This window comes from Strix aluco, unplaced genomic scaffold, assembly GCF_031877795.1.
Source record: "Strix aluco isolate bStrAlu1 unplaced genomic scaffold, bStrAlu1.hap1 HAP1_SCAFFOLD_152, whole genome shotgun sequence".
In the NCBI taxonomy this organism is placed as follows: domain Eukaryota; kingdom Metazoa; phylum Chordata; class Aves; order Strigiformes; family Strigidae; genus Strix; species Strix aluco.
The window spans coordinates 1-54669 of NW_027436539.1; the positions used below are offsets into that span (position 1 = coordinate 1).

The following is a 54669-nucleotide window of genomic DNA, read 5'->3' on the forward strand; positions in this document are numbered from 1 at the left end:
TTAATAACCCAAAAATCCCTTAATACCCCCCAAAACCCCTTAATACCCCCCAAAACCCCCTTAATACCCCAAAAAATCCCTTAATACCCCCAAAAAACCCCTTAATACCCCCCAAAAATCCTTAATGCCCCCCAAAACCCCCTTAATACCCCCAAAATCCCTTAATACCCCCCAAAATCCCCTTAATACCCCCCAAAATTCCCCTTAATACCCCCCAAAATCCCCATAATGTCCCCCAAAACCCCATAATGCCCCCCAAAATCCCTTAATACCCCAAAAATCCCTTAATACCCCCCCAAATCCCTTAATACCCCCCAAAACCCCCTTAATCCCCCAAAAATCCCTTAATACCCCCCAAAATCCCTTAATACCCCCCAAAAAGTCCCCCAATACCCCCCAAAACCCCCTTAATACCCCCCAAAAATCCTTAATACCCAAAAATCCCTTAATACCCCCCAAAAGCCCTTAATACCCCCAAAATCCCTTAATACCCCCCAAACCTCCTTAATGCCCCCCAAAACCCCTTAATACCCAAAAAATCCTTTAATACCCCCAAAAAATCCTTAATACCCCCCCAAAATCCTCAATATCCTCCCAAAATCCCTTAATACCCCAAAACCCCCCTTAATACCCCCAAAACCCCTTAACGCCCCCCAAACCCCCTTAATACCCCCCCCAACCCCCCCCCCCATTTCCCCCCGATTCCCCCCCCCAGCCCCGTTTCCGCCCCTTTTCGCCCCAAACGCGCTCACCATGGCCAGTCCCCCCGCCAGCAGCCCGGCCCCCTGCTCCATGAGCCCGTGGCCGATGCCCACCGGCATCTCCAGCCCCTGCACCCCGTACGGGGGGGGCGGGAACGGGGGGTCGGGGGGGCCCCCCCCGGGCTCCCCCAGGTCTTCAAAATGGCCGACGACGTCGGAGACGGCGAGGGAGGGGTCGGCGTCCAGCGCGATGGGCGGGATCTCGAACTCCTCGTCCCCCAGGCTGGGCGGTGTGGAACGTCTGCGCCGCGCCGGGAAGCGCGGGAGAGGGAAAGGAAAAATTTAATTGTAGATTTGAAATTTTTAAAAACGGAGACGTGATTTTAAAAATTTAAAATTAAAAAAAACGTAGGCAAATTGTCAAGATTTAAAATTTAAAATTTTAAACCAATTTTAAAGACTTAAAACTAAAAAATGTACACAAATTTTAGATTTAAAATTTAAAAAATTTAGTTTTAGATTTAAAATTTTTAAAAGACAAATTTTAAAGATCTAAAATTAAAAAAGCGTAGACATTTTAAAGATTTAAAATTAAATGTAAACAAATTTTAAAGATTTAAAATTTAAGCAATGGAAACAAATTTTAAAAATTTAAAATTTAAACAATGGAAACAAATTTTAAAGATTTAAAACTTAAACAATGGAAACAAATTTAAAAATTTAAAATTTAAACAATGGAAAAAAATTTTAAAGATTTAAAATTAAAAAATTTAAACCAATTTTAAAGATTTAAAATTAAGAAAATGTAAACAAGTTTTAAAGATTTAAAATTTAAATAATGTAAGCAAATTTTAAAGGTTTAAAATAAAAAAATAAACAAGTTTTAAAGACTTAAAATTAAATATGTAAACAAATTTTAAAGATTTAAAATTTAAAAAATAAATTTTAGATTTAAAATTTAAAAAATTTAGTTTTAGATTTAAAATTTTAAAAGGACAAATTTTAAAGATCTAAAATTTAAAAAGTGTAGACAAATTTTAAAGGTTTAAAATTAAATGTAAACAAATTGTAAAGATTTAAAATTTAAACAATGGAAACAAATTTTAAAGATTTAAAACTTAAACAATGGAAACAAATTTTAAAAATTTAAAACTTAAACAATGGAAACAAATTTTAAAGATTTAAAATTAAAAAATTTAAACCAATTTTAAAGATTTAAAATTAAGAAAATGTAAACAAGTTTTAAAGATTTAAAATTTAAATAATGTAAGCAAATTTTAAAGGTTTAAAATTAAAAAAATAACAAGTTTTAAAGACTTAAAATTAAATATGTAAACAAATTTTAAAGATTTAAAATTTAAAAAATAAATTTTAGATTTAAAATTTAAAAAATTTAGTTTTAGATTTAAAATTTTAAAAGGACAAATTTTAAAGATCTAAAATTTAAAAAGTGTAGACAAATTTTAAAGGTTTAAAATTAAATGTAAACAAATTGTAAAGATTTAAAATTTAAACAATGGAAACAAATTTTAAAGATTTAAAACTTAAACAATGGAAACAAATTTTAAAAATTTAAAACTTAAACAATGGAAACAAATTTTAAAGATTTAAAATTAAAAAATTTAAACCAATTTTAAAGATTTAAAATTAAGAAAATGTAAACAAGTTTTAAGATTTAAAATTAAGAAAATGTAAACAAGTTTTAAAGATTTAAAATTTAAATAATGTAAGCAAATTTTAAAGGTTTAAAATTAAAAAAATAAAACAAGTCTTAAAGACTTAAAATTAAATATGTAAACAATTTTAAAGATTTAAAATTAAAAAAATAAATTTTAGATTTAAAATTTAAAAAATTTAGTTTTAGATTTAAAATTTTAAAAGGACAAATTTTAAAGATCTAAAATTTAAAAAAGTGTAGACAAATTTTAAAGGTTTAAAATTAAATGTAAACAAATTGTAAAGATTTAAAATTTAAGCAATGGAAACAAATTTTAAAGATTTAAAACTTAAACAATGGAAACAAATTTTAAAAATTTAAAACTTAAACAATGGAAAAAAATTTTAAAGATTTAAAATTAAAAAATTTAAACCAATTTTAAAGATTTAAAATTAAGAAAATGTAAACAAGTTTTAAAGATTTAAAATTAAGAAAATGTAAACAAGTTTTAAAGATTTAAAATTTAAATAATGTAAGCAAATTTTAAAGGTTTAAAATTAAAAAAATAAACAAGTTTTAAAGACTTAAAATTAAATATGTAAACAAATTTTAAAGATTTAAAATTAAAAAAATAAATTCTAGATTTAAAATTTAAAAAATTTAGTTTTAGATTTAAAATTTTAAAAGGACAAATTTTAAAGATTTAAAATTTAAAAAGCATAGACAAATTTTAAAGATTTAAAATTTAAGAAGCGTAGACAAATTTTAAAGATTTAAAATTTAAAAAGCGTAGACAAATTTTAAAGATTTAAAATTAAGAAAATGTAAACAAGTTTTAAACATTTAAAACTAAAAACATTTAAACACGTTTCAGATTTAAAATTCAAATTTTAAAGATTTAAAATTTTTAAAAATTAAATGAATTTTGAAGATTTAAAATTTAAAAAATTTATATTTTAAAGATTTAAAATAATTTAGATTTTAAAGATTTAAAATTAAATGTAAGCAAATTTTTAAAATTAAAAAAAATGTACACAAATTTTAAAGATTTAAAATTAAGAAAATGTAAACAAGTTTTAAAGATTTAAAATTTTAAAAATTTAAGCAAGTTTTAGATTTAAAATTAAAAAAATTCAAACAAATTTTAAAGATTTAAACTTAAAAAATGTAAACCAATTTTAAAAATTTAAATAATGCAAATTTTAAAAATTTAAAATTAAAAAATTTAAACCAATTTTAAAGATTTAAAATTAAGAAAATGTAAACAAGTTTTAAAGATCTAACATTTTAAAAATTTAAACAAGTTTTAGATTTAAAATTAAAACAATTCAAATTTTAAAGATTTAAAATTAAAAAAGTAGACAAATTTTAAAGATTTAAAATTAAGAAAACGTGAACAAGTTTTTAAAAATCTTAAATTTAAATAATATAAACAGATTTTAAAAATTTAAAATTAAAAAATTTAAACCAATTTTAAAGGTTTAAAATTAAATAGACAAATTTTAAAGATTTAAAATTAAATGTAAACAAATTTTCAAAATTTAAAATTGAAAAAATTTGAACATTTTAAAGTTTTAAAATTAAAAAAATAAACAATTTTAAAGATTTAAAATTAAAAATAAATTGATTTTAAATATTTAAAATTAAAAAAATTTTTAAAAATTTTTAGATAATTTAAAGCTAAAGTTTTAAGTTTAAAAAATAAAAGAACTTAAAAATTTAGAAACAAACTTAAAAAATTAAAGTATTAAAATTTAAAAAGAAAAAGAAATTTTAAAATTAAAAAAATAAAAATTTTTGAAATTCAAAAACTAAAAAATTGTTAAGAATTTCAAAAATTAAAAATCTAAGCTAAAATGGAAAATTTAAAAATTAAATATAAAAATTTTAAAAATTGTAAAAATTAAGTTAAAAATAAAGTTTAAAAATTAAAACAAAAAATTTTAAAAGACTAAATTTTTAAAAATTTAAAAAATTAAAATTAAAATATTAAAATTAAAAATAAAATTAAAAATAAAAACAAAAAAATTTTAAACATTTTAAATTTAAAAACCCCATTATTAAAAATAAATTTTAAAATTAAAAAATTTTAAAAATTAAAAATTTAAAAATTAGACAAAATTTAAACATTAAAAATTTCAAAAATTCAAAATTTTTTTGAAAAATGGAAAATAAACTAAAAAATTTTTAAAAAGTAAAGACATAAAATATCTAAAAATAAAAATATAAAATAAAATGTTAAAAAAAATTTAAAAACTTTAGAAAATAGGATTTTTTTTCAGCCATTTTGGGCCATTTTTAGGCCTAAAAATCGGATTTTTCAGGGAGTTTTGGGGCCCGTTCGTCACCAAACCTCCCATTCCTGTGGGGAAACGTTGAATTTTCCCGTTTTCATTCAAATAAACCAAATGTGGGGGTTTTGCTGTTCAGAGACATTTCGGTGACCCTTGGGGCTGCTTTGGGGCACTTTGACACCATTTTGCGCTTTTCCCAGAGATTTTAGTGCCCGTTGTAGTTATTTTGGGAATTTTGCCGCCATTTTGTGGGGATTTTGTTGCTATTTTGGGGCACGTTGCTGCTATCTTGGGCGATTTTGTTGCTATCAAGCTATTTTGGGGCAAATTACTGCTATTTTGGGGCACATCGCTTACTATTTTGGGGCATTTTGTTGCTTTCAGGCTATTTTGGGGCATATCACTGCTATTTTGGGGCATATTGCTGCTTTCAAGGTATTTTGGGGCAAATTACTGCTATTTTGGGGCACATTACTGCTATTTTGGGGCATTTTGTTGCTATCAAGTTATTTTGGGGCACATCGCTCCTATTTTGGGCAATTTTGTTGCTTTCAAGCTATTTTGGCACAAATTACTGCTATTTTGGGGCATTTTGTTGCTTTCAAGCTATTTTGGGGCAAATTACTGCTATTTGGGGCATTTTGCTGCTATCAAGTTATTTTGGGGCACATTACTGCTATTTTGGGGCATTTTGTTGCTATCAAGCTATTCTGGGGCAAATTACTGGTATTTTGGGCACATCGCCGCTATTTTGGGCAATTTTGTTGCTATCAAGTTATTTTGGGGCACATTACTGCTATTTTGGGGCATTTTGCTGCTATTTTGGGGCATTTTGTTGCTTTCAAGCGATTTTGGGGCACATGCTGCGATTTTGGGGCATTTTGTTGGTATCGAGCTATTTTGGGGCAAATTACTGCTATTTTGGGGCATTTTGTTGATATCAAGCTATTTTGGGGCACATCACTGCTATTTTGGGGCATTTTGTTGCTTTCAAGCTATTTTGGGGCATTTTGTTGCTTTCAAGCTATTTTGGGGCAAATTACTGCTATTTTGGGGCATTTTGTTGCTATCAAGTTATTTTGGGGCACATTGCTCCTATTTTGGGGGCATTTTGTTGCTTTCAAGCTATTTTGGGGCACATTACTGCTATTTTGGGGCATTTTGTTGCTTTCAAGCTATTCTGGCGCAAATTACTGCTATTTTGGGGCATATCACTGCTATTTTGGGCAATTTTGTTGCTTTCGAGCTATTTTGGGGCATTTTGTTGCTATCGAGCTATTTTGGGGCATATTCCTCCTATTTTGGGGCATTTTGTTGCTATCAAGCTATTCTGGGGCAAATCACTGCTATTTTGGGGGCATATCGCTGCTATTTTGGGCAATTTTGTTGCTATTAAGCTATTTTGGGGCAAATTACTGCTATTTTGGGGCATATCGCTGCTATTTTGGGGCACATCGCTGCTATTTTGGGGCACATCGCTGCTATTTTGGGGCACATCGCTGCTATTTTGGGCAATTTTGTTGCTTTTAAGCTATTTTGGCGCAAATTACTGCTATTTTGGGGCCTTCCGATGCCACTTTTACCTATTTCCCCACAATCCCGCTGCCTTCTTGAACGATTCCGCCCCATTTCCCTCCTGTCCCCACCCATTTCCCACCTCAAAACTCCACATTTTCGACCATTTTACCCCAATTCCCCCTCAAAACCGACTTCCCCCCCCCCTCCCCTTCACCCTCCCCAAACCGCCCATTCCCGGGGCTGCGTTTTGAGGAAATTTCACGGGGTTTTCACTCATTTTAACCCCGGCCCGGGTGGCTCTGACCCCTCCCCAGATTTGGGGGTCCCCCCCCCCAGGATTTGGGGGTGTCCCCCCCCCCGATTTAGGGGTCCCCCCCCCCCCCCCCTCCCCGCTCTCACCTCGGCCCCGGTGAGGAAGGGGTGCGCCGCCCCCGTGATGGCCAAGTAGTTGTCGCTTCCACCGGGAAACTGGGGGGGGGGGGAGAAATGGGGGGGGGGGGTCACCCACGGAGACCCCCCCCCCAGGGATGGGAGACCCCCGTGGGGGCCCCCCCAGGGTTTAAATTCCCTCCTGGGTGCCCCCCCCCCGCCCCAAATACCCCCGTGGGTGCCCCCCCCCCCGCCCCAAACTCCCCCCCCCACACCCTAAACACCCCCGTGGGTGCCCCCCCCCCCGCCCCAAATTGCCCCCCCCCCGCCCCAAATACCCCCGTGGGTGCCCCCCGGACCCCCCCCCCTCACCTCCATGGCTCCGCCGCACCACAGCGAGCAGCTGCGCTACCCCCCCCCCCCCCCCTCCCCGCGGCGACGGCGGCGGCGGCGGCCGGAAGCGGAAGTCCCGCCTCTTCCTCCCCTCCTCACGGAACGTAACTTCCGGGATGTGACCATAGAGAAGGAGGAAAAGGCGGAGGGCGCATGGCGGGGAGCGGGTGAGGAGGTGGGGAGTGGGGGGGTGTTTTTGGGGGGTAATAAGGCGCCGGGGGAGGGTGTTGGAGGACTAAAAAGGGGGTGTTGGAGGACTAAAAAGGGGTGTTGGAGGACCGGGCTAGAGCGTCGCCGGAAGTGGCCCAGGGAAGGCGGTGGAGCGCCGCCGGAAGTGAGGGGGCGTGGCCTCGGCCGGAAGCGGGAGGAGTAGAGGCGGCGTCCGCCGGCGGGCAGAGCGGCGCTGGGGCGGGGGGACGGCGTCATGCCGCGCGCGGGACGCGTCCGGTAACGTCATCGGCGGCGACGCCCGGGGCGGGGGGCTGAGGGGGGGGGGGGGGGGGCGGGCGGGGGGGGGTGTGGAGGGGGTGGGGGGGGGACGGGGCCTGGAGGGGCCTGTGGGGCGGAGCGCGGGCCTAGCGGGGGGGGTAGAGGGGTCTATAGGGGCGGCTGAGGGAGGTATAGGGGCACATATAGGGGCCTATGGGGGTGTAGGGGTCTATAGGGGCGGCTGAGAGGGGTATAGGGGCACGTATAAGGGCCTATAGGGGGGGTAGAGGGGACTATAGGGGGGTATAGGGGTCTGTAGGGGTGACTGAGGGGCCTATAGGGGCACATATAGGGGCCTATGGGGGGGTAGAGGGGCGGTTGAGGGGGATATAGGGGCCTATAGGGGTAGCTGAGAGGGTATAGGGGCACGTATAGGAGCCTATGGGGGGGTAGAGGGGACTATAGGGGGGTATAGGGGTCTGTAGGGGTGACTGAGGGGCCTATAGGGGCACATATAGGGGCCTATGGGGGGGTAGAGGGGCCTATAGGGATAGCTGAGAGGGTATAGGGCCATGTATAGGAGCCTATAGGGGGGGTAGAGGGGCCTATGGGGGGGTAGAGGGGGTCTATAGGAGCGGCTAAGGGAGGTATAGGGGCACATATAGGGGCCTATGGGGGGTATAGGGGTCTATAGGGGTGACTGAGGGGCCTATAGGGGCACATATAGGGGCCTATGGGGGGGTATAGGGCGATTGAGGGGGATATAAGGGCCTATAGGGGCAGCTGAGAGGGTATAGGAGCACATATAGGGGCCTATAGGGGTGGCTGAGGGGGTATATGAGCACATATAGGAGTCTATCAGGGGGGTAGAGGGGCCTATAGCAGGGTAGAGGGACCTATGGGGGGGTATAGGGGTCTATAGGGGCGGCTGAGAGGGGTATAGGGGCACCTATAAGGGCCTATGGGGGGGTAGAGGGGCCTATAGGGGGGTATAGGGGTCTATAGGGGTGACTGAGGGGCCTATAGGGGCACATATGGGGCCTATGGGGGGATATAGGGGCCTATAGGGGCAGCTGAGAGGGTATAGGAGCACATATAGGGGCCTATAGGGGTGGCTGAGGAGGTATAGGGGCCTATGGGGAGTATAGGGGTCTATAGGGGTGACTGAGGGGCCTGTAGCGGCACATATAGGGGCTTATGGGGGGTATAGGGGCCTATAGGGGGTCTATAGGGGCGGCTGAGGGGGGTATAGGGGCACATATAGGGGACTATGGGGGGGGTATATGGGTGGTTGATGGGGATATAGGGACCTGTAAGGGGGGTATAGGGGCGGTTGAGGGGGGTATAGGGGCACATATAGGGATCCATAAGGGGTATAAGGGACTATAGAGGCAGCTGAGGGGGGTATAGGGGCACATATAGGGGCCTGTAAGGGGGGTATAGGGGCCTATAGGGGAGTTATAGGGGCATGTAGAGGGGCCTATGGGGGCCTATAGGGGAGGTGTAGGGGCTCATGGGGGGTACGGCGTCTATAGGGGCACCTAAGGGGGGTATATGGGCACCTGGGAGGGGTATAGGGGCACATAGAGGAGCCTATAGGGACCTATGGGGGGGTATAGGGGTCTATAGGGCGCCTCAGCGGGGTGTAGGGCCCTATGGGGGGACACAGGGGTACCTCTGGGGAGTATAGGTGCCTATAGTGGGGCCTGGGTGGGTATAGGGGGACGTTGAGGCCTATGGGGGGGATAGAGGGGTCTGTGGGAGGAATGTGGGGGGGCACGGGGGGGACCTATGGGGGATATAGGGGGGATGTAGGGTCATATGGGGGGGGTATAGGGGCGATCTGAGCCTGTGGGGGGGGTATAGGGGCACATATGGGGGCTATAGGGGCTTATAGAGATGATATGGGGACCTGTAGGGGCTCTATAGGGGGGCTGTGGGGCTCTATAGGGGGGATATGGGGGTCTATGGGGCTCTATAGGGGGATATGGGGGTCTATAGGGGGCTATAGGGCTCTATGGGGCTCTATAGGGGGGATATGGGGCTCTATGGGGGCTATGGGGGTCTATAGGGCTCTATAGGGGGGCTATAGGGCTCTAGGGGGATATGGGGGTTTATAGGGGTGCTATGGGGCTCGGGGGGGGGGTATAGGGGGGCTATAGGGGGCCAGGTGGGATCTATAGGGGGCATTGGGGGGGGGGGGGGGGGGCAGCTTTCAGGGGCCCCGTCCTGCTCCTCCTCCTCTCTGACATCCTCAGGTGCCCCCCCCCCCCCCCCCAAAACGGGGTGAAATCCCCCAATTTTGGGTGTCGTGTGTTTTTTTTCACCCCCACACCCCCCCCCCCCCCCCCCCCCCCCAGGATCGAGAGCTCCGGTTGGACGACGCCCCCCGAGGCGCCCTCGAGGTCATCGTTAACGAGAGGTGACGTCACGGGGCGGGGGAGGGGGAAAGGGGGGGTGGGGGGGGGCCAAGACCCGCCCACAAACCCAGCCGGGCCCCTCCCCCACGGCCGGCGGTGGAAGGGGAGGGCGGGGCGGTCTGCCGAGGCGATGACGTTGGCCAACGTGTTGGCCAAGGCTTTGGTCAAGATGTTGATGTTGGTCAACATATTGGCCAAGAGGTTGGTGTTGGTCAACGTGTTGGCCAAGATGTTGGGCAAAGCCTTGGTCAATGATGTTGATGTTGGTCAAGGCCTTGGTCAAAGACATTGACATTGGTCAACGTGTGGGTCAAGACATTGGCCAAGATGTTGGTCAAGGCCTCTTTGACTGAGACCAATGTCTTGGCCAACACATTGGCCAAGATGTTGGTTGATGTTGGCCAAGACGTTGGTTGACATTGGCCAAGATGTTGGTCAAGGCCTCAAAGACGTTGACGTTGGTCAATGTGTTGGCCAAGACATTGGCCAAGATGCTGGTTGACGTTGGCCAAGACGTTGGTCAATGCATTGGCCAAGACATTGGTTGACATTGGCCAAGATGTTGGTCAACGTGTTGACCAAGATGTTGGTCAAGGCCTCGGTCAAAGACGTTGACTTGGCCAACACGTTGGTCAAGATGTCGGTCAACGTGTCGGCCAAGATCTTGACGTTGGCCAAGATGTTGGCCAAGGCCTTGGTCATGACGTTGACGTTGGCCAACGCTCAATAGGCCACGTTGCGTGTTGCCGGTGCCGGTGGGGGGGTTGGTTACACGGCCAAGACCCAAGATGGCGTCGGTGCCACGCCCCCTCAAGCCACGCCCATCCAAAATGCCCCATTTTGGCTTTTTTCCCCCAAATTTAAGGATTTTGCTACTTTTTGATGCACTTTTGAGGCAAAAAAGGGCGGTTTTGGGCAAAACACGCCGGTTGTTTTTTTTTCTGTTGGAGGAGAAACATCGTTAGGGAGCTTTAAGTTCGTTAAAAATCACCAAATTTGGGGGTTAAGACAATTTTTTAAGTTTTTTTGGGGTTATTTATCAAGAATTTGTCTTTGCGAGGTTTTTTTGGAGGTGAAAAAACGCTCAGAAAGGGGTTTTCACCCCATTTTTTGTTAGTTTTTTGGGGAGAGGAAAGTGAAGACACGCAGCAGGGTTTTAGTTTTGTTTTTGGTTAAAAAAAGGAAGAAAAAAGCGATTTTTAAATATTTTGCTTAAAAAGTGCAGTTTTAGTGAAAGAGCCCACTTGGGGTTTTCATTTAATTTTAATGAATTTGGGGTTTTTTTAGCGCGTTTTGGTCATTTAAATGATTCCCTCGATGAGTGGCTTTGCCTTGGGGCCTCTGGGGAGAAATATTGGAGCTCTTGATTTTGGGTTAATTTTGCAGGAAAACGGTTAATTTGGAGAAGGGTTCGGTAAAAAGATTCATTGAGGGGGAGTTGGGTGCGATTTTGGGTTTAAAACTGAGTTTTTGGGGGGGGTTGGCCACAGTTTTGACCCCGATTCTCTTTTTTGGTGGTTAATTCTGAATTTTTCCAACTTGAACAAAAAAGTAAATTTTGGGGGGTTGGGGCTGTTTTAAGCTACTTTGGTGTTGAAAAATTTATTTTTTTAGGCGTTTTTGGGAACAATTTTGACCTCAATTTGTTTTCCGTGTGGTTAATTTTTAATTTTCATGCTTTTTATTAAAAAAAAAAAAAAGGCAATTTGAGGGGATTTGGGCATCATTTTGAATTTATATTTCGGTTTAAAATTTTTTTTTTGAGGAGGTTTGGCCACTTTTTTGACCCCGTTTTCCTCAGGATTGGTGAATTTACAAATTTTTCTGCCTTTTATTAATCAAAAAAAATAAATTTGAGGGAATTTTAGTGCATTTTCCAGTTCTTTAGGGGTTAATTCTCATTTTTGAGAAGGTTTGGCCACAATTTTCATCCCAAATTCCTCTTTTTTTTGGTGCGTTATGAATTTTTCTGGTTTTCGTTAAAAAAAAAAAAGGCCATTTTGGGGGGATTTGGGTGCTGTTTTGGGCGTTTTAAAGATCTTTTTGGAGAGTTTGGTCACAATCCAAACTTAGATTTTTCTCCAGAAAATGTAAATTATTGATTTTCTTGATTTTTTAGTTTTAAAAAGTCCATTTAATGCAAATTTAGGTGTAATTTTTACCTTAATTTAGGCCTTAAAAGTGAATTTTCAGAGGGGGGTTGGCCACAGTTTTGACCCCAATTTCCTCAAAGATCATGATGAATTATGATTTTTTTTTGGTTTTTCATTAACAAAAAAGTCAGTTTGGGGCAGAATTTTGACCCAAGTTTCCTCAGGGATTGGTTAATTCCAAATTTTTCTGCCAAAAAAAAAAAATCTATTGGAGGGGATTTTTGGGCCATTTTCCGTTATTTCTTGGTTTAAAACTTTTTTGTTTTCCCAGGGGTTTTGGCGTCAATTTGACGCCAATTTCCTGAAGAACGGTTAATTACGTGGTTTCTATTTTCTCATTAACAAAAATCACCACTTTGGGGGATTTGGCCCAGTTTTGAGCTATTTTTTTTTAGTTTAAACCTGATTTTTGAGAGGGCTCCCGCCACATTCTTGACCCCAATTTCCTCAAAAATGGTTAAATAGGGGTTTTTTTCCACATTTTCCGTTAATGAAATATGGGGGGATTTGGGTTTTTTTGAGCTATTTTGGGGTTTTAAAGAGATATTTTGAGAGGATTTGGTCAAAATCTTAACCCCAATTCTCTCAAAAATTATTATGATTTTTCTTGTGTTTTACTAATAAAAAACCCAATTTCGGGATATTTCAACATTTCCCCACAGAAATGGAAGTTTTGGTGAAGAACGTGCGCCAAAACTCCCTGAAAAATCCCATTTTTAGGCCCAAAAGTAGCTTAAAATATCCGCAAAACCTCCTCAAATTATTTTTTATTTTAATGAAAATGGGAAAATTCAATATTTCCCCACAGAAATTGAAGTTTTGGTGAAGAACGTGCGCGAAAACTCCCTCAAAAAAACACATTTTTAGGCCCAGAAGTGGCCTCAAATATCCGCAAAACTCCCTCAAATTGTGTTTTATTTTAATAAAAAGGGGAAAATTCAACGTTTTCCCACACAAATGGAAGTTTTGGTGAAGAACGTGCCCCAAAACTCCCTGAAAAGTCACATTTGAACCCCAAAATGCCTTAAAATTGCCACAACCCTGCATTTTTTTTTTATTTTATTAAAAATGGGGAAATTCAATGTTTTGCCACACAAATGGAAGCTTTGGTGAAGAACGTGCACCAAAACTCCCTGAAAAATCCCATTTTTAGGCCCAGAAGTGGCTTAAAATAGCAGCAAAACCCCCTCAAATTGTTCTTAATTTTAATAAAAAGGGGAAAATTCAACATTTCCCCTCACAAATAGAACTTTTGAGGAAGAACATGTGCCAAAAATCCCTGAAAAATCACATTTTTAGGCCCAAAAGTGGCTTAAAATGGCAGCAAAACCCCCTCGAATTGTTCCTAATTTTAATAAAACTGGGAAAATTCAACGTTTTCCCACACAAATGCAAGTTTTGGTGAATAATGTGCCCCAAAACTCCCTGAAAAATCCCATTTTAGGCCCAGAACTGGCTTAAAAGAGCAGCAACCCCCCCCAAATTATTCTTAATTTTAATAAAAAGGGGAAAATTCAACATTTCCCCACACAAATGCAAGTTTTGTTGAAGAACGTGCCCCAAACCCCCCTAAAAACCCACAATTTGGCGGCATTTTGAGGGCGATTGCAGCGGGGGGGGGGGGGGGGCTCTTATTCAGCGCTTTTCCCCCCTCCCCCGCGGCCGCTGAACCAGCGCGATTCCAGGGCGGGGCTTTAGCGCCGATTCTTTATTATTTTTTTTAAAAGCGATTTGCGGGTGGGTTTGTTGGTTTTTTTATTATTATTTTATTTTGAGCGCGCTCTCGGCGCGGCGGCCGCGGCCGGGAGACACTTAAGGACCCCCCCCCCCTTCGGCGCCTTTTTTTACCCCATTTACAAAATGGCGGCCGCGCAGGGCTGCCCCCCGCGCTGCCTGCTGCCCCGCGCGCTCAGGCAGCGCCACGGCCACCCCTGAAAGGGTCCTCGCTAAGGCGACTGTGAGGGGGGGTGGTTGACTTCCGGGTAGGCCCCCCCCCCCCCGCCTCTACCCCAACTCTTGTGACAACCAACCGCGCTGGTTGACGGGCAGGTGTGGGCTCAGCCAATAGCGTGCGAGGAAAAGGGTGATGGAAGGAGGGGAAGGGGCGGGGCTTGAGGGCGGGGCGGGGTCCGCCCGGGGGTTGCGTTGCGCCGTGCCCGCGCGCGCGCGCCGCCGCCCGCCGCCTTGGGCCTCGCCGAAGCGCGGGGGGGGGGGTGACGGACACCGAAACCCCCCCCAAACCCCTCCCCCCCCCCTTCCCCTCCCCCCCCTCCCTCAGGTAAGACCCCGCCGGTTTGTTGATTTTTATGGATTTTTATGAATTTGACCCGGTTTTGGGGTGGGTTTTTTTTTTTTTTTTTTTTTGAAGGGGGGGGGGGGCGCGCTCGGGGCCTCCCCCCCCCCCCCTCCATCCCCTCATGGATGGGTTGGCCCCGCCCCTATGGGGGGGGGCGGGGAGGGACTGGGAGGACCAGTTGGGGGTTACTGGGAGGGCCCCCCCCCCCCCCCCTTCGGGTGATACTGGGAGGCCCAGTTGGCCTCGCGCTGAGGCACTGGGGACCCCAGTTTCCCTCTTACTGGGAGTCCCAGTTTTCCTCTTACTGGGCACCCCAGTGACCCCCAGTTCCCCTCTTACTGGGAGTCCCAGTTCCCCCCATTTCCATCCTTACTGGGCCTCCCAGTTCCCCCCCCCTCCCCCCTTACTGGACACTCCAGTTCCCTCTAACTGGGCACCCCAGTTCCCTCCTTACTGGGCCTCCCAGTCCCCCCCATTCCCCTTTAACTGGGCACCCCAGTTTCCCCCAGTTCCCTCTAACTGGGCACCCCAGTGCCCCCCAGTTCCCCTCTTAGTCGGAGTCCCAGTTTCCCCAGTTTCTCTCTTACTGGGACTCCCGGGTCCCATCTGATTGGGCACCCCAGTTCCCCCCCTACTGGGGACTCCAGTTCCCCTCTTACTGGGAGCCCCAGTTCCCCCCATTCCCCTCTTACTGGGAGCCCCAGTTTCCCTCTTACTGGGGACCCCAGTGCCCCCAGTTTCCCACTTAGTGGGCACCCCAGTTCCCCCCATTCCCCTCTTACTGGGAGTCCCAGTTGCCCTCAGTTCCCCCTTAACTGGGGCTCCCAGTCCCCCCCATTCCCTTCTAACTGGGCACCCCAGTTTCCCCTCTCCCCTCTTACTGGGCCTCCCACTCTACCCCAGTTCCCTGTAACTGGGCACCCCAGTTCCCCCCTTACTGGGCCTCCCAGTCCCCCCCATTCCCCTCTAACTGGGCACCCCAGTTCCCCCCAGTTCCCTCTAACTGGGCACCCCAGTTCTCCCCTTACTGGGCCTCCCAGTCCCCCCCATTCCCCTCTAACTGGGCACCCCAGTTCCCCCCAGTTCCCTCTAACTGGACGCCCCAGTTCTCCCCTTACTGGGCTTCCCAGTTCCCCCCAGTTCCCTCTAACTGGGCACCCCAGCTCCCCCTTTACTGGGATTCCCAGTCCCCCCTAGTCCCTCCCTTACTGGGCCTCCCAGTTTCCCCCATTCCCCTCTAACTGGGCACCCCATTTCCCCCCAATTCCCTCCAACTGGTCCCCCCACTTCCCCCCTCCCAGTCCCTCCCAGTCCCTCCCAGTCCCTCCCAGTCCCACCCCCCATTTTCATCCCTTCCGAGCGCACAAAAAACTTCCCCCATTTTTGGGCCCCAATGAGCCACTTTTGGGTCTGGGGGGGGGGTGTGTGTGTGGGGGGGGTTCCCCCACTTTCAAGGCTGCAGCTGGGGCGGGGGGGGGGGGGGGGTGTGACACCTAGATTTTGGGGTGAAAAACTGCGGTTTCAAGTCATGTGTGTGTCCCGTCCCCCCCCAAAAAATTATTTTTTTTCTGCTTCTTTTTCCAGCCCAGCGACCCGGACCCCCCCGCCTCCCCCCGCAGCCTGACGTCACCCCCTTTTCCCAACCCCCCCCCCCTTTTTTTTTGAGGGGGGGAGGGACCCCAAAACCTTGTTCCCACCCCCCCCCCCGCCCCCCCCCAACATGGCCGACCCCATCATGGACCTTTTCGACGACCCCAACCTCTTCGGCCTCGACCCTTTGACGGACGAAACCTTCGCCCCCCCCCCTCACCACCACCCCCCCCCCGACCCCATCGAAGAAGCTCTGACCTTAGCGGGGGCTTTAGAACCCCCCCCGGCCCCCCCAAATCCTCCCCCCGCCCCTTCCGAAGACTCTTTGCCCCCCCAAAACCCCCCCGACCCCCCCCCTCAACCCCAACTTGCCCCCGACCAAGAGCTTCTTAGTCAAGGCAACCCCTTCATGGGGGTGGCCACCGCTTTGCCTTCCTCTTCCTCCTCCTCGGGGCTCCCCCAACCCCCCAAAATCGTCATCCTCAAAGCCCCCCCGGGGGGGGCGACCGCGACGGGGTCCCCCCAATCTTCTACCGCGCCCCCCGCGACCGGTGGGGTCACCCCAAACGGGGGAAAAGTGACTTTCGCCAAAGTTTTAACGGGGACCCCCCAACTCCGACCCGGCGTTTCCATCGTTACCGGCAACGCCGCTACGGTTTTAACGGGAAAAATGAACCCCCCCGGAAATGGGGGGGCACCCGGGGCTGCCCCCCCGCCCCCCGCCGGCGCTGCCGTTCACCGATTGGTTCAACCGGGACGACCCGTCAAGCAATTGGTTTTACAACCCGTCAAAACCGGGGGGGCCGGGACCCCCTTAAAACCCGCCGTTACCTTGACGTCGGCGCCGGCGCAGGTGATGGGGATTGGGGGGGGAGGGGGGGCGCGGGGGGGGCACTTTGGGGAGGTTCTGAGGGGTTTGGGGGGTCCCCAAGGTCAAGGTCAGGTCTTGGGGGGGGGTCTGGGGAGGGTGGGGGGCTCACGGTGGGTCTTTGAGGTTGGGGTTATCTCGTTGGGTTGAGGTCTTGGGGGGGTCTGATGGGGTTGGGGGGCTCAGGGTGGGGTGGGGGGTCCCCAAGGTCAAGGTCAGGTCTTGGGGGGGGGGTGGGGGATCCCCAAGGTCAAGGTCAGGTCTTGGGGGGGGCGTCTGGGGGGTTGGGGGACTCATGGGGGGTCTTTGAAGTTGGGGTCATCTTGTTGGGTTGGGGTCATCTTGTTGGGTTGAGGGCTTGGGGGGGGGGGTGTGATGGGGTTGGGGGGCTCGGGGGGGGGTAGGGGGTCCGCAAGGTCAAGGTCAGGTCTTGGGGGGGGGTCTGGGGGGGTTGGGGGACTCATGGGGTGTCTTTGAAGTTGGGGTCATCTTGTTGGGTTGGGGTCATCTTGTTGGGTTGAGGGCTTGGGGGGGGGGTCTGATGGGGTTGGGGGGCTCAGGGTGGGGTGGGGGGTCCCCAAGGTCAAGGTCAGGTCTTGGGGGGGGGGTGGGGGATCCCCAAGGTCAAGGTCAGGTCTTGGGGGGGGGTCTGGGGGGGGTGGGGGGCTCATGGGGGTCTTTGAGGTTGGGGTTATCTTGTTGGGTTGGGGTCATCTCATTGGGTTGAGGTCTTGGGGGTTGGGGGGGCTCAAGAGGGGGTTTGGGGGGTCTGGGGGGTCCCCAAGGTCAAGGTTAGGTCTTGGGGGGGGTGTTACGGGGCTCGGGGGGGTCCCCAAGGTCAAGGTCAGGTCTTGGGGGGGGGAGGTTGGGGTCATCTCGTTGGGTTGGGGTCATCATGTTGGGTTGAGGTCTTGGGGATTGGGGGGGCTCAAGGGGGGGTTTTGGGGGGTCCCCAAGGTCAAGGTGAGGTCTTGGAGGGGTGTGTCTGGGGAGGTTGGGGGGATCCCCAAGACCCCACAATGGGGTCCTCAAGGTTCTTGAGAACCTCAGGGTTGGGGTCACCACCCAATAACGGGGTCCCCCAAGTCCTTGAGGTCGCCATTTTGGGGTCACCTCCCCCAGGGGGTCCCCAAAGTCCTTGAGGTCGCCATTTTGGGGTCACCTCCCCCGGGGGGGTCCCCCAAGTCCTTGAGGTCGCCATTTTGGGGTCACCTCCCACCCCCGAGGTCCCCAAAGTTCTTGAGAACCTCAAAGTTGGGGTCACCACCCCCCAGGGGGGGTCCCCAAAGTCCTTGAGGTCCCCAAATTTGGGGTCCCCACTCAATAGTGGGGGGGTCCCCAACATCCTTGACCCCAAATTTTGGGGTCACCTCCCCCCAGGGGGGGGTCCCCAAAGTCCTCAAGAACCTCCCGTTGGGGGCCACCACCCCGTTCCGAGATCTCCCAAGTTCCTCGGGATTCCCCCGCCCCCAAAATCCCCTTTTTTCCCCCCGTTTTGGCGTTGACCCCGCCCCCTTTTTTTTCCCCTCCCTATAGGGCGAATCCAAACGCATCACCCTGGTCCTCCAACAACCCCCGGGCGGAAGCTCCGCCCCCGGGCAACGTCACGTGGTTTTAGGTAGCCTCCCGGGCAAGATCGTCTTGCAGGGCAACCAACTGGCCGCCCTCGGGCAAGCGAAAGGGGCAACCGGGCAACCGGCCAAGGTGGTCACCATCCAACTTCAAGTTCAACAACCCCCCAGCGGCCAATCGGGAACCCCCCAGAAGATCCAACTCCTTCAACAAGCCACCGGGGCTAGTGGCCAACCGGCTCCGGTAGCCGTATCGTCGGTGCCCCAGGTGGTGGCCGGGGCCGGTCAAAGGTTGACGGTGCCCTTGAAGGTGGTTCTACAGCCCCAGGTAGGGGGGGGACGGGGAGGGGTGGGGGGGGCCCGCGGAGTAGCCCGGGGTTGGGGGTTGGTGGCCCAAGGGTTTGGGGGGGAGCGTGGCCCGTTTTGGGGCGGTTCAGGATGATTTTGGGGCCGTCGCGGCTGATTTGGAGCCGTAATGAGCAATTTTGGTCCCGTTAGACCCAATTTTGGTGCCGTTAGACCCAATTTTGGTCCCGTTAGACCCAATTTTGGTGCCGTTAGACCCAATTTTGGTGCCGTTACACCCAATTTTGGTCTCGTTACACCCAATTTTGGTCCCGTTACACCCAATTTTTGTACCGTTATACCCAATTTTGGTCCCATAATGCCCAATTTTTGCCCTATTACACCCAATTTTTGTCCGATCAAACCCAATTTTGGTTCCTTTACACCCAATTTTGGTGCCGTTACACCCAATTTTGGTGCCATTACACCCAATTTTGGTCCCGTTACACCCAATTTTGGTGCCATTACACCCAATTTTGGTGCCATTAGACCTAATTTTGGTGCCATTACACCCAATTTTGGTCCCGTTACACCCAATTTTGGTGCCACTACACCCAATTTTGGTCCCGTTACACCCAATTTTGGTGCCATTACACCCAATTTTGGTCCCGTTACACCCAATTTTGGTCCCGTTACACCCAATTTTGGTGCCACTACACCCAATTTTGGTGCCATTACACCCAATTTTGGTGCCATTAGACCTAATTTTGGTGCCATTACACCCAATTTTGGTTCCTTTACACCCAATTTTGGTCCCGTTAACACCCAACTTTGGTCCCATCCCACCCAATTTTTGTCCTTTTACCCCCGTTTTTTGTCCCATCACACCCAATTTTTGTCCGATCAAACCCAATTTTGGTCCAATTATGCCCAATTTTGGTCCCATTTCACCCAATTTTTGTCCCATTACATCCAATTTTGGTCCTGTTACGCCCAAATTTGGTCCCAGTATGTCCAATTTTGTACCCATTATGCCCCATTTTTGTCCCATCACACCCAGTTTTTGTCCGATTAAAGCCAATTTTGGTCCAATTATGCTCAATTTTGGTCCCATTACACCTAATTTTGGTCCCATCACACCCAATTTTTTGTCCCATAATGCCCAATTTTGGTTCCTTTACACCCAATTTTTGTCCTGTTTTGCCCAATTTTGGTCCCATTTCGCCCAACTTTGGTCCCATCACACCCAATTTTTCTCTCATGATGACTAATTTTTGTCCCGTTTCACCCAATTTTTGTCCCATTATGTCCAATTTTGGTCCCATCACGCCCAATTTTTGTCCGATCCAACCCAATTTTGGTCCCGTTTCGCCCAATTTTGGTCCCGTTTTGCACAATTTTTGTCCCATCACACCCAATTTTGATCCTATTTTGCCCAATTTTGGTCCCATCACACCCAATTTTTCTCCCATGATGACCAATTTTTGTCCTGTTATGCCCAATTTTGGTCCTATTTCACCCAATTTTGGTCCCATCACGCCAAATTTTTGTCCCATCACACCCAATTTTTGTCTGATTAAACCCAATTTTGGTCCAATTATGCCCAGTTTTGGTCCCGTTACATCCAATTTTTGTCCCATGATGACCAATTTTTGCCCCGTTACGCCAAATTTTTGTCCAATCAAACACAATTTTGGTCCCGTTTCACCCAATTTTGGTTCCTTCACACCCAATTTTTGTCCTGTTTCGCCCAATTTTCGTCCCATCAAACCCAATTTTGGTCCAGTTATGCCCAATTTTGGTCCCATTTCGCCCAACTTTGGTCCCATCACACCCAATTTTTCTCCCATGATGACCAATTTTGGTCCCGTTTCACCCAATTTTTGTTCCGTTTTACCCAATTTTTGTCCCATTATGTCCAATTTTGGTCCCATCACACCCAATTTTTCGCCCACGATGACCAATTTTTATCCTGTTATGCCCAATTTTTGTCCCATTTCGCCCAATTTTGGTCCCATCACACCCAATTTTTCGCCCACGATGACCAATTTTTATCCTGTTATGCCCAATTTTTGTCCCATTTCGCCCAATTTTGGTCCCATCTCACCCAATTTTTCGCCCACGATGACCAATTTTTGTCCTGTTATGCCCAATTTTTGTCCCATTTCGCCCAATTTTGGTCCCATCACACCCAATTTTTTGCCCACGATGACCAATTTTTATCCTGTTATGCCCAATTTTTGTCCCATTTCGCCCAATTTTGGTCCCATCTCACCCAATTTTTCGCCCACGATGACCAATTTTTATCCTGTTATGCCCAATTTTTGTCCCATTTCGCCCAATTTTGGTCCCATCACACCCAATTTTTCTCCCATGATGACCAATTTTGGTCCCGTTTCACCCAATTTTTGTTCCGTTTTACCCAATTTTTGTCCCATTATGTCCAATTTTGGTCCCATCACACCCAATTTTTCGCCCACGATGACCAATTTTTGTCCTGTTATGCCCAATTTTTGTCCCATTTCGCCCAATTTTGGTCCCATCACACCCAATTTTTCTCCCATGATGACCAATTTTGGTCCCGTTTCACCCAATTTTTGTTCCGTTTTACCCAATTTTTGTCCCATTTCGCCCAATTTTGGTCCCATCACACCCAATATTTTGCCCACGATGACCAATTTTTATCCTGTTATGCCCAATTTTTGTCCTGTTTCGCCCAATTTTGGTCCCATCACACCCAATTTTCGTCCCATCAAACCCAATTTTGGTCCAGTTATGCCCAATTTTTGTCCTGTTTCGCCCAACTTTGGTCCCATCACACCCAATTTTTGTCCGATCAAACCCAATTTTGGTCCTATTATGCCGGATTTTGGTCCCATCACACCCAATTTTTCACCCACGATGACCAATTTTTGTCCTGTTATGCCCAATTTTTGTCCCGTTTCGCCCAATTTTGGTCCCATCACACCCATTTTTTTCCCATCAAACTCAATTTTGGTCCAGTTATGCCCAAATTTTGTCCCGTTTCGCCCAATTTTGGTCCCATCACACCCAATTTTTTGCCCACGATGACCAATTTTTATCCTGTTATGCCCAATTTTTGTCCCGTTTCGCCCAATTTTGGTCCCATCACACCCAATTTTTTCCCATCAAACTCAATTTTGGTCCAGTTATGCCCAAATTTTGTCCCGTTTCGCCCAATTTTGGTCCCATCTCACCCAATTTTTCGCCCACGATGACCAATTTTTGTCCTGTTATGCCCAATTTTTGTCCAATTAAACCCAATTTTGGTCCCATAACACCCAATTTTTTCTCTTTTCACCCCATTTTCCCCCCCCGCCGCAGGCCGGCTCCTCGCAGGGCGGCTCCCCCGGCCTCTCGGTGGTGAAGGTCCTCAGCAGCACCGAAGTGGCCGCTTTGGCCGGGCCGGGTTCGCGCGGCGCCACCGAAGAAAGTCGGAAATTGGAACATCAAAAAAAACAAGAAAAAGCCAATCGCATCGTGGCCGAAGCCATCGCCCGCGCCCGCGCCCGCGGCGAGCAGAACATCCCCCGCGTCCTCAACGAGGACGAACTCCCCAGCGTCCGCCCCGAGGAAGAGGGCGAACGCAAACGGCGGAGGAAGGCTCCCGGCGACCGCGGGGGCCCCAAGGAGGAGCGACCCCGCAAGGGCAAAGGTCAAGGAGGGGCCGGCAAGAGTAAAGGCCGCAGTAAACCCAGGTGAGGGCGTCAAAAAGGGCGGGATTGGGCCCAAAAATGGGGCGGGGAGGGGCGGAAGCCAACGGGGGGGGTCGGCGTCCCCCTTGGGCCCCAACTGTTGGCCACCGTTGGGCCCAACCCTTGTCCTTCGTTGTCACGCAAGTCCTGGCCCTCGTTGGCCCCAACGTTGAGCCTCGTTGGCTCCAACTTTGGCCCTTGTTGGCCTCCAAACTTGACTTTCATTGGCCCCAACCTTGCCCCTCGTTGGCCACCAACGTTGACCCTTGTTGGCCCCAACCTTGACCCTCGTTGGCCTCAATGCTTGACATTCATCATCTCCCAACTCCTGACTTTCATTGTCCCCAACCCTTGACCCTCATCATCCTCAATCCTTGACTCTCATCATCCCCAATCCTTGATCTTCATCATCTCCCAACTCTTGACCCTCATTGTCCCCAACCCTTGACCCTCATCATCTCCCAACCCTTGACCCTCATCATCTTCCAACCCTTGACCCTCATCATCCTCAACCCTTGACCCTCATCATCCCAACCCTTGACCTTCATCATCCCCAACCCTTGACCCTCATCATCCCCAACCCTTGACCTTCATCATCCTCAACTGTTGACCCTCATCATGCCAACCCTTGACCCTCATCACTCCCAACCCTTGACTCTCATCACTCCCAACCCTTGACCTTCATCACTCCCAACCCTTGACCCTCATCATCCCCAACTCTTGACCCTCATCATCCCCAACCCTTGACCTTCGTCATCTCCCAACTCTTGACCCTCATTGTCCCCAACCCTTGACCCTCATCATCTCCCAAACCTTGACCCTCATCATCCCCAACCGTTGAGCTTCATCATCTCCCAACTCTTCACCCTCATTGTGCCCAACCCTTGACCTTCTTCATCCCGAACCCTTGACCCTCATCATCCCCAACCCTTGACCCTCATCATCCCCAACCTCTGACCCCCCAACCAAACCCCCCAAGCCGCCGTCCGTCCATCCGTCCGTCCCTCCATCCCCCGCTAACCCCCCCCCTTCTCTCACCCCTCCAGCACCATCACGCCGGTGGTGGGGAAGAAACGGAAGCGCAACGCTTCCTCCGACAACTCGGACGCCGAAGTGATGCCGGCGCAGTCGCCGCGGGAAGAAGAAGAAACCAGCGTCCAGGTACCGGCAGACGCCGCCGATTGGTCGCCGGTGGCGGGAACCGCGGCCTCGTTTTTTAATTATTTTTTTGTTTTGTTTTTCCAGAAACGACGATCGAATCGGCAAGTCAAACGCAAGAAATACACTGAAGATTTGGACATCAAAATCACCGACGATGAGGAGGATGAAGAGTTGGACGTAACGGGGCCTGTCCGACCCGAACAACCCCCCGTCCCACAGCCCCCCGTGCCGGAGCCAGAGCCGGAAGGCGAGACGTTGCCCTCCATGCAGTTTTTTGTGGTGGGGGCTCTTGAATTTCTCTTTTTTTATTTTTTTTGAATTTTACGGCATTTATCATTTTTCTCACCGTTTTTCATCCCGTTCCACCATTTTTTTGGGGTTTTTTCCTCCAGGAAAACCCCAGCGAGGAGGACGCGGCCATCGTTGACAAGGTCCTTTCCATGAGGGTGGTGAAGAAAGAGGTGAGAAACCCCCGCGGCGACACCTTTTACCGGCGTTTTATCGGCGTTTTGCTGACGCTAACGTCCCGCCCACTTTCTTCCCAGCTTCCCTCGGGGCAGTTGACCGAATCGGAGGAGTTTTTCGTCAAATATAAGAACTAGTAGGTGGCCGAACGAGGCGGGGGGTGGGTGGCGGGAGGTCAACGGCGTCACAATTGGGCTCGTCGTTGAGTTGAGGTCTACGAAGCCAACGTTGGGTTGAGGTCACCGAAGCCAACGTTGGGTTGAGGTCACCGAAGCCAACGTTGGGTTGAGGTCGCCGAAGCCAACGTTGGGTTGAGGTCGCCGAAGCCAACGTTGGGTTGAGGTCGCCGAAGCCAACGTTGGGGTCTACAAAGTCAACGTTGGGTTAAGGTCACCAGAGCCGACATTGGGTTGAGGGTCTACAAAGCCAATGTTGGGTTGAGGTTGCCCAACCCAATGTTGGGTTGAGGTTGCCCAACCCAATGTTGGGTTGTGGTTGCCAAAGCTGACGTTGGGTTGAGGGTCGCCAAAGCCAACGTTGGGTTGGGGTCTACAAAGCCAGCATTGGGTTGGGGTCTACAAAGCCGACGTTGGGTTGAGGTCACCAAAGCCAACGTTGGGTTGAGGTCGCCCAACCCAACATGGGTTGAGATCTATAGACCTTGGGTGGGCCCAACGCTCAGTGACCTTTGAAAAATTTTGGGGATTTTTGCCCCGATGTTGCCCGAAAACGGCTTTACCGACCCCAAATAGCTTCGCGGGGGCGGGGCTTCGCCCTGGTGACTGTTTGTGTCCCCCCCCCAGCTCTTACCTCCACTGCGAGTGGGCCACCATCGACCAACTGGAGAAGGACAAGAGGATCCACCAGAAACTCAAGAGATTCAAGACGAAGATGACGCAGATGCGACATTTTTTCCACGAGGTGCTGGGTTGAGGGAGGGGGTGGGGGGGTGGGGAAGGGATTTTGGGGGTCCCCCCACTCACCACCCCCTAATAAATCTCCCCAAAAGGACGAAGAACCTTTCAACCCCGACTACGTGGAGGTGGATCGAATCTTGGACGAGTCCCACAGCATCGACAAAGACAACGGGGAGGTGAGCGGGAAGGAGAAAACGGGAGAAAATCCCCCAAAATTTTGTTTTTTCTCACCGACGCTCCTTTTTTTTTTAAATTTTTGCGTTTTTTGGGCTTTTTATTGGTTGTAGCCGGTGGTTTACTACTTGGTGAAGTGGTGCTCCCTCCCCTACGAGGACAGCACGTGGGAGCTCAAAGAGGACGTCGACGAGGGAAAAATTGGGGAATTTAAGCGAATCCAAGCCCGGCACCCGGAGCTCAAGCGCTTGGTGAGCGTCCAAGTCCCTTCCAACCCCCCGTTTGCGCGCGTCTGTGTCCCCTTTACATTTTTTTTCTGCTTTTTGTCTTTTTTTCTTCCCCCCCCGCCCCCCCAGCCCCGTCCTCAAGCGGGTTCCTGGAAGAAACTGGAGCTCTCGCACGAGTACAAGAACCACAACCAGCTCCGCGAGTACCAACTGGAAGGGGTCAACTGGTTGCTCTTCAACTGGTACAACAGGCAAGTGGCGGGATGAGGTTGAGCACACGGGAGACGCCAAAAAAACCCCTTTCTCACCCCAAAAATAAACCTCCCAGCGCTCTCGTAACTGGTTATTTCCTTCGCCTCCCCGCAGGCAGAACTGTATCTTGGCCGACGAGATGGGTTTGGGCAAAACCATCCAATCCATCGCGTTTCTCCAAGAAGTTTATAACGTCGGGATTCGTGGACCTTTCCTGGTCATCGCGCCCCTCTCCACCATCACCAACTGGGAGAGGGAGTTCAACACTTGGACGGAAATGAACAGCATCGTCTACCACGGGAGTTTGGCCTCGCGCCAGATGATCCAACAGTACGAGATGTACTGCAAAGACTCACGGGTAACGTGGTTTGGCTTCTTCTTGACCTCAAAATCTTCTTTTTCGACCTCAAAATCTTCTTTTCGACCCTTTTCAACCTCCAAATCTTCTTTTCGAGCTCAAAAACTTCTTTTCCGCTTCAAAAAAACACTTTTTATCTTCTCCAAACCTCCTCCCTAGGGTCGTCTTATCCCCGGGGCCTACAAATTTGACGCCCTCATCACCACCTTCGAGATGATCCTCTCCGACTGCCCAGAGCTACGAGAGATCGAGTGGCGTTGCGTCATCATCGACGAGGCCCACCGCCTCAAAAACCGCAATTGCAAACTCCTCGATAGCCTCAAACACATGGACCTGGTGAGGAGATGGGGTCTGGGTTGGATCTGGAGATGTTTGGGGTCATTTTGTGTCCCCGCGGGATGGTCCTGGAGGTGTTTGTGGAGGACTTGGTTGCATCTGGAGATGTTTGGGGTCATTGCGGGCCCCAACGGATGGTCCTGGAGGTGTTTGTGGGGGTCTTGGTTGCATCTGGAGATGTTCAGGGTCATTTTGTGTCCCGGGGGATGGTCCTGGAGATGTTTGTGGGGGTCTTGGTTGCATCTGGAGATGTTCAGGGTCATTTTGTGTCCTGGGGGATGGTCCTGGAGATGTTTGTGGGGGTCTTGGTTGCATCTGGAGATGTTCAGGGTCATTTTGTGTCCCGGGGGATGGTCGTGGAGGTGTTTGTGGGGGTCTTGGTTGCATCTGGAGATGTTCAGGGTCATTTTGTGTCCTGGGGGATGGTCCTGGAGATGTTTGTGGGGGTCTTGGTTGCATCTGGAGATGTTCAGGGTCATTTTGTGTCCCGGGGGATGGTCGTGGAGGTGTTTGTGGGGGTCTTGGTTGCATCTGGAGATGTTCAGGATCATTTTGTGTCCCGGGGGATGGTCGTGGAGGTGTTTGTGGGGGTCTTGGTTGCATCTGGAGATGTTCAGGGTCATTTTGTGTCCGGGGGGATGGTCCTGGAGATGTTTGTGGGGGTCTTGGTTGCATCTGGAGATGTTCAGGGTCATTTTGTGTCCCGGGGGATGGTCGTGGAGGTGTTTGTGGGGTCTTGGTTGCATCTGGAGATGTTCAGGGTCATTTTGTGTCCCGGGGGATGGTCATGGAGGTGTTTGTGGGGTCTTGGTTGCATCTGGAGATGTTCAGGATCATTTTGTGTCCCAACGGATGGTCCTGGAGATGTTTGTGGGGGTCTTGGTTGCATCTGGAGATGTTCAGGGTCATTTTGTGTCCCGGGGGATGGTCGTGGAGGTGTTTGTGGGGTCTTGGTTGCATCTGGAGATGTTCAGGGTCATTTTGTGTCCCGGGGGATGGTCATGGAGGTGTTTGTGGGGTCTTGGTTGCATCTGGAGATGTTCAGGATCATTTTGTGTCCCAACGGATGGTCCTGGAGATGTTTGTGGGGGTCTTGGTTGCATCTGGAGATGTTCAGGATCATTTTGTGTCCCGGGGGATGGTCGTGGAGGTGTTTGTGGGGTCTTGGTTGCATCTGGAGATGTTCAGGGTCATTTTGTGTCCCAGGGGATGGTCCTGGAGGTGTTTGTGGGGGTCTTGGTTGCATCTGGAGATGTTCAGGGTCATTTTGGGCCCCAACGGATGGTCTTGGAGGTGTTTGTGGGCGTCTTGGTTGTATCTGGAGATGTTTGGGGTCATCTTGTGTCCCGGGGACTGGTCCTGGATGTGTTTGTGGTGTCTTGGTTGCATCTGGAGATGTTTGGGGTTATCTCACACCCCAGAGGATGGTCCTGGAGGTGTTTGTGGGCATCTTGGTTGGATCTGGAGATCTTTGGGGTCATTTTGTGCCTCAACGGATGGTCGTGGAGGTGTTTGTGGGTGTCTTGGTTGCATCTGGAGATGTTTGGAGTCATCTTGAGTCTCGGGGGATGATCCTGGAGGTGTTGGTGGGGGACTTGGTTGCATCTGGAGATGTTTGGGGTCATCTCGTGCCCTGCGAGATGGTCTTGAAGGTGGTTGTGTGGATCTTGGTTGCATCTGGAGACATTTGGGGTCATTTCGTGCCCTGGGGGATGGTCCTGGAGGTGTTTGTGGGCGTCTTGGTTGCATCTGGAGATGTTTGGTGTCATCTCACACCACAGCTGATGGCCCTGGAGGTGTTTGTGGGCGTCTTGTTTGCATCTGGAGATGTTTAGAGTCATTTTGTGTCTCAATGCATGATCCTGGAAGTGTCTGTGGTGGTCTTGGTTGCATCTGGAGATGTTTGGGGTCATTTGGTGTTTCAACGGATGGTCCTGGAGGTGTTTCTGGGAGTCCTGGTTGGATCTGAAGATGTTTAGGGTCAGCTCCTACCCTGGGGGATGGTCCTGGAGACATTTGTGAGGGTCTTGGTTGCCTCTGGAGATGTTTGGGGTTATTTTATGCCCCGGGGGATGGTCCTGAAGGTGTTTGTGGGCATCTTGGTCGCGTCTGGAGATGTTTGGGGTCATCTTAAACCCCAGGGGATGGTCTTGGAAGTGTTTGTAGAGGTCTTGGTTGTATCTGGAGATGTTTGGGGTTATTTGGTGTCCCAATGGATGGTCCTGGACGTATTTGTGGGGGTCTTGGTTGCATCTGGAGATGTTTGGGGTCATCTTGTGTCCCGGGGGATGGTCCTGGATGTGTTTGTGGGGGCCTTGGTTGCATCTGGAGATGTTTGGGGTTATCTCACACCCCAGAGAATGGTCCTGGAGATGTTTGTGGGGTCTTGGTTGAATGTGGAGATGTTTGGGGTCATTCGGTGCCTCAGCGGATGGTCCTGTGGGGGACTTGGTTGCATCTGGAGATGTTTGGTGTCATCTCATGCCCCAGAGGATGGTCCTGGCGATGTGTGTGAGCATCTTGGTTGCATCTGGAGATGTTTGGGGTCATTTCGGACCCCAACGGATGGTCGTGGAGGTGTTTGTGGGCGTCTTGGTCGCATCTGGAGATGTTTGGGGTCGTTTTGTGCCCCATTGGATGGTCCTGGAGGTGTTTGTGGGCGTCTTGGTCGCATCTGGAGATGTTTGGGGTCGTTTGGTGTCCCAGGGGATGGTCCTGGAGGTGTTTGTGAGCATCTTGGTCACATCTGAAGATGTTTGGGGTCATCCCTTGGCTCAGGGGTTGGTTCTGGAGGTGTTTGTGGGGGACTTGGTTGCATCTGGAGATGTTTGGGGTCATCTCCCATGTCTACCCCACCCCAAGCTCTAACGTTCTCCACCCCGTGGCCATCAGGAACACAAAGTTCTCTTGACGGGCACCCCGCTCCAAAACACGGTGGAAGAACTCTTCAGTCTCTTGCACTTCCTGGAACCTTCCCAATTCCCTTCGGAAGCCGAATTCCTCAAAGATTTTGGCGATCTCAAGACTGAGGAACAGGTGAGGACATGGGGGCCGCCCCCCCCTCCACCCCTTTCCCCGGCCACCTGGGTCCTGCCCGTCCCTCGGTGACGTCGCCTCCTTGGTCCTACCTCCAGGTGCAGAAGCTTCAGGCCATCCTCAAGCCCATGATGCTCCGTCGGTTGAAGGAGGACGTGGAGAAGAACTTGGCGCCCAAACAAGAGACCATCATCGAGGTGGAGTTGACCAACATCCAAAAAAAATATTACCGGGCCATCTTGGAGAAGAATTTCTCCTTTCTCTCCAAAGGTGCCGGTCACACCAACATGCCCAATCTTCTCAACACCATGATGGAGCTACGGAAGTGCTGCAACCACCCCTACCTCATCAACGGTGAGGAAACGGGCGTGGCCAAGGGCGTGGCGGGGTGTCCCGTGTCCTCTCCTCGCCGTGGGGCATCAACACCATCTTTGGTTTTCATCCCGTTGGCCGTGGTGGCTTCTTGAAGCTCTGGTTGGGCTCAACGCGTTGGTGGGGGAGGTTCTTCAAGTCGTCTAGTTGGGTTTTGGTGCTCCTCAAGTTTTGGTTTGGGGGAGTTTCGCCCCACTGATGGTCCCGTCCCCACCCAACAGGCGCGGAGGAGAAGATCTTGGCCGAATTTCGAGAATCTTGCCACCACCACGTCCCCCACGACTTCCACCTCCAGGCCATGGTCCGCTCGGCCGGCAAACTGGTGCTGATCGACAAACTGTTGCCCAAACTCAAAGCCGGCGGCCACAAGGTCCTCATCTTCTCCCAGATGGTGCGATGCCTCGACATCTTGGAGGACTACCTCATCCAGAAGAGGTGAGGGAGGTGGGACGACGGGTTGGGGTTCGGGAAGACGGACCTTCACCTTGACCTTGAACGGTTTGGTGATTTTTTGTAGGTACCTCTACGAGCGGATCGATGGAAGAGTCCGGGGCAACCTCCGCCAAGCCGCCATCGACCGCTTCAGCAAACCCGACTCCGATCGCTTCGTCTTCCTCCTCTGCACACGGGCGGGAGGGTTGGGCATCAACCTCACCGCCGCCGACACCTGCATCATCTTCGATTCCGATTGGAACCCCCAAAACGACCTCCAGGTAACCCCCAAGTTGGAGATTTTAAGATGGCGGCGTCTTCGTTTCGAGACGCTCCACCGTTAATCTTCGGGTTTTTTTTGTTTTTTTAGGCTCAAGCGCGGTGTCACCGCATCGGGCAGAGCAAAGCGGTCAAGGTTTATCGTCTCATCACGCGTAATTCCTACGAGCGGGAGATGTTCGATAAGGCCAGTCTCAAGTTGGGGTTGGACAAGGCCGTGCTGCAGTCCATGAGCGGGCGCGAGGGCAACATCGCGGGGGTAAGGCGGGGCGGGGGGGGGGAAGGAAAACGGGGCGTCGAGGCCACGGGGGTGGGGGCCTTTGGGAGAAACGGGGCGGGAAGACCGTGGGGGTGGGGTCTTCTGAGGGAAATTGGGCCCAAAGATGTTGGGAATTGGGTTTTCTGAGGAAAATGAGGTGTGAAGACCATGGGGGGTGGGGTCCTTCAGGAGAAATGGGGCGGGAAGATGTTGGGAATGGGGTTTTCTGAGGGAAAGGAGGTGTGAAGACCACAAAGATGGCGCCTTTTGAGGGAAACGGGGTGTGAAAATCTTGGGAATTGGGTCTTTTGAGGGAAACGGGGTGTGAAGATCATGGGGTTGGGGTCCTTCAGGAGAAATGGGGCGGGAAGATGTTGGGAATGGGGTTTTCTGAGGGAAAGGAGGTGTGAAGACCACAAAGATGGCGCCTTTTGAGGGAAACGGGGTGTGAAGATCTTGGGAATTGGGTTTTCTGAGGGAAATTGGGCCCAAAGATGTTGGGAATGGGGTTTTCTGAGGGAAACAGGGCGTGAAGACCACAAAGATGGCGTCTTCTGAGGGAAACAGGGTGTGAAGATCTTGGGAATTGGGTCTTCTGAGGGAAATGGGGCGTGAAGACCATGGGGGTGGGATTTTCTCAGGGAAATTGGGCCCAAAGATGTTGGGAATGGGGTTTTCTGAGGGAAAGGAGGTGTGAAGACCACAAAGATGGCGTCTTTTGAGGGAAACGGGGTGTGAAGATCTTGGGAATTGGGTCTTCTGAGGGAAATTGGGCCCAAAGATCTTAGGAATGGGGTTTTCTGAGGAAAATGAGGTGTGAAGACCATGGGGGTGGGGTCCTTCAGGAGAAATGGGGTGGGAAGATGTTGGGAATGGAGTTTTTTGAGGGAAAGGAGGTGTGAAGACCACAAAGATGGCGTCTTTTGAGGGAAATGGGGTGTGAAGATCTTGGGAATTGGGTCTTCTGAGGGAAATTGGGCCCAAAGATCTTAGGAATGGGGTTTTCTGAGGGAAATGGGGTGTGAAGACCACGGGGTTGGGGTCTTCTGAGGGAAATTGGGCCCAAAGATGTTGGAAATCGGGTTTTCTGAGGAAAACGGGGTGTGAAGATCTTGGGAATTGGGTTTTCTGAGAGAAATTGGGCCCAAAGATCTTGGGGTTTTCTGAGGGAAACAGGGCGTGAAGACCACAAAGATGGCGTCTTCTGAGGGAAATGGGGTGTGAAGACCACGGGGGTGGGATTTTCTGAGGGAAATTGGGCGGGAAGATGTTGGGAATGGGGTTTTCTGAGGGAAAGGAGGTGTGAAGACCACAAAGATGGCGTCTTTTGAGGGAAACAGGGTGTGAAGATCTTGGGAATTGGGTCTTCTGAGGGAAATTGGGTCCAAAGATGTTGGGAATTGGGTTTTCTGAGGAAAATGAGGTGTGAAGACCACGGGGTTGGGGTCTTCTGAGGGAAATTGGGCCCAAAGATGTTGGAAATCGGGTTTTCTGAGGAAAACGGGGCGTGAAGACCCTAATTTTGAGGGATGTGGGGCCTGGGGGGTGGTTTGGGGTGGGAGCAGAGCCCCGTGGGCCTTCAGGCCACCTCCCTCACCCCCACCCCGGTCCCTCCCTTTTTTTTTTTCCCTCTCCCCCTTTCCTGGGCAGATCCAGCAATTCTCCAAGAAGGAGATCGAGGACCTGCTGCGGAAGGGCGCCTACGCCGCCATCATGGAAGAGGACGACGAAGGCTCCAAATTCTGCGAGGAAGACATCGACCAGATCCTGCTGCGCCGCACCACCACCATCACCATCGAGAGCGAGGGGAAAGGCTCCACCTTCGCCAAGGTACCTCCACGTCCTCATCCCCGGGGGTCCCACCTCGGAGAACATCCGTGAACGTTCTCCCCCCAACTCTTGGCCCAACTCTAGGCCAGCTTCGTGGCGTCGGAAAACCGCACCGATATCGCGTTGGACGATCCGAATTTTTGGCAGAAATGGGCTAAAAAAGCCGATTTGGATCTGGATCTGCTCAACAGCAAGGTCGGAGAAGACAACCGTTGGGTTGAGGGGGTTTGGGGGGGGGCGGCGCGGCGACGCTCAATGTGGGTTTTTTTGCCTCCATTTTGATCTCCAGAACAACCTCGTCATCGACACGCCGCGGGTGCGGAAGCAAACGCGTCACTTCAGCACCTTCCGGGATGACGATTTGGTGGAGTTTTCGGATTTGGAGAGCGAAGACGAAGAGAGACCACGATCCCGTCGGCACGACCGCCATCACCACGCCTTGCACCACGCCTACGGCCGCACTGACTGCTTCCGCGTGGAGAAACATCTGCTGGTCTACGGGTGAGGGGGCGGCGGGGGGCGGATCAGGGCCGGTTCTGCTCTGGTGGCCACCACGAGGAGGTTCTTGGGGGTGGACTAGGGGCAGCTTTGCTCTGGTGGCCACCACGAGGAGGTTCTTGGGGGTGGGGGGGGTGGACTATGGGCAGCTCTGCTCTGGTGGCCACCATGAGGAGGTTCTGCTCTGGTGGCCACCACGATGAGGTTCTTGGTGGGGAGAGTGGACTAGGCCCAACTCTACTACGGTGGCCACCACGAGGAGGTTTTTGGTGGAAGGAATAAACCTGCCGTGGTGGCCACCATGAGTAGTTCTTGGTAGAGACAAGTGGACAAGCTCCACTTCTATTGTGGTGGCCACCACAAGGAAGTTCTTGATGGGAGACAAGTGGGCAAGCTCCACCTCTACTATGGTGGCCACCATGAGGATGTTCTTAGTGGAAGGAATAGACCTGCCATGGTGGCCACCACAAGGAGGTTCTTGGTGGAGAGAGTGGACTAGGGCCAGTTTTACTGTGGTGGCCACCATGAGGAGGTTCTTGGTGGAGAGAAGTGGACTAGGGTCAGTTTTAGTGTGGTGGCCACCACAAGGAGGTTCTTGGTGGAAGGAATAGACCTGCTATGGTGGCCACCACGAGGAGGTTCTTGGTGGAGACAAGTGGACAAGCTCCAACTCTTCCTGGTGGCCACCACGATATTTGGTGGAGAGAGTGGACTAGGGTCAGTTCTACTGTGGTGGCCACCACGAGGAGGTTCTTGGTGGAAGGAATAGACCTGCCATGGTGGCCACCACGAGGAGGTTCTTGGTGGAAGGAATAGACGTGCCATGGTGGCCACCACAAGGAGGTTCTTGATGGAGAGAAGTGGACTAGGGCCAGTTTTACTGTGGTGGCCACCATGAGGATGTTCTTAGTGGAAGGAATAGACCTGCCATGGTGGCCACCACGAGGAGGTTCTTGGTGGAGACAAGTGGACAAGCTCCAACTCTTCCTGGTGGCCACCACGATGAGATATTTGGTGGAGAGAGTGGACTAGGGTCAGTTCTACTGTGGTGGCCACCACGAGGAGGTTCTTAGTGGAAGGAATAGACCTGCCATGGTGGCCACCACGAGGAGGTTCTTGGTGGAAGGAATAGACCTGCCATGGTGGCCACCACGAGGAGGTTCTTGGTGGAGAGAAGTGGACTAGGGCCAGTTTTACTGTGGTGGCCACCACAAGGAGGTTCTTGGTGGAAGGAATAGACCTGCCATGGTGGCCACCATGAGGAGGTTCTTGGTGGAAGGAATAGACGTGCCATGGTGGCCACCACGAGGAGGTTCTTGATGGAGAGAAGTGGACTAGGGCCAGTTTTACTGTGGTGGCCACCATGAGGATGTTCTCAGTGGAAGGAATAGACCTGCCATGGTGGCCACCACGAGGAGGTTCTTGGTGGAGACAAGTGGACAAGCTCCAACTCTTCCTGGTGGCCACCACGATGAGATATTTGGTGGAGAGAGTGGACTAGGGTCAGTTCTACTGTGGTGGCCACCATGAGGAGGTTCTTGGTGGGGAGAGTGGACTAGGGCCAGTTTTACTGTGGTGGCCACCACGAGGAGGTTCTTGGTGGAGAGAAGTGGACTAGGGCCAGTTTTAGTGTGGTGGCCACCATGAGGAGGTTCTTGGTGGAAGGAATAGACCTGCCATGGTGGCCACCACGAGGAGGTTCTTGGTGGAAGGAATAGACCTGCCATGGTGGCCACCACAAGGAGCATCTTAATGGAGACAAGTGGACAAGCTCCAGCTCTTCCTGGTGGCCACCACAAGGAGGTTCTTGGTGGCGGTGGCCGCTGGGAGGTGGTGACACCCCAACCCAAGACCTCCTTGGCCACCAACCTTCTCCTCTGTCCCCCCCCCCTCCCCCCCCCCCCCTCCAAGGTGGGGCCGATGGCGGGAGATCCTGTCCCACGGGCGCTTCAAGCGGCGCCTCTCGGAACGCGACGTGGAGACCATCTGTCGCGCCATCTTGGTTTATTGTCTTCTCCATTACCGAGGCGACGAGAACATCAAAGGCTTCATCTGGGACCTCATCAGCCCCACCGAGAACGGCAAGGCCAAGGAACTCCAAAACCACTCGGGTGAGGGGGTCTACGACAACTTCTGGGACAACTGGGGACCTCCCGAGGTCCCGTTTTGACCGTTTTTCCCCCTTTTTTTTTTTTTTGTTTTGTTTTTGTTTTTTTTTTTCCCCCCACCCGTTTTCTCCAGGACTTTCCATCCCGGTTCCTCGAGGTCGGAAGGGGAAGAAGGTCAAATCTCAAAGTACTTTTGATGTCCACAAAGCCGAGTGGATCCGAAAATACAACCCCGACACCCTCTTCCAAGACGAGAGTTACAAGAAACATCTCAAGCATCAATGCAACAAGTGGGTGGAGGTCTTGAAGGTCCCTTTTCTGTCCTCCTCGTGGTCCTTTCGTGGGGTTTTTTGGGGTTGACCCTCCCGTCCCACCACCTCCCAGGGTTCTCTTGAGGGTGCGGATGCTCTACTACCTGCGGCAGGAGGTGATCGGCGACCAGGCGGAGAAGGTGTTGGCGGGGGCGGTGGCCGGGTGAGTCCGCAAGACCTTCCTTGAGGTGCTTCAGATCTTCTCGGTGGGGGAGGTTGGGGTGCTCCAGACCCTTTTTGGGGTGGTTGGAGGTGCTACAAGACCTATTGGGGGTGCTCCGGATCTTCCTTGGGGTGGTTTGAGGTTCTCCAAGATCTCTCTGGGGTGTCTTGGGGTGCTCCGGATCTTCCTTGGGGTGGTTTGAGGTGCTCCAAGATCTCTCTGGGGTGTCTTGGGGTGCTCCAGATCTTCCTTGGGGTGGTTTGAGGTGCTCCAAGATCTCTCTGGGGTGTCTTGGGGTGCTCCGGATCTTCCTTGGGGTGGTTTGAGGTTCTCCAAGATCTCTCTGGGGTGTCTTGGGGTGCTCCAGATCTTCCTTGGGGTGGTTTGAGGTGCTCCAAGACCTCTTTGAGGTGCTCCAGACCTTCTTCAGGGGAGTTGGAGGTTCTCCAGACCCTCTTTGAGGTGGTTTGAGGTGCTCCAAGACCTTTTTGGGGTGCTTTGGGGTGCTCCAGATCTTCCTTGGGGTGGTTTGAGGTGCTCCAAGATCTCTTTGGGGTGTCTTGGGGTGCTCCAGATCTTCCTTGGGGTGGTTTGAGGTTCTCCAAGATCTCTTTGGGGTGTCTTGGGGTGCTCCAGATCTTCCTTGGGGTGGTTTGAGGTGCTCCAAGACCTCTTTGAGGTGCTCCAGACCTTCTTCAGGGGAGTTGGAGGTTCTCCAGACCCTCTTTGAGGTGGTTTGAGGTGCTCCAAGACCTTTTTGGGGTGCTTTGGGGTGCTCCAGATCTTCCTTGGGGTGGTTTGAGGTGCTCCAAGATCTCTTTGGGGTGTCTTGGGGTGCTCCAGATCTTCCTTGGGGTGGTTTGAGGTGCTCCAAGACCTCTTTGGGGTGTCTTGGGGTGCTCCAGATCTCCCTTGGGGTGGTTTGAGGTGCTCCAAGATCTCTTTTGGGGTGTCTTGGGGTGCTCCAGACCTTTTTCAGGAGAGTTTGAGGTTGTCCAGACCCTCTTGGGGTGGTTTGAGGTGCTCCAAGACCACTTTGAGGTGTTCTTGGGGTGCTCCAGACCTTCTTTGAGGTGCTCCAAGATCTCTTTGAGGTGCTTCAGATCTTTTTCGGGCTGTTTTGGGGTGCTCCAGACCCTCTTTGAGGTGATCCAGACTCTCTTTGGGGCGTCTTTGGGTGCTCCAAAACCTCTTGGGGGGAGTTTGAGGTGCTCCAAGATCTCTTTGAGGTGCTCCAAGACCTTTTTTGGGGTGTTTTGGGGTGCTCTAGACCTTCTTTGTGGGGGTTTGAGATGCTCTAAGATCTCTTTGGGTGTCTTGGGGTACTCCAGACCCTCTCTGAAGTGGTTTGAGGTGCTCCAAGACCTCCTTGAGATGCTCCAGAGCCTCTTTGAGGTGGTTTTGGGGTGCTCCAGAGCCTCTTTGAGGTGGTTTTGGGGTGCTCCAAGACCTCTTTGGGATGCTCCAAGACTTCCTTGGGGAACTTTGAGGTTCTCCAAGACCTCCTTGAGGTTCTCCAACTCCTCTTTGAGCTCCTCCAAGCTGGTTTTGGGCTGCCCCACCCCACTTCCTCCCCCCCTTCCATACTATAACTTGACCCGGGGTCCACTTTTGGGGTCCCCCCACCCCCCATAAACCCCCCCCCAATTTCCCCCCACCCCAAACCAGTGACATCGACATCTGGTTCCCGCTGGTGGAGCAACTGGAGGTCCCGACCTCGTGGTGGGACGCCGAAGCCGACAAATCCCTCCTCATCGGCGTCTTCAAACACGGTGAGACGGGAGGGGGAAAAAAACATCATTTTCGGGGTGAAACCTGCCGGAATTAGGATCGTGACAGGGCGTACCCTCTTTTTTTTTAATTTTTGGGGGAAAAAAGGCTACGAAAAGTACAACACGATGCGTGCCGACCCCGCGCTCTGCTTCTTGGAGAAGGCCGGCCGCCCCGACGAGAAGGCTATCGCTGCCGAGCAGCGCCTGGACGTCGGCGAAGGGTGAGTTTTGGGGGACCCCCCCCCTTGAATTTGGGGGGTTCCAGACCCTTTTTGGGGGGTCCTGACTCTTTTGGGGGGGGGGGGTGGGGTGCTCCAGGCCCTCTTGGGGGTGGTTGGAGGTGCTGCAAGACCTATTTGGGGTGCTCCAGATCTTCCTTGGGGTGGTTTGAGGTGCTCCAAGACCTCTTTGGGGTGTCTTGGGGTGCTCCAGATCTTCCTTGGGGTGGTTTGAGGTGCTCCAAGACCTCTTTGGGGTGTCTTGGGGTGCTCCAGATCTTCCTTGGGGTGGTTTGAGGTGCTCCAAGATCTCTTTGGGGTGTCTTGGGGTGCTCCAGATCTTCCTTGGGGTGGTTTGAGGTGCTCCAAGACCTCTTTGGGGTGTCTTGGGGTGCTCCAGATCTTCCTTGGGATGGTTTGAGGTGCTCCAAGACCTCTTTGGGGTGTCTTGGGGTGCTCCAGATCTTCCTTGGGATGGTTTGAGGTGCTCCAAGACCTCTTTGGGGTGTCTTGGGGTGCTCCAGATCTTCCTTGGGATGGTTTGAGGTGCTCCAAGACCTCTTTGGGGTGTCTTGGGGTGCTCCAGATCTTCCTTGAGGTGGTTTGAGGTGCTCCAAGACCTCTCTGGGGTGTCTTGGGGTGCTCCAGACCTTCCTTGGGATGGTTTGAGGTGCTCCAAGACCTCTTTGGGGTGTCTTGGGGTGCTCCAGATCTTCCTTGGGATGGTTTGAGGTGCTCCAAGACCTCTTTGGGGTGTCTTGGGGTGCTCCAGACCCTCTTTGAGGTGCTCCAAGACCTCTTTTTGGGGTGCTCCAGACCTTCTTCAGGGGAGTCTGAGGTTCTCCAGACCCTCTTTGAGGTGGTTTGAGGTGCTCCAAGATCTCTTTGGGGTGTCTTGGGGTGCTCCAGACCCTCTTTGAGGTGCTCCAAGACCTCTTTTTGGGGTGCTCCAGACCTTCTTCAGGGGAGTCTGAGGTTCTCCAGACCCTCTTGGAGGTGGTTTGAGGTGCTCCAAGATCTCTTCAGGGGTGTTTTGGGGTGCCCCAGCCCCTCTCATGGGGACTTTGGGGTGCTCCAGCCCTTCTTTGGGGTGATTCAGGGTGCTCCAGACCCTTTTTTTGGGGTCCTGACCCTTGTTTTGGGGTGTTTTGGGTGTTCCAGGTCTTCTTTAGGGTGCTCCAGAGCCTTTTTGGGGGGTTCTGGCCCTATTTGGGGGGGCTTTGGGGTACTCCAGACCCTTTTTGGGGTGTCCTGACCCTTTTTTGGGTGTTTTTGGGTGCTCCAGTCCCTCTCTTAGGGGGGATTTTGGGGTGCCCAGGCCTCTTTCTGGGCTGTTTTGGGGTTCCCCAGCCCCTTTTTTTGGGTGTTTTGGGGTTCCCCAGCCCCTTTTCAGGGAGATTTTGGGGTGTCCCAGCCCCTTTTGTGGCTGTTTTTTGGGGTTCCCCAGCCCTATTTTGGGGTGTTTTGGGGTTCCCCAGCCCCTCCTTAGGAGATTTTGGGGTGCCCCAGCCCTTTTCTGGGCTGTTTCAGGGTTCCCCACCCCCTTTTTTGGGTGTTTTGGGGTTCCCCAGCCCCTTTTTGGGCTGTTTTGGGGTGCCCCACCCCCTTTTTTGGGGTTCCCCAACCCCTTTTTTAGGAGATTTTGGGGTGCCCCAGCCCCTTTCTGGGCTGTTTTGGGGTTCCCAAGCCCTTTTTTGGTTTGTTTTGGGGTGCCCCACCCGCTTTTTGGGGAGATTTTGGGGTGCCCCACCCCCTTTTTGGGGGAGATTTTGGGGTTCCCCAGCCCCTTTTTAGATTGTTTTGGGGTACCCCACCCCCTTTTTTGGGTGTTTTGGGGTTCCCCAGCCCCTTTTTTAGGAGATTTTGGGGTTCCCAAGCCCCTTTTTGGGCTGTTTTGGGGTGCCCCACCCCCTTTTTGGGGGAGATTTTGGGGTTCCCCAGACCCTTTTCGGATTGTTTTGGGGTTCCCCACCCCCTTTTTGGGCTGTTTTGGGGTTCCCCACCCCCTTTTTTAGGAGATTTTGGGGTTCCCAAGCCCCTTTTTTTGGTGTTTTGGGGTGCCCCACCCCCTTTTTTGGGGAGATTTTGGGGTTCCCCACCCCCTTTTTTCGGTGTTTTGGGGTTCCCCAGCCCCTTTTTGGGCTGTTTTGGGGTGCCCCACCCCCTTTTTTGGGGTTCCCCAACCCCTTTTTTAGGAGATTTTGGGGTTCCCCACCCCCTTTTTTAGGAGATTTTGGGGTTCCCCACCCCCTTTTTTGGGGAGATTTTGGGGTTCCACAGCCCCTTTTTGGCCCGTTTTGGGGTTCCCCACCCCCTTTCTGGGCTATTTTGGGGTTCCCCACCCCCTTTTTGGGGGCGATTTTGGGGTGCCCCCCCCTTTTTGACCTGTTTCGGGGTGCCCCAACCCCTCTCCATGACCCCTCCACCATCCTCCTTTCTCCCCCTCCACCCCCCCCCTTTCCCCTTCATCCCCCCCCGCCTCGATTTCGGGGTGTCCCCCCCTTAATTTCAGGCTGTCCCCCCCCCTCTTAATTTTGGGGACCCCCCCCCAAATTTCGGGGTGCCGCTGATGACCACGCCATGCTAATACCGACCGGCCGCAGGGCCGGGTTGAGTTCAACCTCCAAAGTCTGAGCCACCCCTTTTTTTTGGGGGGGGCATTTTTGGGGGTTCGGGGGGGGTGGATTTTTACACTGGGGGAGGGTTTAAATTTTTGGGGGACCCTCCCTTATTCCCCATTTTTGGGGTTTTTTTTATAAATTTCCCAGCGTGGATTTCGATAAAGACTGCGAAGACCCCGAATACAAACCCCTCCCCGGGACGGCCAAGGAGGTGGACGAAGAGGTAAAAAAAAAAAAAAAAGGGGGACCCCCCCCCCCCCAAAATCTATAGGTTTCCCCTTAAATCTATAGGTACCCCCCCATATTGACCCCCCCAGAATTTTGGGGGGGCCCTGGGGGGACCCTAAAACCTCCCCCCCCCCTGCCCCAGGCTGACCCCCTGATGCTGCTGGACGAGGAGATCTCGGTGGTGGACGGGGATGAAGGTAAAAAATTTGGGGGGGCGGGGGGGGGGGGGGGGGGTGTCCCCTATAGGGTTCTATAGGGTCGTGCTGCCACAGAGCCTTGGGGGGGGCCCAGAGAGGACCCCCCGGGGACCTATAGGACCCCTAAAAGACCTATAGGACCCCTAAAAGACCTATAGGGGCCCCCGAGAGATCTATAGGGACCCCGAGAGATCTATAGGGACCCTGAGAGATCTATAGGGACCCCCAAAAGATTTATAGGACCCCAAAAGACCTATAGGGACCCCCAAGAGATCTATAGGGCCCCCAGGGAGGCCAATATAACCCCCAGGAGACCCATAGGGACCCCCAGGAGACCCATAGGACCCCCAGGAGACCTATAGGGACCCCCAGGAGATCCATAGGGACCCCCCAGAAGATCCATAGGGACCCCCAAGAGATCCATAGGGACCCCCAGGAGACCCATAGGACCCCCAGAAGATCCATAGGACCCTCAGGGAGGCCAATGTGACCCATAGGAGACCCATAGGACCCCAAGAGACACGTAGGGACCCCCGAGAGACTCATAGGGACCCCCAGGAGACCCATAGGCCCCCAATTTGCTCTATAGGACCCCCAGGAAGGCCAATATGATCCATAGGAGACCCATAGGGACCCTCAAGAGACCCATGGGACCCCCAAGAGATCCATAGGACCCCCAGGAGACCCATAGGGACCCCCAGGAGATCCATAGGGACCCCCAGGAGACCCATAGGACCCCCAAGAGACACGTAGGGACCCCCAAGAGATCCATAGGGACCCCCAGGAGACCCATAGGGACCCCCAGGAGATCCATAGGACCCCCAAGGAGAACAATAGGACCCCCAAGAGACACGTAGGGACCCCCAAGAGATCCATAGGGACCCCCAGGAGACCCATAGGGACCCCCAGGAGATCCATAGGACCCCCAAGGAGAACAATAGGACCCCCAAGAGACACGTAGGGACCCCCAAGAGATCCATAGGACCCCCAAGGAGACCCATAGGACCCCCAGAAGATCCATAGGACCCTCAGGGAGGCCAATTCGACCCATAGGAGACCCATAGGACCCCCAAGAGACACGTAGGGACCCCCGAGAGACTCATAGGGACCCCCAGGAGATCCATAGGACCCCCAGGAGATCCATAGGACCCCCAAGAGACACATAGGGACCCCCAAGAGATCCATAGGGACCCCCAGGAGACCCATAGGACCCCCAAGAGACACATAGGGACCCCCAAGAGATCCATAGGGACCCCCAGGAGACCCATAGGACCCCCAAGAGACACATAGGGACCCCCAAGAGATCCATAGGGACCCCCAGGAGACCCATAGGACCCCCAAGAGACACATAGGGACCCCCAAGAGATCCATAGGGACCCCCAGGAGACCATAGGACCCCCAGGAGACCTATAGGGACCCCCAGGAGATCCATAGGGACCCCCAGGAGACCCATAGGAGCCCCCCAGGAGATCCATAGGGACCCCCAAGAGATCCATAGGGACCCCCAGGAGACCCATAGGACCCCCAAGAGATCCATAGGGACCCCCAGGAGACCCATAGGACCCCCGAGAGACTCATAGGGACCCCCAGGAGATCCATAGGACCCCCAGGAGACCCATAGGGACCCCCAGGAGACCCATAGGACCCCCAGGAGATCCATAGGGACCCCCAGGAGACCCATAGGACCCCCAAGAGACACATAGGGACCCCCAAGAGATCCATAGGACCCCAAGGAGACCCATAGGACCCCCAGAAGATCCATAGGACCCTCAGGGAGGCCAATTCAACCCATAGGACCCTCAAGAGACACGTAGGGAACCCCAAGAGATCCATAGGGACCCCAAGAGACCCACAGGACCCCCAAGAGACACATAGGACCCCCAAGAGATCCATAGGGACCCCCAGGAGACCCATAGGGACCCCCAAGGAGACCCATAGGACCCCCAGAAGATCTGTAGGACCTCTCCCCCCCGCCCATGACGTTGTTTGCCCGCAGGCCAACCCCCGCAGCCGGGCCAACCCCTGTGGCCTCCGGGCTCGGTGCTGACGGCGCGGCTACGACGCCTGATCACGGCGTGCCAACGCTCCTACCAACGGGAGCAGCTGCGGGCCGAGGCGGCCGAACGCGGCGACCGCCGGCGCCGTCGCTGCGAAGCCGCCTGCAAGCTCAAGGAGATGGCCCGGAGGGAGAAACAGCAGAGGTGAGGGGAGGGGGGCTGGGGGGGGGGGCTCTGGGAGCTCATGGGGGTGAGATTTGGGGTGCTGGGAGCTCACGGGGGTGAGTTTTGGGGTGCTGGGAGCTCATGGGGGTGAGAGTTGGGGTGCTGGGAGCTCATGTAGGGGGTATTTGGGGTGCTGGGAGCTCATGGGGGTGAGTTTTGGGGTGCCAAGAGCTCATGCAGAGGAGTTTTGGGGTGCCAAGAGCTCATGGGGGTAAGTTTTGGGGTGCTGGGAGCTCATGCAGAGGAGTTTTGGGGTGCCAAGAGCTCATGCAGAGGAGTTTTGGGGTGCTGGGAGCTCATGCAGAGGAGTTTTGGGGTGCCAAGAGCTCATGCAGAGGAGTTTTGGGGTACCAGGAGCTCATGGGGGTAAGTTTTGGGGTGCTGGGAGCTCATGGGGGTGAGATTTGGGGTGCTGGGAGCCTGGGCAGGGGGGTTTTGGGGTACCAAGAGCTCATGTAGGGAGGATTTGGGGTGCTGGGAGCTCATGCAGAGGAGTTTTGGGGTGCCAGGAGCTCATGGGGGTGAGTTTTGGGGTGCCAGGAGCTCATGGGGGTGAGTTTTGGGGTGCTGGGAGCTTGTACAGAGGAGTTTTGGGGTGCCAAGAGCTCATGTAGGGAGGATTTGGGGTGCTGGGAGCTCATGGGGTGAGATTTGGGGTGCTGGGAGCTCATGCAGAGGAGTTTTGGGGTGCTGGGAGCTCATTGGGGTGAGTTTTGGGGTGCTGGGAGCCCACGCAGGGGGGGTTTTGGGGTACTGAGAGCTCGTGTAGGGAGGATTTGGGGTTCTGGGAGCTCATGGGGGTGAGTTTTGGGGTGCCAAGAGCTCATGTAGGAGGATTTGGGGTGCTGGGAGCTCATGGGGGTGAGATTTGGGGTGCTGGGAGCCTGGGCAGGGGGGTTTTGGGGTGCCAAGAGCTCATGTAGGGAGGATTTGGGGTGCTGGGAGCTCATGGGGGTGAGTTTTGGGTGCTGGGAGCTCATGGGGGTGAGATTTGGGGTGCTGGGAGCTCATGGGGGTGAGTTTTGGGGTGCTGGGAGCTCATGCAGAGGAGTTTTGGGGTGCTGGGAGCTCATTGGGGTGAGTTTTGGGGTGCTGGGAGCCCACGCAGGGGGGTTTTGGGTACTGAGAGCTCGTGTAGGGAGGATTTGGGGTGCTGGAGCTCACGTGGGTGAGTTTTGGGGTGCTGGGAGCTCATGGGGGTGAGATTTGGGGTGCTGGGAGCCTGGGCAGGGGGGTTTTGGGGTACTGAGAGCTCGTGTAGGGAGGATTTGGGGTTCTGGGAGCTCACGTGGGTGAGTTTTGGGTGCTGGGAGCTCATGGGGGTGAGATTTGGGGTGCTGGAGCCTGGGCAGGGGGGTTTTGGGGTACTGAGAGCTCGTGTAAGGAGGATTTGGGGTGCTGGGAGCTCATGGGGGTGAGTTTTGGGGTGCTGGAGCTTGTGCAGAGGAGTTTTGGGGTACCAGGAGCTCATGGGGGTGAGATTTGGGGTGCTGGGAGTGTGGGCAGGGGGGTTTTGGGGTGCTGGGAGCTCATGGGGGTGAGTTTTGGGGTGCTGGGAGATCGTGCAGAGGAGTTTTGGGGTACCACAGAGCTCATGTAGGGAGGATTTGGGGTGCTGGGAGCTCATGGGGGTGAGTTTTGGGGTGCTCGGAGCTCATGGGGGTGAGATTTGGGGTGCTGGGAGCTCATGCAGAGGAGTTTTGGGGTGCCAGGAGCTCATGGGGGTGAGATTTGGGGTGCTGGGAGCCTGGGCAGGGGGGGTTTTGGGGTACCAAGAGCTCATGTAGGGAGGATTTGGGGTGCTGGGAGCTCATGGGGGTGAGTTTTGGGGTGCTGGGAGCTCATGCAGAGGAGTTTTGGGTACCAGGAGCTCATGGGGGTAAGTTTTGGGGGGCTGGGAGCTCGTGTAGAAGCTCCATTTTAGGATTTTTGGGGTTCAGGGGCCCCGTTCCTGCCTTTTTAGAGTTCAGGAACCCCATAACTCATATTTTTGGGGTTCAGAGACCCCATAATTCATATTTTTGGGGTTCAGAGACCCCATAAATGGTGGTTTCGGGGTGCAGGAACCCTCGCCCAGGTTCTGGAGATCCAGGGGCTTCCTCTCCGCCATTTTGAGGTGCTGAACCTCCATTTTAGGATTTTTGGGGTTCAGGGGCCCCATTCTCGTTATTTTGGGGTTCAGGAACCCCATAACTCATATTTTTGGGGTTCAGAGACCCCATAATTCATATTTTTGGGGTTCAGAGACCCCATAAATGGTGGTTTCGGGGTGCAGGAACCCCTCGCCCAGGTTCTGGAGATCCAGGGGCCTCCTCTCCGCCATTTGAAGTGCCGAATCTCCATTTTAGCTTTTTTGGGGTGCAGACACCCCATAACCGTTGTTTTTTTGGGTGCAGGTGGACCCGTCGGGAACAGGCCGATTTTTACCGGGTGGCCTCCAGTTTCGGGGTGGAATTCGATCCCGACGGCGGCCGGTTCCGGTGGGGTCGGTTCCGCGCTTTGGCCCGGTTGGAGAAGAAGACGGACGAGAACCTCACCAAGTTCTTCCAACGGTTTCGTCGCCATGTGCCGGCAGGTTTGCCGCCTGCCGCCCGCCCCCGGAGACGGTACGGGGGTTGGGGGGGGACGGACACCCCGAATTTGGGGGTGGGGGTGGGTGGGGGACCCACTGATGATTGGGTGGGGGGGTCCCAAGGGATTTGAGGAGATCTCCGTGGGGTTAGGGACCTCTTCGTTGGGTTGAGGACATCTCTGTTGGGTTGGGGACCTCTTTGTTGGGTTGGCGACCTCTTTGTTGGGTTGGCGACCTCTTTGTTGGGTTGGAGACCTTTTTGTTGGGTTGGGGACCTCTCTGTTGGGTTGGGGACCTCTTTGTTGGGTTGGAGACCTCTTCGTTGGGTTGGAGACCTCTTCGTTGGGTTGGAGACCTCTTCGTTGGGTTGAGGACATCTCTGTTGGGTTGGGGACCTCTTTGTTGGGTTGGGGACCTCTTTGTTGGGTTGGAGACCTCTTTGTTGGGTTGGAGACCTCTTCGTTGGGTTGAGGACATCTCTGTTGGGTTGGGGACCTCTTCGTTGGGTTGGAGACCTCTTCGTTGGGTTGGAGACCTCTTCATTGGGTTGGGGAGGTCTCTGTTGTGTTGGGGACATCTCCATTGGGATGAAGACATATCCATGGGGTTGGGGACCTCTTCGTTGGGTTGGAGAACTCTTCGTTGGATTGAGGACATGTCTGTTGGGTTGGGGACCTCTCCGTTGGGTTGGGGACCGCTCCATTGGGTTGGGGACCTCTGCGTTGGGTTGAGGATCTCTCCGTTGGGTTGGGGTACTCTTCTTTGAGTTGGGGACCTCTTTGTTGGGTTGAGGACATCTCCATGGGGTTGTTAGACTCTATGGGGTTGGCATCACCCTGGGTTGACGAAGTCGGGGGTCAAGTTGACCAACCCAACGATGGTATTGACCAACCCAATGGTGTTGAGCAACCCAACGATGGTGTTGGCCAAGCCAAAGGTCAAGTTGACCAACCCAAAGGTCCAGTTGACCAACCCAATGGTGTAACCACCCCAAAGGTCCAGATGACCAACCCAACCATGGTGTTGACCAACCCAAATGTCAAGTTGACCAACCCCAAGGCCCAGTTGACCAACCCCAAGGCCCGGTTGACCAACCCAAAGGTCTGGTTGACCAACCCAAAGGTCCGGTTGACCAACCCAACGGTGTTAACCTCCCCAAAGGTTCAGTTGACCAACCCCAAGGCCCGGTTGACCAACCCCAAGGTCCGGTTGACCAACCCAACGGTGTTAACCACCCCAAAGGTCCAGTTGACCAACCCAACGATGGTGTTGACCAACCCCAAGGCCCGGTTGACCAACCCAAAGTCCCGATTGACCACCCCAAAGGTCCAGTTGACCAACCCAATGATGGTATTGACCAACCCCAAGGCCCGGTTGACCAACCCCAAGGCCCGGTTGACCAACCCAAAGGCCCGGTTGACCAACCCAACGCTGTTGACCCCCCCCAAAGCTCCACTTCCCGCCCCCCACCGCTGACTCCGCCCTCCCCTCCCTCACCGTCTCTCTCCCCCGTTCTCTCCAGAGCCCCCCGACCCTTCCATCCCCGTCTCGCCCGTCTCGGCCGGCCGAGCCTCTCGCGGCCTTCGCCGTTTGTCCCTCCTGCGGCTCCTACGGGAGCAGGTCCTGCGGCACCCGCTGCTCCCCGCCCGCCTGGCGCTGTGTCCCCCGCCGGGCCCCGACCTCCCGCCGTGGTGGCAACGAGGTCACCACGATGGCGAACTTCTCCGAGGAGCGGCCCGGCACGGTTTGGCTCACCCCGAAACGGCCATTTTGGGCGATCCCGAGTTTTCTTTCGCCGCGGCGAGGTGGAGGTATCTCCGGGCTCAAGCGGACGTCGGGGGGACGCCGCCACCGCCCATGACGCCGCCGACGGCACCTCAAAACCTTCTGGGCCAAGCGGTGGCTTTGGCGCCGCCCACCGAGGACGAGGATTCGGAGTTGGAGAAGTTGTCGGCGTCCGGTTCCGAGTCGTCGTCTTGCGAAGAGGACAGCGAGGAGGACAGGGGTGAGGGATGGAACACCCCCAAAAGCCTCGGGGGGATCCCCAAAAAGGCTGCTGGGACCCCAAAATCCTGGGGGGGGAACCCCCAAAAATATTTGTAGGATCTTCTCGTTCTGGTGGGATCTTCGTAATCCTTGTAGGACCTTCTCAATCGTTGTAGGACCTTCTCAATCCTTGTAGGAAGCTTTTTTTTGGTGGAAGCCCTCAAAAATTTTGGGGGAACCCCTAAAAATCCTGGTGGAACGCCCCAAAAATCCTGGGGGGACCCCAAAATCCCTGTGGGAACCCCCAAAAATCCTTGTAGGACCTTCTAGTTCTGGTGGGATCTCTATAATCCTTGTAGGACCTTCTCAATCCTGGAAGGTTCTTTTTGGTGGAAGCCCTCAAAAATCCTGGGGGAACCCCTAAAAATCCTGGTGGAACACCCCAAAAATCCTGGGGGGAGCCCAAAATCCTGGGGGACCCCAAAATCCCGGTGAGAACCCCCAAAAATCCTTTTAGGACCTTCTAGTTCTGGTGGGATCTCTATAATCCTTGTAGGACCTTCTCAATCCTTGAAAGAAGCTTATTTTTGGTAGAAGCCCTCAAAAATCCCGGGGAGAACCCCTAAAAATGGTGAGGGGACCCAAAAACCCTGAGGGGAGCCCCAAAAAATCCCGGGGGGACTCCAAAAACGTTCCTGAGACCCTAAAATCCTGGTGGGAACCCCCAAAAATCCTTGTAGGCGCTTCTAGTTCAGGTGAGAGCTTTGTATTCCTTCTAGGACCTTCTCAAGCCTTGAAGGAGTGTTCTTTTCCGGGTGAAACCCCCCAAAAATTCTGGGGAGACCCCCCAAAATTCTGGTGGGACCCCAAAATCCTGGGAGGACCCCAAAATCCTGGTGGGAACCCCCAAAAATCCTTGGAGGACCTTCTAGTTTTGGTGGGACCTTCATCATCCTTCTAGGACCTTCTCAAGCCTCGAAGGAGGCTTCTTTTTTTGGCAGAACCCCCCCAAAAATCCTGGGGGGGACCCCCAAAATGCCTGATGGGACCCCAAAATCCTTGTAGGACCCCCCCCCCAATCTTGGTGGGACCCCAAAATCCTTGGAGGACCCCAACCCAAAATTTTGGTGGGACCCCACAAACCCTCGTAGGAACCTTCCAAAATTCCAGTGGAACCCCCCCCAAATCCCCTTGGGGATCCCCAATCCTTGGAGGATCCCCCCAAAATCTTAGCGGGGACCCCAAAATCCTGATGGGACCCCCCTTAAATCCCCGTGGGGGACCCCAAAAATCTGGGTGGGGACCCCCCCCCAAAATCTTGGTGACACCCCAAAAAACCCTTGTAGGCCCCCCTCGATTTTTGGGCCCGTTCCTCCTCCTTTTGGGCCCCCCCAAATCCTTCTCAGACCCCCCCATTTTTTGGGGGGGGACCCCAAAACCCCCCTAAAATGCCCCCCCCCCCCGGCCTCTTAAAGGTGCGGAGCCGTCGTGCGGCGCCGAGGAGGAGGAAGAAGAGGACGAAGAGGAAGAGGAGGACGAAGAGGAAGAGGAAGAGGAGGAGGAAGAAGAGTCCCCCCCAATTTCCGCGAGGGGGGGGTCCCCAAGACCGCCCCCCCCCCCGGGGCCCCCCCTCACGGGGCCCCCCCCGGCCCCCCGAAACCTCCACGAGTGGCCCAAGGTGAGCCCCAACCCTTGGAGAAGGCGGGGGGGGGGGGGGGGGGACACACACAACAACCCCTTAGACCCCCCCAAAATTTTTGGGGGGACCCCCCAAACCCCCCCCCAAAATTTAGCAGGGGGGTCCCCTCGAGTTTTTTTGCCCCCCCCCCCGCAAAAATTTTTTTTTTTTTACCCCAAAAAAAAAAAATAATTTTAGGACCGAGCCCTGATCCGCCGGCTGGACCTGGTGTGCCGCGCGGTGCTGTCGGGCGAGTGGCCCTCGGAAGATTTTGGGGGGGCCCCGGGGGGGTACCCCGAAAATTCCCCCCCCGTGGGGCCCCCCCCACCTCCACCGCCCCCCCCCGTCGCCGCCGACCCCCCCCCTTACACCCGTTTACCCGCCACGAGGAGAAAGAATTCACGGTGCAAATCAAAGACGTGAGTATTAATTTTTTGGGGGGGGGGGGGGGGGAGGGTTTGGGGGTCCCCCTAAAATTTTGGGGGGACTTTGAGGATTTTGGGGGGTTCTTAGGATTGAGGGGACCCCCCCCGGCTTTAATTTTTGGGGTTTGTCCCCCCCCTAAAACGCAGGAGGAGGGGTTGAAATTGACTTTCCAAAAACACCGTTTGGTGCCCAACGGGGCGATTCGGGAGGCGCCTCAGAAGAAAAACAGTAAAAAATTAGTGGAGGTGAGTCCTAATTTTTCAGCGTTTCGCCTTAAAATTTTGGGGGTGTCGCACCCCAAAATTTGGGGTCTCCAAAAAATTGGAGCGTTTTTCTTTTTGTAGCTGGAATTACGGTGCCTGGAAGGGCTCCGCGATCCGGGGGGGACCCCGAAAACCGTCTCCCCCCCCTCAAAGCGGCCGCGATTTCGCCGTCGACCCCCGATTTTTACCGGTGAGTCGCCCCCCCCAAAAAACACCTTTTTTACCTCAAAAACCCGCTTTTTCACCCCAAAAAATAACCCGCCCGCACCCCAAAACCCCCCTCAGCGCTTTAAAATTTCCAGCGCCCCAAAAAACCCCCCTGACACCCCGTTTTTTTACACCCCCCCCCCCCCAGTTCGTGGAGCCGCGGCGGGAGCAGCACAAGTGGCACCGGAAGAAGGTAAAAAAATGGGGGGCGGGAGGGGGGGGGGGACCCCAAAACCCCCCCTGGGGCACCCCAAAATTTGGGGGGGGGGGGTTTAGGGACCCCCCAAAAGTCTGGGGGGGCCCCTGAGCTCCCCCCTGAGGGGTTTGGGGGGGTCCCGGGGGTCCCCCCCCCTGTAAAATTCAGGGGTTTTTTTAGGCCTCGTTTGGGGTTTTTCACCATTTTGAGGCCCCTCCCGCCATTTTGGGGCCTATTTCCCGCCATTTTGGGGACCCCCCCGCCATTTTGAGGGCCCCCCCCCGGCCATTTTGTGACCCATCTCCCTCCATTTTGGGGTTTTCCACCATTTTGTGGCCCATTTCCTGCCATTTCGGGGTCCCCCTCCTCCATTTTGTGGGCCCCCCCCCGCCATTTTGTGACCCATTTCCCGCCATTTTGTGACCCATCTCCCACCATTTTGTGCCCCCCCCTGCCATTTTGGGTCCTTGTCCACCATTTTGGGGTCTCCCCTCCACCATTTTAAGTCCCTCCTCCGCCATTTTGTGTCCCCCTCCGCCATTTTGGGGGCTCCTCCGCCATTTTGATCCCCCTTCCACCATTTTGAATCCCCCCTCCGCCATTTTGAATCCCCCCTCCGCCATTTTGAATCCCCCTTCCACCATTTTGAATCCCCCCTCCGCCATTTTGAATCCCCCCTCCGCCATTTTGATCCCCCTTCCACCATTTTGAATCCCCCCTCCGCCATTTTGAATCCCCCCTCCACCATTTTGAATCCCCCCTCCACCATTTTGATCCCCCCTCCGCCATTTTGAATCCCCTTCCACCATTTTGAGCCCCCTCCACCATTTTGAATCCCCCCTCCATTTTAAGCCCCCTCCGCCATTTTGAATCCCCCCTCCGCCATTTTGAATCCCCCTCCGCCATTTTGAATCCCCCCTCCACCATTTTGAATCCCCCCTCCGCCATTTTGAATCCCCCTCCGCCATTTTGATCCCCCTTCCACCATTTTGATCCCCCTTCCGCCATTTTGAATCCCCCCTCCGCCATTTTGAATCCCCCTCCGCCATTTTGATCCCCCTCCGCCATTTTGAATCCCCCTTCCACCATTTTGAATCCCCCCTCCGCCATTTTGATCCCCCTTCCGCCATTTTGAATCCCCTTCCACCATTTGAATCCCCCTTCTACCATTTTGAGCCCCCTCCACCATTTTGAATCCCCCCTCCGCCATTTTGAATCCCCCTCCGCCATTTTGAGCTCCCTCCGCCATTTTGAATCCCCCCTCCGCCATTTTGAATCCCCCTTCCACCATTTTGAATCCCCCCTCCACCATTTTGATCCCCCTTCCACCATTTTGAGCCCCCCTCCACCATTTTGAATCCCCCCTCCACCATTTTGAATCTCCCCTCCGCCATTTTGAATCCCCCCTCCGCCATTTTGATCCCCCTTCCACCATTTTGATCCCCCCTCCACCATTTTGAATCCCCCCTCCACCATTTTGAATCCCCCCTCCGCCATTTTGAATCCCCCCTCCGCCATTTTGATCCCCCTTCCACCATTTTGATCCCCCTCCACCATTTTGAATCCCCCCCTCCACCATTTTGATCCCCCCTCCACCATTTTGAATCCCCCCTCCACCATTTTGATCCCCCTTCCACCATTTTGATCCCCCCTCCACCATTTTGAATCCCCCTTCCACCATTTTGAATCCCTTCCACCATTTTGAATCCCCCTTCTACCATTTTGAGCTCCCTCCGCCATTTTGAATCCCCCCTCCGCCATTTTGAATCCCCCTCCGCCATTTTGAATCCCCCCTCCGCCATTTTGAATCCCCCTTCCACCATTTTGAATCCCCCCTCCGCCATTTTGATCCCCCTTCCGCCATTTTGAATCCCCTTCCACCATTTTGAATCCCCCTTCTACCATTTTGAGCCCCCTCCACCATTTTGAATCCCCCCTCCGCCATTTTGAATCCCCCCTCCGCCATTTTGAGCTCCCTCCGCCATTTTGAATCCCTCTCCGCCATTTTGAATCCCCCCTCCGCCATTTTGAGCTCCCTCCGCCATTTTGAATCCCCCCTCCGCCATTTTGAATCCCCTTCCACCATTTTGAATCCCCCCTCCACCATTTTGATCCCCCTTCCACCATTTTGAGCCCCCCTCCACCATTTTGAATCCCCCCTCCACCATTTTGAATCTCCCCTCCGCCATTTTGAATCCCCCCTCCGCCATTTTGATCCCCCTTCCACCATTTTGATCCCCCCTCCACCATTTTGAATCCCCCCTCCACCATTTTGAATCCCCTTCCACCATTTTGAATCCCCCTTCTACCATTTTGAGCTCCCTCCGCCATTTTGAATCCCCCCTCCGCCATTTTGAATCCCCCCTCCGCCATTTTGAATCCCCCCTCCGCCATTTTGAATCCCCCCTCCATTTTAAGCCCCCTCCGCCATTTTGATCCCCCCTCCGCCATTTTGAGCCCCCCTCCGCCATTTTAACCCCTCCACCACCATTTTGAGCCCCTCCCCCTTTATTTTGGTGTGTGTTTGTGTCCCCCTCCCCCCTCCCCTCCCCCCATTTTGTGGCCAATCCCCACTCACCCCCTTTTTTCCCCCCTCCCCCTCCCCCCCCCCAGCCCTTCCTCCCCTCCCCCCCCGCAGGGTTGGACCTGGCCAAGATGGTGGCGCTGATGGGGGGGGGGGGAGGAGGAGGAGGGGCGGGCCGGGGGGGGGAGGGGCGGCCCTTTTCCCGCCCCCCCCTCCCCCATTCCGCCCCCCCCTCCCCCCCCCGGAAGAGGAAGAGGAAGAAGAGGAAGAGGAAGAGGAGGGGGCGCCCTTCCCCCTCCTGGCCGACCCCATGCTCCCCCCCACCTCCGATTCCGACTGATTTTTGGGGGGGGGGGAGGGGGCGCCCCTCCCCCCCTCACGGACCCCTCCCCCACCCCCCCCCCGATATTTATATAAATATGTAAAATGTCTTGTGTCATAAAACGCGAAAAAAAAAAATTTAAGGAAAAAAAAAAAAAAAAAGGAAAAAAAAAAAAAAAACAACACGACAAAAAAGGAGGAAAAAAAAAAAAAACCCAAAAAAAACCCCAAAAAAACAACAAAAAAGACCCAAAAAAAAAAAAAAAAACCCAAAAAAAGGTGGGTGGGGGAAGGGGGGTGGGGGAGGGGCGGAGGGGGGAGGGAGGGGGGGAGGGGCGGCGTGGGGGAGGGGCGGGGGGTGGGGGCGGGGTTTGTTTTTTAATAAAAAAGGCGGCGAAAACGGCACAAAGTGGTGGTTTGGTTTTGATTGGGGGGGGAGGGGAGGGGGCGGGGCCCCGCGTTAATTAACACGGTCATTAACTGCCGTTAATTGACCCTCAGTAACCCACCACCCGTCATTAACCCCCATTAATTAACCCCCATTAATTATCCCCATTAATTAACCCCCATTAATTAACCCCCATTAATTAACCCCCATTAATTATCCCCATTAATTAACCCCCATTAATTAACCCCCATTAATTAACCCCCATTAATTATCTCCCATTAATTAACCCCCATTAATTATCCCCATTAATTAACCCCCATTAATTAACCCCCATTAATTATCCCCATTAATTAACCCCCATTAATTAACCCCCATTAATTAACCCCCATTAATTATCCCCATTAATTATCCCCCATTAATTAACCCATTAATTATCCCCATTAATTATCCCATTAATTAACCCCCATTAATTAACCCCATTAATTAACCCCCATTAATTATCCCCATTAACTCCCATTAATTAACTGCCATTAATTAACCCCATTATCTCCCATTAATTATCCCCATTAATTAACCCCCATTAATTAACCCCCATTGATTAACTCCCATTAATTATCCCCATTAACTTCCATTAATTATCCCCATTAATTAACCCCATTAGCTCCCATTAATTATCCCCATTAACTTCCATTAATTAATCCCCATTATCTCCCATTAATTAACTTCCATTAATTAACCCCCATTAATTAACCCCCATTGATTATCTCCCATTAATTAACTTCTATTAACCCCATTAATTAATCCCCATTATCTCCCATTAATTATCCCCATTAACTTCCATTAATTAACCCCCATTAATTAATCCCCATTAATTAACCCCATTAACTCCCATTAATTAAATCACATTAATCAACCCCCATTGATTATCCCCCATTAATTATCTCCATTAATTAACCCCCAGCAATTATCTCACAATAATTATCCCCATTAATTAACCCCCGTTAATTAACCGCCATTAATTAACCCCCAGCAATTATCCCCCATTAATTAATCCGCATTAATTAACCCCATCATCTCCCATTAATTAACCCCCATTAATTAACCCCCATTGATTATCTCCCATTAACTTCTATTAATTAACCCCATTAATTAATCCCCATTATCTCCCATTAATTATCCCCATTAACTGCCATTAATTAATCCCATTAATTAATCCCCATTATCTCCCATTAATCATCCCCATTAATTAACCCCCATTAATTATCCCCATTAACTTCTATTAATTAACCCCCATTAACCCCCATCGATTACGTCCCATTAATTATCCCCATTAATTAACTCCCATTAATTAACCCCATTAATTATCCACCATTATTTAACCCCCATTAATCAACCCCAGCAATTATCCCCCA

At 51.9% G+C, this 54669-nt stretch overlaps 2 protein-coding genes across 2 annotated transcripts; one reads left to right on the plus strand and one right to left on the minus strand.

Moving 5' to 3' along the window:
• Nucleotides 1-752: 752 nt before the first annotated feature.
• Nucleotides 753-7358, minus strand: LOC141918953 (uncharacterized; the record flags this gene model as incomplete). Its single annotated transcript, XM_074813917.1, has 4 exons — nucleotides 7169-7358; nucleotides 6912-7023; nucleotides 6570-6638; nucleotides 753-1002 (listed from the first exon to the last, which is right to left on the minus strand). Coding segments are annotated over exons 1-4 (621 nt in total), but the record flags the coding sequence as incomplete, so codon positions are not given.
• An 8577-nt stretch (nucleotides 7359-15935) lies between these two features.
• CHD8 (chromodomain helicase DNA binding protein 8) lies at nucleotides 15936-52959 on the plus strand. Its single transcript, XM_074813916.1, has 37 exons — nucleotides 15936-16673; nucleotides 18225-18587; nucleotides 21890-22263; nucleotides 23307-23421; nucleotides 23506-23700; nucleotides 23814-23882; nucleotides 23967-24022; nucleotides 24690-24807; nucleotides 24896-24979; nucleotides 25091-25228; nucleotides 25334-25459; nucleotides 25575-25814; nucleotides 25974-26150; nucleotides 29043-29186; nucleotides 29285-29540; nucleotides 29780-29993; nucleotides 30076-30271; nucleotides 30361-30528; nucleotides 32179-32358; nucleotides 32443-32553; nucleotides 32648-32859; nucleotides 34768-34967; nucleotides 35098-35254; nucleotides 35349-35438; nucleotides 37107-37210; nucleotides 37317-37431; nucleotides 40197-40272; nucleotides 40420-40474; nucleotides 42471-42675; nucleotides 45093-45302; nucleotides 46791-47273; nucleotides 48730-48932; nucleotides 49131-49351; nucleotides 49505-49603; nucleotides 49703-49811; nucleotides 49977-50021; nucleotides 52638-52959. Exons 1-37 carry the CDS (start codon nucleotides 15951-15953, stop codon nucleotides 52886-52888), a joined length of 6882 nt encoding a protein of 2293 aa, XP_074670017.1. The 5' UTR covers nucleotides 15936-15950; the 3' UTR covers nucleotides 52889-52959.
• The last annotated feature ends 1710 nt before the right edge of the window (nucleotides 52960-54669 follow it).

Bases quoted from the DNA above. Each gene is read 5' to 3' on its own strand.
- CHD8 (XM_074813916.1), top strand. From the start codon at position 15,951: ATGGCCGACCCCATCATGGACCTTTTCGACGACCCCAACCTCTTCGGC. The intron at 23,883-23,966 runs GTGAGAAACCCC...CTTTCTTCCCAG, and splicing joins TGAGGGTGGTGAAGAAAGAG to CTTCCCTCGGGGCAGTTGAC. The intron at 25,815-25,973 runs GTAACGTGGTTT...CCTCCTCCCTAG, and splicing joins TGTACTGCAAAGACTCACGG to GGTCGTCTTATCCCCGGGGC.